Genomic DNA, 72,089 nt, shown 5'->3' on the forward strand with positions numbered 1-72,089 from the left:
TGTCGAAATTGTGATTAACTTCATCTTCAACTTCCATTGGATTATCTATGTAATGTTTAACTCTGTGACCATTAACTTTAAATACAATCCCATTTGAATTTATTAATTCTACTGTTACGTATGGGAAAACTCTTTTGACTATGAATGGTCCAGACCATCTTGATTTCAATTTTCCAGGAAATAGCTTGAATCGTGAATAGAAAAGAAGAACTCTGTCTCCTTCTTTAAATTATTTTAAACTTCTGATTCTTTTATCATGCCATTTCTTCGTTCTTTCCTTATAGATTAATGAATTTTCGTATGCTTCATGTCTTAATTCTTCTAATTCGTTTAATTGACTTAACCGTAGACGTCCGGCTTCATGTAAATCAAGATTACATGTCTTCAAAGCCCAAAATGCTTTATGTTCAATTTCTACTGGAAGGTGACATGCGTTTTCGTAAACGAGTTTAAAAGGTGTGGTTTCAATTGGAGTTTTGTAGGCTGTTCTAAAAGCCCAGAGTGCATCCTCCAATTTCATGGACCATTCCTTCGGATTTGATCCTACGGTTTTCTCTAGAATACGTTTTAATGCTCGATTGGTATTTTCAACTTGTCCACTTTTCTGTGGATGATAAGCTGTGGAGATTTTATGAGTTACTCCATATCTTTTGAGAACTTTCTCAAGTTGATTATTACAAAAATGAGTACCCCGATCACTTATTAAAGCTTTTGGTGTTTCGAACCTTGCAAAAAGACATTTTAAGAAGTTGACTACAACTCGTGCATCGTTAGTCGGGAGAGTTTGTGCTTCCGCCCATTTAGATACATAATTAATGGCAACGAGAATGTAGAGATTATTATGAGATTTTGGAAATGGACCCATAAAGTCAATACCCCAAACGTCAAATACTTCACATACTTGAATAACATTTTGTGGCATTTCATCACGCTAACTTATTTTTCTGGCCCTTTGACAAGCATCACAGGATTTGCAAAGAAGGTGTGCGTCTTTGAAAATTGTAGGCCAATAGAATCCAGCGTCGTAGACTTTTCTTGGTGTGAGTTGAGGCCCATAATGCCCTCCTGTTGGCCCTGTGTGACAATGGTTTAAGATTTGACTAGCTTCATCTCCGAATACACATCGGCGTATTATTCCATAGGGACAACTTTTAAACAAATGTGGATCTTCCCAGAAATAGTGTTTTATATCACTAAAGAATTTCTTTCGTTTTTGGTACGACAACCCTTTTTCAAGGAATCCACATACTAAATAGTTTGCATAGTCTGCAAACCATGGAATTTCATTATAATCTATCTTCAATAGATATTCATCAGGAAAGTTATCTTGTATGGCCGATTCATTTAGAACTTCTAATTCAGGATTTTCAAGACGAGAAAGATGATCAGTGGCGAGATTTTCTGCTCCTTTTTTGTCTCGAATTTCAATATCAAACTCTTGTAAGAGTAAGATCCAACGGATTAATCGTGGTTTAGCATCTTGTTTTGAAAATAGGTATCTAAGAGCAGAATGGTCAGTATAGACCACCGTTTTAGCTAGAACGAGATATGAACGAAATTTGTCAAAAGCAAAGACAATAGCAAGGAGTTATTTTTCAGTAGTTGTATAGTTTGTTTGTGCTCCTTGTAAGATCTTACTAGCGTAATAAATAGGTTAAAATCGTTTTTCAATCCTTTGTCCTAAAACGGCTCCCATTGCAAAATCACTTGCATCGCACATAAGTTCAAATGGTAGATTCCAATTTAGAGTTATCATGATCGGCGCATTAGTGAGTTTTTCTTTAAGAATATTAAAAGATTTGATACATTCATCTGAAAAGATGAATGGAGCATCTTTTTCTAGGAGTTTATTCATAGGAGTGGCAATTTTAGAAAAATATTTTATGAAACGTCGGTAAAAACCGGCATGCCCTAGGAAACTCCTAACTCCTCTAACATTGGTGGGATGTGGAAGTTTAGCAATTACATCTACTTTAGCTCTATCCACTTCAATTCCTTCCTTTGAGATTTTATGACCGAGAACGATGCCTTCTTTAACCATGAAATGACATTTCTCCCAATTAAGAACTAGATTTGATTGTTCGCATCTAATAAGCATTCGTTCAAGATTGACTAGACATGTTTCAAAAGTATCACCGAAGACTGAAAAGTCATCTATGAAAACTTCCATGCATTCTTCTATCATGTCGTGAAAAATCGCCATCATGCACCTTTGAAAGGTTGCAGGGGCGTTGCAAAGTCCAAATGGCATGCGTTTGTAAGCAAAAGTACCATAAGGGCACGTGAACGTGGTTTTCTCTTGATCCTCGGGTGCTATTATAATTTGAAAATATCCGGAAAAACCGTCAAGAAAACAATAGTAACTATTTTCGGCTAACCTTTCCAACATTTGATCAATGAAAGGTAAGGGAAAGTGATCTTTTCTGGTGGCGTCATTTAATTTTCTATAATCAATACAAACACGCCATCCTGTTACAGTCCTAGTAGGAATAAGCTCATTTTTTTCATTTGTGATGACAGTCATGCCTCCTTTCTTAGGTACGCATTGAACTGGGCTTACCCGTAGTCTATCAGAGATTGGATAAATTAAACCTGCATCTAGCAGTTTAATAATTTCTTTCTTAACAACATCTTGCATATTAGGATTTAGTCTTCGCTGGCGTTGCACATACGTTTTATGACCTTCTTCCATAAGAATTTTATGTGTGCAATACGAAGGACTTATTCCTTTAATATCATGAATTTTCCATGCAATAGCTGGTTTATGAGCTTTTAACACAGAAATGAGTTGAGATTTTTCATTTTCAGTAAGAGAAGACGATATTATTACAGGTAATTCAGATTCACCATGTAAATAAGCATATTCCAAATAGTTTGGAAGTAGCTTTAACTCTAATGTTGGTGGTTCTTCTATCGATAATTTGTATCGATATCTGTCTTCCTCTTTTAGCATTTGAATTTCTTCTGTTGTTGGTTCATATCCATTAGCCATGAGTACGGCTAACATTTCAGCTTCATCAATTGGTTCAGTTCCTTCTCCTAACGAACATTCTCCTGTTCCTTGTAATTCTGGAAATTCTTCTAACAATTCTGCATGTGAATCTATAGTTTGAATATAATAACATGTATCATCTGTAGATTGCGGTTGTTGCATGGCTCTATCAACAGAAAAAGTAACACTCTCGTCCTCTATGCTTAGGGTCAGTTTCTTACCAAACACGTCTATTATTGCTTTAGCCGTGTTTAAGAATGGTCTTCCTAATATGAGAGGAACTCGAGAATCTTCTTCCATATCCAGAATAACAAAATCTACTGAAAATACTAAAGTACCAACTTTAACTAGCATGTTCTCCATTATCCCTCTAGGATATTTTACTGATCGATCGGCTAGTTGTATACTTATTCGTGTTGGTTTCAATTCTCCAAGGTCTAGTTTAGCGTATAGTGAATACGACATTAAATTTATACTAGCACCTAAGTCTGCCAATGCTTCTATTTACCTAAGACTTCCCAGAAAACATGGAATCGTGAAACTTCCTGGATCTGAAAGTTTTTCTGGTATCTTATTCAACAGCACTGCAGAACAATTAGCATTCATTGTAACAGCCGAGAGTTCTTCCATTTTCTTTCTATTTGTGATTAGATCTTTCAGGAATTTAGCATATCTTGGCATTCCTGAAATTACATCAATGAAAGGAAGATTTACATTTATTTGTTTAAACATATCCAAGAATTTGGATTGCTCGACTTCAAGTATTTCTTTTCTCATTTTACTCGGGTGAGGAAGTGGTGGTTGGTATGGTTTAACATATGGTTTAGCCTTAACTGTGTTATCTTCATTAACCTTTTCAACTACCGGTTGTATTTCCTTATCTTGCTCAGATTGTGGTTCTTGTGTAGTAGGAATAGAGTCATCATAAATTACAAGTATTTCAGGTGGTTTAAGTGTAATACCACTTCTTGTGGTAATGGCTTTAACTGTTTCATTCTGGGGGTTAGCATTTGTATCACTCGGTAGACTTCCCAGTTTTCTTTCACCTATTAACCTTGCTAGGTTACTTACTTCTTGTTCCAAATTTTGAATAGAAGCTTGTTGATTTCTAAATGCTTGGGCATTTTGTTCATTCGTTTGTTTCTGAGATGTGAAAAATTGAGTTTGAGATTCAACTAGCTTTGACATCATATCTTCTCAAATTGGCTTTTTATCATCGGTTTGTGGTGGTTTATTTTGAAAAATAGGTCTTTGCTGGTTGTAAGTATTATTGGATACTTGTTGATTACTAGGACCTTGTTGGTTGTTGTATGGAACATTTCGGATATAATTCTGGTTTTGATTGTAAATTGGTCTTGGCGGTTGATAATTATTCTGATAATTATTTCCAGGCCTTTGGTTCATGTATGAAACATTCTCTCTTTTTTCCATTGTTTGTTCAATACTGAGACAATCTTTTGTCAAATGTGGTCCTCCACACTGCTCACAACTCATTCGTATTGAGTGAATATCTTTAGTCATCTTTTCCATTCGTCTCTCGACAGCATCTATCTTTGTAGAAATAGAATCGAAGTCATGGCTAGAATCGGCTCTAGCCGCTTTAGATGATCTAACGATATCTTTTTCTTGGTGCCACTCATGTGAGTGGGAAGCAATGTTATCAATAATTTTGTAAGTTTCAGTTGCGGTTTTCTTCATAATGGAACCACCAGCTGCTATATCGATGTCTTTTCTTGTAGTGATGTCGCATCCTTGGTAGAATATTTGTACTATTTGATAAGTGTCTAAACCATGTTGCGGACATCCTCTCAATAACTTTCCAAATCTTGTCCACGCCTCATATAGAGTTTCATTTGGCTTTTGTGTGAACGTAACAATTTCTCCTTGAAGTCTCACGGCTTTAGATGATGGAAAGAATTGTTTAAGAAAATTTTCAACTAAAACATCCCATGTATCAATCGCCCCTTCAGGTAATGATTCTAACCAATCTTTGGCTTCTCCCTTTAAAGTCCAGGGAAATAACATGAGATATATCTGTTCATCCTCAACTTCTCGGATTTTAAATAAAGTACAGATCCTATTAAATGTATGAAGATGTTCATTTGGATCTTCCTTCGGTGCACCACTAAATTGGCATTGATTAGTTACCATGTGTAGGCTTTGTCCTTTAATTTCATAATCTGGCGCATTAATGTCTGGTTGAGTAATTGCGTGACCTTGGCCAGTGCGTTTAGCTCTCATTCGGTCTTCCATACTTAGAGGTTCCAGATTTTCCATTATTGAATTTGTTGAATCTGAATCACTAGAGAATTCTGATTTAATGGTTTGTTCCTCGACAATCTCTGTTTGAATGATTGGTGGTTCCGGAGGAAAGATTAATGGTTCAGGATCTCAGAATTGTCCCTGAATATCCTCCGGATTCTCAATTGTGAGGTCGGGTTCAAAAAATGGATTATCGGAAATTTGAATTGGAGTACTTGGTCGACTTGATGACGATTCTAAAGAAAAATCAACGGCGACAATATTGGCTAGATGTCTTAATCGAGTTACAGGTGGTGAACGTATAAAAGGTGGTGAACGTTTTCCTCGGTGCATTCACTGAATATCCTATTAGTTATAAAAGATAAAAATTATATTAGTTATCAAATTATTAGACTTTTCTGATTTTGCCCACGTTTCGAATAGCCAATAGATGCAGCAGGTAGCCAGGACCCTTTACATTGGAAGCCCACAACTCGCCACTAACAAATCCAACTATTACTACGAACCAGAAAATTTTGGATGTCTATCAATTTAACTGCTTAAAATAATTTTTCGTCGAAATTTAAAGAAATTTTAGAGAAGAAATAGAAAATTATATGTCCTAAAAACTAGAGCGGCGAGAAATAAGAAAGAAAAAGAGCGCGTCGGAAAGCGTCGAAAAATAAGAGGTCGAAAAATAAGAAAATTGTAGCGCGTCGAAAATTAAAAGTCTAAAAACTAAGAATTAAAAGTTACGTCTAAAGGTATTAAAGCTTAAAAGGAATTCTATATCCAAAACGACAATTATTTAAAAAGTATTAAAATCTTAAAACGGCGTCGCAAAATTCTAAAGCACTTAAATCTTAGTCTAAAGAAAAAGCACTTAAGGAATTTTACGGCAAAGCCTACAAATCTAGAAATAAAAATAACTACGGCAAAATATTAAGTTACGAACTAATTACGAACGAAAAATATACAATTTACGAATAAAAGATTAAAAAGATACGAAATATAAAAAGATATAAAAAGTGATAAAATTATTTATTTTTATAAAAATATTATTTTTATATTTATTTTATAAAAGTATTAATTTTTATATATTAATAAGAGTAATTAAACTTAAAAATACAAATTAACTAAAACTAATACTAAATAATATAATAATTAACCCTAATTATAATTAATAATAATAATAATAATAATAATAATAATAATAATAATAATAATAATAATAATAATAATAATAATAATAATAATAATAATAAAAACGTAACCCTAATTCGTTGACTAAGGTACCGGGGCTGTCAAATCAGTCCATGCGATCGCATGGATTGTGTGTAGGATATTCATGCGGTCGCATGGAGTCGGATACCAGGCCACTTGTTGGGCTGCTACAGTGTTAGGCCCGAAAATCTTTAATTTTTTTAATTTTTCTGTTTTTATAGAATATTTATATAAACAAATAAAAACTTATATTTTAAAAACTAAAATAAAAATAAAGAAACTTTATAATTTTATATATATATTTAACAAACTCTTAAAAATATATATATTTTGCTTTTTTATATTTTTGTATTTTTAAAAACGTATTTTTAAAAATGTATTTTTAAAAACGTATTTTTACAAAAGTAAATTAAAAATCCTTTTATATATATATATATATATATATATATATATATATATATATATATATATATATATATATATATATATATATATATATATATAGCGTTTCGCTTCCGGCGTTTAAGCAGTTCCCCGGCAGCGGCGCCCAAAATACTTGATGTGCGTAGAGGTGTATACGAAATAGCTTATATTTTACTAGGAAATACTATTAAATACGATACAATTTTACACAAGTTATTTATTTATTTATATAGTGGATATACCTAAACCTTGCTACAACACTTATAGGCAGTGTACCTAATCATACAGTAGTGTAGTTTTTAGTAAGTCCGGTTCGTTCCACAGGGAGCTAGCCAAGTTTAACGCTATATTTTTAAAACTAAATTTGTATATAAATATATATATAAATATAAGTAGTATTATTATTATTATAAAAGGGGGATTTTACCGTTTAATGACCGGTTTGTCGATTTTAAAACTTTAGTCGCAGTTAAAACCTAATGTAAAATATTAAAAATAAAACTTAATTTAAAGCGTAAAGTAAAATGACAATAATTAAAGTGCGATAAATAAAAGTGCGATAAATAAAATGACAATAAATAAAATTGCGATAATTATAAAGTACGATAATTAAAAGTGCAATTAAATAAAATGACAGTAAATAAAAGTGCGATGAAATATGAAATAAAGGAATTATGCTTATTTAAACTTCCGTAATCATGATGTTCGACGTATTGATTTTAGTTTATTACCATGGGTTAATTGTCCTTTGTCCTGGATTATTCAATATGTCCATCTGGTTTTTGTCCAAAACAGTCCATCAGTCATAAATATAAAGTGCGAGTGTCCTCGTCAAATTATTCTTATATCCGAAGTCAAATATTCCAAATAATTGGGAACTTAAACTATAATTACACCAATTTTCCTTGTATGTAATTCACCCCTGTTTTAATAAGTCCATTGACTATTAATCCATTCTCGTGTCCGGTTAAATGAATGATTATTAGTACTTATAAATATCCCGCACATCGTGTTCGATCGAGTGTATATGGTTATTTATAGGTACATCCAATTGTAAATCTTTATATTAAATTAATGAACTATCATTCAATTAAACAAATATAAAGCTCATTAATAGCCCATAGTCTAATTTCCACAAGTGTCGTTCTTTTGTCCAAACCCCAATTATGGTACAAAGCCCAATAACCCCGTCTTTAATATTTTAGCCCAACATCATGATTACTTCGATTTAAATAAGCATAATAATAACTTAGCTACGAGACATTAATTTAAAAAGGATGAACATAACTTACAATGATTAATAATAGCGTAGCATTACACGGACAGAATTTCGACTTACACACTTACAACATTCGCTAACATACCCTTATTATTATTAAATTAAAATTAAAATTATAATATATATATATATATACATATATATATATATATATATATATATATATATATATATATATATATATATATATATATATATATATTACGTGAGAGATAGAGAGATTGAATTAGGTGTAGATATTCGGCCGAAAACTGCGAAATATATAGGATGTCAGCTGATATTGTTCACCATGCGACCGCATGGATTTTGCACTTCCAGGCTATGTGATCGCATGGGATGCTTTTCCAGCTCACAAAGATTTGTTTTCTTGTTTGCCGACGGTTTTATATATAATATAATATATATATATATAATTTTAAGAATTAATTATATATTATATTATATTCATGTGCATAGTTGACTTGTAATTTTTAGTCCGTTGCGTCGAGCGTTGGGAGTTGACTCTGGTCCCGGTTCCGGATTTTCGAACGTCCTTGCGTACAATTTAATATCTTGTATTTTGCGTTTTGCGGCTCGTACTCTTGTAACTTTTAGACGTTTCTCATCAATAATTTGAACCACTTTGATTGTACTTTGTACTTTTTAGCTTTTTGGTCGTTTGCGTCTTCAAATCGCCGAATCTGTCTTTTGTCTTCACCTTTTATTATTTAAACGAATATCACTTGTAAATAGAACAATTGCAACTAAAAGCTTGTCTTTCTTGAGGATAATGCTATGAAATATATGTTCGTTTTTAGCATTATCAATAATAAACAATGGGTTAACAACATTTAAAAAGATCGTTAACTTAAAGGTTTCAAAACAACACTAACATGTAACGACTAACGATGACTTAACGACTCAGTTAAAATGTATATACACGTAGTGTTTTAATATATATTCATACACTTTTGAAAGACTTCAAGAGACTTCTCAAAATACTTCTATTTAACAAAAATGCTTACAATTACATCCTCATTCATTTTCATCAACAATTCTACTCGTATGCACTCGTATTTGTACTCGTACAATACACAGCTTCTAAATGTATCTACTATTGGTATATACACTCCAATGATCAGCTCTTAGCAGCCCATGTGAGTCACCTAACCATGTGAAAACTATCATTTAACATCTAGCATGAAATATCTCACAAAATTATAAACTAATGGAGCCTATATGGAACCCCTAAAATCACGTGAACTAGAGGACTCACAAACACATTTCCATTTCAATTTTCTTGAATCAAATTACTCTCTCTCAAGTGTTCTTACATTGTTCTAAGTGTTCTTCATCATCTTCATCAAAATCTAGCTCAATCTAGTTCATAAATCCATACATAAACCAAGTTACAAAACAACTACTCAAGAACACACCAACAACACTTCCAAGTTTGCTAGCTTACTTTCAATCTTGCAAATCCATTTTGAGTGATCATCCAACCTCAAGAAATCCTTCTTATTTACAGTAAGATATCTTTCTAATACAAGTTAATACTCATATTCAAACTTTAATTCAATTTCTATAACTATAACAATCTTATTTCGAGTGGAAATCTTACTTGAACTTGTTTTCGTGTCATGATTCTACTTCAAGAACTTTCAAGCCATCCAAGGATCCTTTGAAGCTAGATCTATTTTTCTCATTTCCAGTAGGTTTATCCACAAAACCTAAGGTAGTAATGATGTTCATAACATCATTCGATTCATATATATAAAACTACCTTTTTCGAAGGTTTAAACTTGTAATCACTAGAACATAGTTTAGTTAATTCTAAATTTGTTCGCAAACAAAAGTTAATCCTTCTAACTTGAATTTTAAAATCAACTAAACATATGTTCTATATCTATATGATATGCTAACTTAATGATTTAAAACCTGAAAACACGAAAAATACCGTAAAACCGGATATACGCCGTCGTAGTAACACCGCGGGTTGTTTTGGGTTAGTTAATTAAAAACTATGATAAACTTTGATTTAAAAGTTGTTCTTCTGGGAAAATGATTTTTCTTATGAATATGAAACTATATCCAAAAATCATGGTTAAACTCAAAGTGGAAGTATGTTTTTCAAAATGGTCATCTAGACGTCGTTCTTTCTACTGAAATGACTACCTTTACAAAAACGACTTGTAACCTGTATTTTCGACTATAAACTTATATTTTTTCTGTTTAGATTCATAAACTTAAGTTCAATATGAAACCATAGCAACTTGAATCACTCAAAACGGATTTAAAACGAAGAAGTTATGGGTAAAACAAAATTGGATAATTTTGCTTGTTGTAGCTACGTGAAAATTGGTAACAAATCTATATTAATCATATCCTAGCTAACTCATATTGTATTATACATGTATTCTAATACATTATGTAATCTTGGGATACCATAGACACGTATGCAAATGTTTTGACATATCATATCGACCCATGTATATATATTATTTGGAACAACCATAGACACTCTATATGCAGTAATGTTTGAGTTAGTTATACATGGTTGAGGTTGATTTCAAAAATATATATATACTTTGAGTTGTGATCTAGCCTGAGACGTGTATACACTGAGTTGTGGATTGATTCAAGATAATATATATTGATTTATTTCTGTACATCTAACTGTGGACAACTAGTTGTCGGTTACTAACGAGGACAGCTGACTTAATAAACTTAAAACATTAAAACGTATTAAAAATGTTATAAATATATTTTGAACATACTTTGATATATATGTACATATTTGTTATAGGTTCGTGAATCGACCAGTGGCCAAGTCTTACTTCCCGACGAAGTAAAAATCTGTGAAAGTGAGTTATAGTTCCACTTTTAAAATCTAATATTTTTGGGATGAGAATACATGCAGTTTTATAAATGTTTTACAAAATAGACACAAGTACGTGAAACTACATTTTATGGTTGAATGATCGAAATCGAATATGCCCTTTTTAGCTTGGTAGCCTAAGAATTAGGGAACTGGCCCCTAATTGACGCGAATCCTAAAGGTAGATCTACGGGAACTAACAACCCCCATTCTGGAATTTGGATTGCTTTAGTACTTCGAGTTTATCATGTCCGATGGGTGTCCCGGAATGATGGAGATATTCTATATGCATCTTGTTAATGTCGGTTACCAGGTGTTCACCATATAAATGATTTTTATACAGATTGTATATTATTGAAAGATGAAATCTTGTGGTCTATTATTATTACGATTTGATATATATAGGTTATACCTATAACTCACCAACATTTTTGTTGACGTTTAAAGCATGTTTATTCTCAGGTGATTATTAAGAGCTTTCGCTGTTGCATGATAAAATATGGACAAGATTTGGTGTCAGCATGTTTGTATAATATTGTTTAAAACTGCATTCGAGATTTACTTTGTTGTAACATATTAATATTGTAAACCAATATGTATTGGTAGTGTATAAGTGTGATATTTTTAGATTATCATTTCTGGATAATCTAGGTGGTGTCCTTTTAACCTTGTCGATAAAATAAAGGTTATAGTTTGTTTTAAAAACGAATGCAGTATTTGAAAAACGTCTCATATAGAGGTCAAAACCTCGCAACGAAATCAATTAATATGAAACGTTTATAATCAATATGAACGGGACATTTCATACGGGTCATAATGAGTTTACTTACATTATTATCAATATAAAGTGTAACGGGCAGTGCTGGTATGATCATAAGCACAGGTTTGTGAGGTTAGACGGATTTGACTTCTAAAAGTCAAATGGAGAAGTCAAAGGCCAGTTTGACTCAACATTCTTACTCCTAAGTTTTTTGAAAATAACTTATCTGATTTAGGAGTAAATATGTACAGTAATATTTACTGTTATAATCACAAGTGGAAGCGTATCAATTAGTATGAAAATAGATATAGTTTGCAAAACATTCACTTGCAGTGATCTAATTGACTTAACATGCTTAACAAGTTTTTTGTGTGTAGCATTGTCATATACTTCAAAAAAACTACAACGGGTTTCAACCTGTAAGAGGAGAGAGGAGATACCCTGTATATGAAAAATATGATCCAAAAAGTTTGTTCAGGTATTTTTTATGTTTGATTTACAACTAACATGTGATTTAAATGTGATTGAAGTGATATGTTTTTTGTTTATTATTAAGCCAATGGTTGGATTTCAAATCGATGCATACTGATAAATTATGTTGTTTGCCACTTTGGTCCACCTAGGTTAGCTGCTAATCTACTAAATTATTCACTAACGATCTAAATTATGGGCTAAAACTTTTTATGTCACTTGTTATAAATTTGGTTACTGCTAAACTTTGATGATATCTGATGTTTCGTTATTCAATTAATGAATGTGTTCTTTAACTTGATTTTAGTTGTTTCATTTTGTTTACTGATCAAATGGTGTTAATTTGATAGTTGTGAAAAACTTACTTAAAACAAAGGAACCATCTTCTTCAATGCCTATTAATGTTCTCTTAAATCGTATTTTTCAATGATTCTTTATCTCAACGTTTTCCAAATGACGTGTTTCCGTAAAAAAAGTGTAGCTTTGGATAGTTTTTAAGCAGATTTTGTGTAGTTTTTTGGGAGGATTTTGGCAATTTTTTGGGTCATTGGGGCTATTTCTAAGCTATTTTGCCATTGTTATTATGTTGTATTTTTTACTTATGCTTATGTATTTAAGCCTTTTTTCAGATTTTAATAGTGAAGTTGGTTTATTACAATTACTGTTGCAAAATTTCCGCCCCCAGTGTTACGGATTCTTGGATCCGCCACTGCTTATAATTGTCACTTTATGATCATTTCAATAGTCTTAAATTCACGTGCTTATGCTATCACATTGGTTTTTAGTCACATAAGTAGATTTTAGTTATGCCTCGATTTGCTTTCATGTTTTTAAATTATTGCTATTGCAATTAACTTCAAAATATTTATCTATTTTTTCAGCTGCGATTGAAGAATATGTTCAAGTTCAAATGCTACAATCATACCAACGAAACATTAAATGCAACATGTGGGAATAAGCGAAGTTGCGGGACCTACAACCAAAAATGTTGAAGGATACATAATTTTCATTCCTATGGTTTTGGTTTCATTGTAGGTAGAATGGAAAGGAAGAGAGCTAAATGCGCAGCGAGTTCCATTCTACATTTTATAGTTTTGATTTTATTTTTTGTTTGCATTCTACTTATTTTACATCTAATATTTCGTTTAACTACATTATTGGTCTTCATTTGTTTATTTATACATCATTTGTGGTTAATTTTTACATGAACTGACACAAATTTGATCCTTTAAAAAATTTGTTACAGAAACCCGCTATTCCGCGGGTCTTAAGCTAGTTTCTTTTCATAAAAAAAACTCAAGAGTCCCTTTTTTCACTCTCTGATCTCTAGATAACTTAGAAATTGAATTCCGTTTACCCGATTTATTCACAACTTTTTTCTAACAGAATATTGTGTTGCTTGGGTTTCACTATTCCGTATTTGCATACAGTACCACACGAGTTTCAAAGTTTCAAGGATTAATATTGAGCCGATGGGTACAAATAATGAAGACATTCAACTAAAATCAAATAGGCAAAAAAAAAAAAAAATACAAAATACTCTACAAGAAATTAAGAACCCCTAGGAAAAAGCCTAATAGATTTTTAATTAGTTCAAACTTTATTATATGTGGATTTATCATATCATGATCGATCATCGTCATGTCCCTTATTCTTCTTTTATTTCAACATTTTGATTTTGACATGTTTATTATACATACATAGATAGATAGATAATTTCACACGGTATAATAGTACGAGTAATATTATTAGACGTACAATGATGCATCTCTCATAAATCACGCCTTTCTGTAAACCGCACAATGACACGAAAGCTCTTTCTCGCCATCCTCGATCACTGGCTCGAAATTCATCCAAACGCCTCCATCTCTTGATGTGTCGAAAACATGAACTTCAGACCTAAACTTTGACGTTTCACCGTTCATTTTATAACCAGCTAGAAAGTACAAACGTGTCTCGATTGGTGCAATTGTAAGGTACATTTGTTCCATTAGTGGCCGCTTCGGCGATGTAAAATCGAGCATGGAAGTTGGCGACGACAAAGATGAGCCATCGACAGCGTTCCACATATTAAGTTCTCGGTCGAAATTCTCAATATACCCTTTCCATTTTATGTAACAATCGCCGCAACTGAAAAGTTGTCCTCCTGCAACAACTATTTGATTAGGCGGGACATCGAGGTCCCACATACGCGGTAGAAAATCCCATTTATTGTTGATTGTATCATAAACTTCAGCTGAACTATTTGTCATACTAAATGGTCCTTGAATATCATTAGTTTCATATTCAGTAAAGCCTCCGACGACATAAATCCGTTGTTGCCAAGTGACACCAACACATTTATATCGCAACGTGCTCATTTTGGGTAGTAATTCCCACTCATCAAGAGCCGGGTCATAGACTTCAGACGATGAAACGCCTTTCACACTATCAGTTTTAAATTTTCCACCAGCGATATAAATCTTGTTTCCACTAACTGTACACGCGAAATCATAACGTGCAATATTAAGTGGCGCACATTTATTCCACGTGTCATTTGTGATATTATAACATCGTACGGATTGTAAAACTTCTACGTCAATTTGGCATCCGTCATTAGAATCATGATCACCTTCAAGTGTCACGTTATGACAAAGGAGACCGCCTATGATATAAATGTAGTCATTCATAATGACCATTGAGAAGCCTTTTAAAACATGGTTTTCGAGTAATCCTGGTATTGATGTAACTCGATGCCAGTTATTGGATAAAGGGTTGTAGCACTCGATCCAGTTTGATATGTTAGTCGTTTCAGTTGAAGGACTTTTGGCTGAAAACGAGGCGTAAACACAATATTGGGGTGAATCTTCATCTTGTCGTGATAATGAAGCTAAGGAGCTCATGGAACTTTTGAAGTGAATGGGGGGAGAGGTTGTGTATCAATTAGGAAACTTATGAAGATTGTAGAGTTTTGATAACTTTGCTTTGATAGACTTATATAGAAACCAATCAAGTGTAAATAAACTGAACGACCAATTCTATGCTTTGATATTTTGTTTTCTAATATTTGTAGCTACTATTCTCATTTTTGGACGTCTTACAATAAGAGCATTTTAGAATTTTAAGAGTGGTAATTTCAATCAAATTACCTACTATTTACATGAATGGACAAAATAACATATTTGGATTAGATTATGGCGGGAGTTGCTACCTATGCGATTTTCTTGTTTATTTTGATTGATATCTTTCTATGTTTTAGGGTAGAAACTAAGAATATTAATTGGCTTATGTTGCAATGTACTTGTGAAATACGAGGTAACGTTGAATGGTCAAAACATTGTTTTTGTGGTTTGACCAACTTGTAACTTTCCTTGTAGATTTCTTTTTTCTTCTTGGAGATAGTTACCAATCAGTTTATCGTCCTCTAAGAGTCTAAGGCTCTAATTAAAGGTTGAAGTAATCTATAATAATTTAGTGAAGTGGTAGTCAGAGTGGTGATTTTGACTTTCTCACTAATTACAAAAGAAGGTCCATAGTTTGAATTTGTGGAACATAAAAAGAACTCTCATGTTCATGGAGTTTCATCATGCACAAGTTGTCGCCTCGAAAATTAGTCGTCTCGTAAAATCAATCGGAAACTTGATCTCGAAAAGGGAAAAATAAAACTAAGTGTTTTAGGTTAGTTAATAACAACACTCTCATCGCTAGTGTGTTTTTTTTTTTTTTTTTTTTTTTTTTTTTTTTTTTTTTTTTTTTGTGTGTTATTCGAATAACACAAATGACACGTTCCTTATTATTTTGATGTTATTTTTTGTAGAATTAAAACGGGAGAAGATGGAGACGCAAAAGTAGTGGTGTTGATTACTTTTTTTTTTGCGCGTATAATATATGTATTATCGAAAACTAGTGTGATTCTCAAAAAAGTCAAGTCGTTCAATTATCACATGAAATTCGGTCTTTCTAATGAATTGTAGGCATTGTAATAAGCTTTAAAGTCCATCCTATAGTCTTCCATTTATCAGTTAGGAGTGGCCTTGTGAATTATATACGGAGTAACAAGTTTTTGCTAATAAAGGATTAAGATTAGAATTGAAACATTTTTACCTAGATAAAGGTAGAAACTCATACGTACTTGACTAGGTATTCGCTAATAAAGGAATTAATATGTCATTGCTCGATTTGAACACATTTTAAAATCTTTTTGATTGATAATAACAATGAAATTGAAAAATTGTTTAGGCGTTATATTATGAAAACTTGGCACGAACTTTAGGTGGGAAATAAGATATTAAAGTCAACCTTTTTATCAACGAACAACAAAGTCAAACTTTGGTTGTATCTATGTGTCGATGAAAATGTAATGATAATTAAAAGCACACGTAGCAATTCTCAAATCCTCAAAACTTAAAGGACTATTTTTGTAATATCTATAAAAGCATCCAATTTCTTAACCCAACCGCAAAAAGCCCAAAACTTCATAAGATCATACAACAATGGCTTTCGTGAAGAATTATGTTTTCTCAACTACCAAATTACATCCACCAACAAAACTTAATTCATCTTCAATCACCATTTCTTATTCCTCATCTAGTTTCTTAAATATATCAAGAAAGAATAAAAAGTTATACCCTTTAATCAAATTTAGTGTCTCAAATATCAAACAAGATGAACAAACTGGAAGTAAATTGGAGGGTGCAGATAAGGAATTTGTGGTTAAAAGTGATCCTGAAGAAATTGATGATGGGTTTGTGAGTAAAGCAATTAATGCTTCAATTGTGCTTGGTTTTGGTACTCTCGCTGTCACTAGGTTGCTCACCATTGATCATGAGTATTGGCATGTAAGTTTTTATCTACCATTTAGTTCATTTGTGCTTTGTTAGATTAAGTGTATTGTAATTAGTAGTTGCTTCTGGTGTCTCTAAATTTATGAAATTTTCGAACTTTTTTGCTTTTTTACTTTAGTTTCATATGGGTTGTTTAGGCATTGCAACTTGCTAACAATTAGGGTTTTTCAGATTTTGGTTTTGAGAATTTAAAGTGATAATTATATTATTTAGAAGTCAAATGTACATAGTTAAGTATCTTAGAATCAATGAAAATAGTTGGAACTGAATTTATAGACCCAAAAGAGGATCAAGTGCACCAGGGGTGCTCAAATGGCTAGTCTTTATTCCTTGTTATTGCTTTTTTATAGTATTCATTTATTTGAATCGATATGTTTCTTCAACGAGCCCTGATTGATCTGAATCACTGAGAAGTATGAACATTTTTGTAGAAGTTACTTAGATATAAACCGTTGATGTTAGCTGGTGTACCAATTGTTTATACACTTATGCAAACAGGGATGGACTCTTTATGAGATACTTAGATATGCTCCCGAGCACAACTGGATTGCGTATGAAGAAGCTCTTAAAGAAAATCCGGTATTGGCTAAGATGGCGATTAGTGGGATAGTTTACTCTTTGGGTGATTGGATTGCACAAGCAAGTTCTTTACATTCTTTTTGCTACAAAGTTTTTTTTTTTTTTTTTTTAATTTATTATTCTGTTTGAGTTGTTTATAGATGAGTTTTGCAGTGTTATGAAGGGAAGCCGTTATTCGAGTTTGATAGGACTCGCTTGTTTCGATCAGGCCTTGTTGGATTCACTCTCCATGGATCCCTTTCTCATTATTATTACCAATTATGTGAGGTAATACTAATACCCATGATTTTTACACCTTTTTATTGTTTTACTTTTAAAATTCGGTTACCCACCCTAAAGACGGACGTATATAGACTAAAAAACATCATTGTGCTGGTTTAGTTATCTGTCATGGATTTAGAGGTGGCAATTTGACCCATTTACCTATAAATGGGTCGGTGCAGTTTATCTCTTGACTCATGCTAAATAAAAAATAAAACTGTTTAAGGAAACAGGTCCAAATGGTTGAATTTTACTCAAAGTCTATTAAGTCATTTTTACAAAAAGCTTGGAGCATTCTTGAAGTGCTAAAGTTTTTGATAAGATTGTGGTCTCTGTTTAATAATTAAAATTTTGAACAAAAAGTGTTTTAGGTTAACCAACTTGTTCCGACATGTTTTGACCCGAACCCTGTTGACCCATTTCCCTAGTTGTCTGTCTACCTATTTCGCCACTCTTAGTCATCATGGATACAATCCATTTACGTGTACCGTCTAGCTTTGATATTTCCAGTACGTCAGAATCATTACTTGTAGAGCATATTATTTTTAGAATATTGCCGTTTTAGCATATTCTCGTGGCTAAATGATTTTCTATTTTATGTGTAGGCTCTTATTCCTTCAAAAGATTGGTGGGTAGTACCTGCGAAAATTGCGTTTGATCAGACAGTATGGTCAGCAGTGTGGAACAGCATCTATTTTGTGTTTCTGGGTTTACTCCGCTTCGAGCCCCCGGAGAATATCTTAAATGAACTGAAGACAACGTTCGTGCCGTTGTTGACGGTAAGATCCTATTGTCAGGAGATATCATATGAATATTGTAACGCACTATCATTTAGAATGTTTTAACTTTTGTTTGATTGATATTTTATTGAATTTAATACTTAGGCTGGTTGGAAGTTATGGCCATTTGCGCACTTAATAACCTACGGTTTGATTCCTGTTGAGCAAAGACTTCTTTGGGTGGACTGTGTGGAACTCGTCTGGGTCACAATACTCTCTACGTAAGTATATATATCCTTACGAAAGTTGAACCAACTTCGACTTTGCATTGTTCAGATACGATCATAGAGCGTCTTCTAACTTTCCTGTTTTTCAGGTACTCGAATGAGAAATCAGAAGCACGGATTTTAGATACGCCATCGGAAGTAGACCCGACAAAGAAACATTGATGATTATTAGTCTATATAATTCTTGTAAGGACATTTGTATAAGCTTTACATGCGATCCTTACACCGTTACAGGGATGAGTTGTAATAGATAGAAAATTGTTATACACAATGTAGGGTAAATATATATAATTGATCTATAATAGGGTTGTTTTCAGAGGGAAAATTTAATAATTTGAGACCTTCTGAACCTTAACCTAGAGATGATATAAACTAGATTGAATTTGTTACAACAGCTTTAATGATGTTATTATTTTTATTCTTTTAATTACTTTTCTTGTATTGAATTAGTGATGATTGAAAAAGTTTACAAAGAAAAACAGATCGCAAGAGGTGCACGTGAGTGACATTCAAGAGGCTAAAAAAACGGGTGGGTTTCATACACAAATTAAGCTCTCTCATTGTAGTTTTTGATATAGATTTATTGCATTTGTTTTATATATTTTATGATGGTGATGATGATTTTTATTTACTCCATAATTTGTCATAGTTGTATAGGAACCAACAAGGCAACAACACGATGCTGGGACGTTGCTGATTTGCTTTTGCATAAAAACATGATTTATTGACAGTGATTTTAGTTCATTTTTCATCTTTATTGTATTTTTTTTATTTTTTATTTTTTTTTGTTAAGATTATGATGCGATAATTTGTAACATCTTGGTTTGGGACTGAGGTCATGGAGTACGTGTGATGGTGGTTGTCAGTTTCTCCGGAGGGTGGTCGGCGGTTCGGTTTGATTGTTTTGCACCGGTAGTGTCGACGTTTTCTCGGTCATCGTCGTTGTTTGTTTGTTCGTTGGAATTGTTTAGTATAGTTGGCACTTATTATCGTTTATTATAACTTTAGTTTACATTTGTCTCCTAGTTAAAGGTGTTTTTACCCTCTGGGTAAGACTGTTTGTTTAATTTGGTTATGGCTCTTATTTGATTCTTTTACATCGATTGTACTTGTTGATTATCAGATCCTTTGTAATGTTTTTAAGTTTTTCATCAAAATATATAAAAACAAAAAACCAATTTAACCTAAGTTAGATTAAAAGGTCAGTTGTGTATAATTGAAAATTAATGTAACAATAATAAAGGATAGCGTAGCAGCTGGGATATCATTTTATGATAGAATAAAAATTTTATTGAATAAATCATTTTTATTGAATAATTGAAAATTTTACTTTTAATCATTTTTGTATTTTACACTTAAAAATTTTAAAACTGAATAAATCATCAAATCAAATCAAATTGAAATATGAAAACTAAACCGATTAGCACTATCCCGTGATATCAAATGTCAACCGGTCAAATTAAAGAAATCCTTCTAGATGGATTATCCGGGTCAAGTAATACTAACAATCATAAGAACGGGTCGAATCGGTCGTTAGAAATTTACCAATATACAAGTCTTTTCGCTCTTTGGTCTTTGTTGAATACAATCAGGTGTGCAGCTTCTATTTTCTGACACTATTATGTTTCATAGACTACATTTTTGGTATGAATTTGTTTTTTTCTTTCCTTTTAGTATATCCTCATGACATGTCTCAGTTGAAACTGTTCTTAACTTTTTCATACTTAGAAGCACACCACCTGTTCGATGTTATGCCTCATGTGATTTACTTGGTTAAAATCTCTTCATTTATTTGAATTCTTGGTGTGTATGGCTTATCTAGTTAGCTTTTGACTATATATCTATATATTTAAGAGATAAATCAGATTCAAGAAGACTGTTTGTTTTTGCTTATCTGCTATTGAAATAAGCAATAAGCAGATAAATAAACACTTCAAAGTACAAAATTAAGCAATCCCAAACACCCCTAAATTTCCCCCCTCCAGACATTTTGCAAAAAAACATGAAATTATAAGATTAAAGACACGTACATGTCTTAATATGAATACATATAAGGTTATACATGTCTCTATTTGCATAATTTCTGAACAGAACAAGTGTGTTTCAATGTAGTGTATAAGACAACCATTGCAATCAGTAGTATGAATTGCGGTGTATATGGCATCGTTTGTATACAAGCAAGAATGCGTTGTGCTTTTATGGAACGTTCAAACGGCCCATCACTTGAATTTGGGAAGAAAGTTGGTAGAGGGGTACGGATGAGAGTAACAATGAGAGACAGAAGCAAAAATAGGAAACCCTTGCAGAAAGGTCGAAATCTGAGCATCGAAGCCATCCAAACAGTTCAAGCACTCAAACGCGCATCTAAATCCGTAGACCAACAGCAAGTCATTTATTCCAAGTTTAGCAGGTTACTCAAGTTTGATATGATGGCCATCCTTCGTGAACTCTTTCGCCAAGACCAATCCCAATTGGCTCTTACGGTCAGTCTATTTTTACAAAAAAAAAAAAATGCTAAGAAATATAATGCACTTTCACCTTGTTTTTAATTTGGATTAAAAGAATAAATAACTTGCTAGAATGAAAGTTAAGTAAACAAACACGTATGAACAAATTGAAAACTAGACATGTATTGGTTGAATTTTCTTATATTATCAAATGTTACATACTACCTCTTTAAATACAAGAGAAATATTAAATGCATAATAAATGCAAACCAACTATATCTAAGAAACATTAAATGCTAGATATAAAAGAGATATCCTACAATCTCTATATTAAATGCAAGATATCTATAATTTGGAAATATCTCATAAATCAAGGGATTGTAATATCCCATAAATCAAGGGATTATGTTGCACTAATTTTAACACTCCCCCTTAGTGCAAACTCTCGATCAAAAATCCCCAACGTTTCTCGAAATTCCATGAACTTGATTTTCATTAAAGCTTTAGTAAAGATGTCGGCTACTTGAGCATTTGTCCTTACGTTTGCTAGCTCGATCTCCTCACTAAGAACCTTTTCACGAATAAAATGATATCTCATTTCTATATGCTTAGTACGGGCATGAAACACGGGATTCGAAGCAAGCTTGATTGCACTTTCGTTGTCACATTTCAATTTGACAACATAATCTACTTTTTCAAGTATGTCACCAATCAATCTTCTTAACCAAATACATTCTTGAGCCGCCATTATTGCAGCTATGTATTCTGCTTCCGTGCTAGACAAAGCAACAACATCTTGCTTCTTACTACACCATGAAATAACCGCGGAACCCATGTTAAAACAGTAACCCGAAGTTGAATGGCGATCATTTGCGTCCCCCATCCAATCTGCATCCACGAAACCATTTAACAAAACATCGTCACACTTCTTGTACCACAAACCGTGACCCATTGATCCTTTCACATAACGAAGGAAACTTTTTGCTGCATCAAGATGAACATTAGTTGGACATTGCATAAATTGAGAAACAATGCCAACCGAGTAAGAAATTTCCGGCCTTGTGATGGTTAGATAGATTAAACTCCCAACCATTTGTCGGAACAACTTCACATCCTTGAGCTCTTTTCCTTGATCTTTCTTCATTTTGAGGTTTGGTTCCATTGGAGTAGTCATAGGCTTTGAGTCCCCCATGTTGAAACGTTCCAAGAGACTTCTTGCATAACCCCTTTGAGAGATAAAGTACCCGTTTTCTAATTTATCAACTTCTAAGCCAAGAAAACATCCAATCTCCCCCAGATTCTTCATTTTAAAACGAACCGAAAGATCATCACTTAAACGAGAGATTTCTGACCTCCGGTGATAATCATGTCATCAACATATAATAACACAAAAACATGGAAACCTGGTTCTTTCTTTACAAACAAACTAGAATCCGCATCAGAAATCTTAAAACCACAAAAGACAAGGTATTGTGCAACCTTACCGTACCAAGCTCTCAGAGCTTGTTTCAAGCCATAAAGAGCTTTCTTCAACCGGCACACATATTCTGGAAATTGATTTGAAATGAACCCAATAGGTTGTTCCATGAACACCTCACGATCAAGCTCTCCATATAGAAAAGCATTTTTCACATCAAGTTGCCACAATTTCCACCCTTCGTAACTGCTAGTGAGATTATTGTTCTCACCGTTACCATTTTAGCCACGGGGCTAAAAGTTTCCTCATAATCAAGCCCATAACTTTGACAAAAGCCACGAGCCACCAACCGAGCCTTGAACCTATTAATGGTTCCATCCGAGTTCTTCTTCAAATGGTAGACTCATTTGCAAGTAACCGGTTTACATGCTTCCGGTTTCTTGACAAGCTCCCAAGTTTCATTCTTTTCCAATGCATCAATTTCCTCTTGCATTGCTTTTCTCCAATCCGGAGAATCTTTAGCTTCTTCATAACATGTTGGTTCTTCGGTTAAGCCACCTGAAAAGAAACAAGTTGTGACTGTGTTCACCTCATAGTCACTTAGATGTCTTGGTTGTCTCTTTTCTCTTGTTGACTTTCTAACTTGAGGTTGCTAACTCATTTTCCAAGAATTGCAACCATGCGGTTCTTCTTGGTAAAGAGTTTCTCAAGAGTATCCCAAACCTCCTTTGGCGAGTTAAGATCACGAACGTGTTCTATGAACTCTTTGCTAATTGATGTCCTCAACGCAAAGAGAACCTTCCCACACTTAATCTTCCATTTTCTTCGTGACTCGCCTTGCTCAAGAGTTTCTACGGGAATTATGGCATCGCTTCCGGCCACAAGTTCCCATAGATCTTGACCTTGGAGATAAGCCTCCATACACATCTCCCAATACTTGTAGTTGTTGCCTACAAGTCTTTCCATACCATTGAACATACCTCCATTGTTTACATTTGAGACTTCCATTTTTGATTAGCAAGAAACTAGTTTACACTTTGAGTAATTGCACACAAAGTTTAACTTAGGACTAAACTTATAACCAAGTTTATAACCAAGCTCTTGATACTATAAAATAATTAATAACTTGCTAGAATAGAAGTTTAGTAAACAAAATATGAACAAAGAATGTACAAACTTGAAGTGTATTGTAAATGGTTTTCCTTATTTTCAAATGTTACATACTACCTCTTTAAATACAAGAGAAATATTAAATGCATAATAAATGCAAACCAACTATATCTAAGAAACATTAAATGCTAGATATAAAAGAGATATCCTACAATCTCTATATTAAATGCAAGATATCTATAATTTGGAAATATCCCATAAATCAAGGGATTGTAATATCCCATAAATCAAGGGATTATGTTGCACTAATTTTAACATGGATAACTAAACTTATAGTTTTGCTAAAGCACACAACTTTGTTAGCTGATTACATATGTTCTTATGGAAATTACTAAAAATAATCAGTTTTTGGGAAGTGTAGTGATCTTATAAGGATTAAAGTTCGGTGTGAACATATTAGTTAGTAAGTGAAAATATGTTGTTATAAATTGCATTGTGTTCTTTGAACATATAATAGTCTGTCATCTAGCTGTTGGGTTATAAAGACATGTACATTTTATACATGAGCTAAAGTTGAATCAATGGTTTCCAATTTTGCTATCTGATATTCGTTATTATTTATTTAGGTATTTGCAGAAATTCAAAAAGAGCATTGGTACAAACCCGAGGTAACGTTATATGCTGAAATGATCTTGGTCTTGGCAAGGAATGGCTTGTATGATGAAGTTGATACGATATATCTTGAAATGAAAGGCGAAAAAGGTAGATTACAGGCCAAAACCGAGGGCTTTAATGTGTTGTTGGAAACTTTGATGAGTTACAACTTCATTAAACTAGTAATGGATTGCTTTGAGTTGATGAAAGAGGTAGGCTGTGAGCCAGATAGGTCAACATTCAAGTTATTAGTCAGCCATTTAGAGTCAAAAGGCGAAACAAGCCTTTCAGAAAGTGTTAGGAGAGAAGCTCAAAAATATTATGGTGATTCCATTGAGTTTGTAGATGAACAAGAAAATATGGAAATGAACAACACTTAGAACTGTATAATTCCATATCATAACAGTTAGATAAACATGGTTTTGAACATCATCCATAATTAAGTATAACTTGAAAACCGTAAATAGCGAATGAATCTCTTAACCTTTCGATAAATTAACTGGCTAATTGTATAAAAGAGGAAACCATTATCCAGCTGAATCAATTCTACCATGCCTGATTCACTAGCATTCTTTAATCAAACAGTAAATGAATAATTACATTCGTATGGTAGCATATAATGATGTGTCGGTTATTGATCCCCTTGCTTTCTTATGTTAAGACTCTTGCGCATTGTTCGTCTTCCAATTCCTCCATTTCCTTTTGTCATCATAGCAACAAATTCTCCATAATCAATCCTTCCATCCTGTAAAAAGCAGTAAATATATATTATTAGTGACATTATAATCCTAGTAAACATATAGGCACACAAGTTTTCTAAGGACAAGAAGTGTCTTAAACCCAATCCCACCTGACCCATTTCAAATTTAAACAAAATATAACCCGTCTTAGTCTCTTATCCAACCCGCCCATTTTGCTACCACTACTAAAAGAAGCACTTCCATAATTCGACATATGTGGACTTACATTATCTTGATCGGCTTCCTTAATGATATCCTCCACAAGAAAATCAGTCATATTGTGATCTGTACACGCTTGTTGAAGCTCATCAACTGTAATATAACCACTTCCATCCTTATCAAAATACTGGAAAGCAGAAACTAGATGCTCCTCACGGTCCAGTTTGTTCAAGTGCATCGTAGCAGCAACAAATTCTCCGTAGTCAATTGTCCCACTGTTATCCACATCCGCCTGAATATATAGTAAATTATTACGGAGTATTTATTATTAGATCATATAATAAATGTAATATGACAAGTCTAGTAAAACTAGTCTTACCGCATCCATAAGGTCTCGAATCTCTGTATCCTTTAACGTTGAACCGAACCTTCTTAGACCAGCTTTCAGTTCATCAAATGTAATGGCACCACTGTTATCCGTATCCATTGCCTTGAACATTTCTTTCAACCCGGCAATCTCTTCTTCAGACAAGCTTTCGGCTATCACCTGCAAGTACCACCATAAAAAAAAACTATTTAAAAATTTTCATTTCATGATTAACATAGTAGTTGCTTTGTAAAAATACTTTATTATTGTAAATCATATTATTATATCAAACTTAAAAACATCCATATACCCGCAAAGCCATTTTCTTTAACTTATTCATGGCAGAGAACTGCTTCAAACGAGAAAGAACCGCAGGATCAAGTGCTCTATCAGGAGCAACACCGTTTTCACATATCCATGGATGACCTATAATTAAATCGTTAGCACAATATAAACCTGAAATTTCACGTATATGATTACGAAGCTACCAAAACTAACAGAGAACTTGATGAGCGGTTAAACGCTGTTCAGGATGAGGACATAACATCTTTCTAATAAGATCCTTCCCACTATCAGATATAACGGGCCATGGGTCCGATTCAAAGTCTATATCTGCCTTCAGAACTGCATCAAATATCCCTTGTTGTGTTTCTACCAAAAAGTTAAAAAAAAAAAAAAAGTTCAAACACGCATTCAAGTAAGTCCACGCCAATTCAATGTAAGAATTAAGAGTATGACTAGATACCGGCCCAAAACGGAGGTACACCACTTAGAAGTATATAAAGTATCACCCCTGCGGTCCACACATCTGCTTCCGGACCGTAATGCTTCAAAAGCACCTCTGGTGCAACATAATATGGGCTTCCCACCACATCCTTGAAAATTTGACCTGATTAATCATCAAATAATATTCCATAAGACGTAAATGAATGAATAAAGGCTTAAAGAGCATTGACGTAAATGAACGAATAAAGGCTTAAAGGGCTGAATGCTGAACAATTCAGCATTAAGCGCGTTTGTTTCTGAATGACATAATGACATATGGTGTTGAATGATTCAAAATTCAATATGAACCATTCAGATTGAAATACTCTTTTAACCATCAAACATCTAAATTTTATGAAATATCGTCTTTAAATTGTATCAAGAAAACTCATTAAACAATTATATCGTATATACATGTAAAAGGTTAATACGATAACTTTTACATCATTTGCATTGTTCAATGAAATGATTATCAAACAGGTTATCGTATTTCATAACCTTTGAATCATTCAAATATATCAAACACACCCTAAGTTGGCATTTGGATGTCCGTTTTCAAACTTGATCATTCGGACTTGAAAAATCAGAATCAGAAAACGAGCTATTATAAGTTAGGAATTAGATGTGCGTTTTCACAATAAGTTCTGTTTTAAAAAGTATAGAGGCTATTTAAATAATCAATTAAAGAACCAGTTACACTAAAAGATCACCTGGCTTGAAGAAAACTGAGAGTCCAAAATCAATGGCCTTGAGTGAAAAATCATCATCCTTGTTAACCAACAAAAAGTTCTCGGGTTTCAAATCTCGATGCATGACTCCAAGCGAATGGCACGCTTCAACAACACCGACAATAATCTTAGTCAATTCAGCTGCTTTTCTTTCAGTATATTGCCCTCTTTGAATAATCCGATCAAACAATTCTCCACCATTACAAAGCTCCATAACGATATGAACGTATAAAGGATCTTCATATGCACCCTTAATCGTTACAATATTCTTATGTCCGGCCAAATGGTGCATTATCTGAATCTCCCTCCTAACATCTTCTACATCCTCTTTTGAAATCAACTTCCTTTTCGAAATAGACTTGCACGCATAGTTTGTACCCGTTGAATTCTCGGTGCATAAATAAGTTGTACCAAACTGACCTTGACCGAGTTTTTGACCCACCGTATAAAGATCACGAATGTTGTCAGTTTTATGACCAAGAACATAATAAATCTGATTGGGGTTGTGGCGGTTCATGGTGGCTTCTTTAAGTGGGGATTTCGGTTCCGGGGTAGGATTCAAATGGGATTTGGTTTCTTTTTTTGGAACTTCGACTACGCGATTTTTAGGTTTCGAAGTAGTAGATGAGTAGTTCGATGAGCTCTGGTTATGTCTATTGGAACTTGACTTTTTTTCAGGCTGATTTAAGCTCTGATTTACTTTTACAGCAGAAGAACCACGGCATGTATTGCCCATAAAAACAATAAAAAAACCTTCACTAATAAACTTTAAGCCTTCTCTTCATTCCATTTTTAGTATTATCATCAAATATCCTACCAATTAGCCAAAAAAAGCCATATTATTGTCATCAAATTAGCTGCAAAAAGACATAATTTTCTACCAATCAGCCACAAACATCCTTAAATCACAATATGAACAATCATAAGAATATAATGAGGCAAACACATTACAAAATTTCTGAATTGAGATTCAACCCATTTAAACAGGAATTAAAATAGAGAAGAAAAATTGATTCTTGACCAATAATCTTGAAATTATGTTGATGGTAACATTCATTAAAGCACATTAAGATAAGAACCCATATGAACAGGATCGAAAAAACTGATCTTTGAAAAATATAACGTATAAAGATTGGATCTTTTACCATTAAATATAAAATTAAGATCATTGCACATTAATTGAGATCGAACCTATTCAAAATCTGGTTTTGTGACAAATAATGCACGACATATTTATACATGATCAATAACCTTGAAGCCATGATGAAGGGTATCATTTATTAGGCCCATTGTTATTAAATCAAACCAAACGAAACAGGAATTAAAATAAAAAGTTAAAATCTTGGTGGAAATCAATGAATATAATTTAGTAAGGTACCAGGTTGAATGAAGAAGATATGGAAACGGTGATGGCGTCGGATAAACAATGAATTGAATTGATGACGATAAATTTAGAAAGTATTCAGGCTTTAAACATTAGTACAGTAATTTTTGAGTGATATTTTGATTGATTTGATTTGATCACCGATCGTGTTGTTTGCCAATAAAGATAAAGATCGGAGTGGATGCAAACAAAACAAAAAGTAAGATTTGATGTTTGCTCATCAGTTGACAATCTATAATTCTACAGTATATTCTATTCTATATCTATATCTACAAAATATTATTTATTATTATTATTATTATAATTTATAATTTATTTATAATAAGTAATAACTTTCTGGTTGTGGATCTCAAAGTACATCAAAAGTTAATAGTCATTCCGGCTTAAATTGATAAGCTTTATTTCATTTTAAATTGAGGTGTTTGATGAACGTGCTAGTAAATTGGAAAATAATGAGATGGAGTGTTGAGTGACGTGTTAAATGTTGTGTTAAAATATAATTGAAAGTTTGATAAAATAAGGGATAAAAATTAAAAAAAATAATAATAATAGTTTCAATCAATCAGAAATTAGCACACAAAGTTGGTTTCATGTGGTGCAAGCACACACGCCTCACTTGAAGGTTTCCAACACGCCGTGTTAGCTGCGTGTTGGAGGCGTGCTCGATGCACCCATGGTCCAACACGCTAAGGTTAGAGATGGTCTAAGAATCTATAGGTTAAATTCTATTATATACCTAATATATGTGGATAGGATTAAAAGAGAAATAAAAAGTAAGGTAAAAACTGTAAAGTGAACAGAAAATACAGTACTTTAATGTCATTTTCTTAAACTGTGAATTTTTTGTCTGTGAACTATTAATATGGGACGGAAGGAGTACAAATTTAAAATTTCGTTAACAAAACTCTTAAAAATTATCGTTAATACGCACAAAACACATATGTATAAATTACTTCCTCCGTTCCATAATACGTGTCCTGTTTTGACTTTTGAAAGTCTTTTCTTTTCAACTTTGACCTCTAATATCTTTATTTGTGTTATATAATGGTTGATGAAGCTCATACCAATAAAAAAATACATTTTAAACGCAATCCATTCATATATTTTACGCAATCCATTCATATTTCATAAAATATAATATAATACAAATAAATACATTTATGGTCAAAGTTATTAAATAAATAATTTGAAAAGTCAAAGGGAACACTTATTATGAGACAGAGGGAGTAACTGGTTACTAATTCGATGGTGTCGATTACATAATAACACAAGAATTTTTTTTAAGTATGTTAATAACAACCTCAATTCAAAGTCTTATAAAATTATGTTTTTTTAAGTTGAAATAACAAAATTATTTCCAATGAAATGTTTAAAAATTTTGTTATATGTTAAGAAAGTGACTTTAAGATGATAAAAAAAATCCACGTAGTTATAACATTTTATTAATCAATTATTTATCGAGTACAATGAAACTTAGTTTCGAAGTTCTCTTTAATAAAGTGGATATAAAGTATAGAGGTTTTGCGAGGCAGTAGCTGGGATTGAATCTTCCTTGTAGGGGGCTCGAGCTCTCGACTCCCCCAATACCGCTTTCATCGATAATAACTCTTGGGAGTCATCAGTTTGTTATCCCCAGTGTACCTTTTATTAGTTGAGCGAGAGCCCTTCCATACGGGACTCCTGAATCAAAACCATAATCTACTCTAATGGATAGAGCTCATCTACACAATTGTATTGAGTCGTCATAATAATCTAATACTCAACGTAGTTAGAGCAGGAATAAAACTCGATGCTGAAACTCAAATGTAAATGCATGCTAAGAAATAAACAAAAAAAAAAATAAGACAAAATTATTGAAAGAGTCCCTGTGTTAGTGCTTTTTAGCCGTTTTCATTCCTCCCAAGCAAAAACTACACAAACAGACCTTAATGTGAGTATTTTTTTTCATTTACATCATTTGCCCTAACAAATGTTAAACTCTCCCATTAACAAATGGACCATATTGGTAATTTTGACAAAATAATATAACATGGACATCAATAATTTGAAGAAAAAATTATCAGGTAACAACAGTAATGAAATGCCCCGTCCTAATCCATCTGGACGAATACATTACATTTGGTTACATCGCGAGGTACTTGACCTCTATATGATACATTTTACAAACATTGCATTCGTTTTAAAAGACCAACTTTCATTACATCGAAAGTTGACAGGCATGCATACCCTTTCATAATATATCCAAACTATAAATGACTTAATAGTAATCTTGATGAACTCGACGACTCAAATGCAACGTCTTTTGAAATATGTCATGAATGACTCCAAGTAATATCTCTAATATGAGCAAATGCACAGCGGAAGATTTCTTTCATACCTGAGAATAAACATGCTTTCAAGTGTCAACCAAAATGTTGGTGAGTTCATAAGTTTATCGTAAACAATAAAATTCATCATTTTGATAGACCACAAGATTTAAATACAGTACACATATCTCGTGTACAAAACCATTTTCATAAATCTTAGTAACCGTACACATATCTCGTGTACAAAAATATCATACACATAACCTGTGTATAAAATCATTCTCTCGATACATAACATTCACTTTTCATTCATTGTTTGGCTTGGTAACTGACCTTAACATATAATGCGCATAAAATATATCCCCAAAACAGAACATCTCGTCTGTATAATAATCATATAAACTTCGAAGTACTAAACACCACGCCTAATAGCTCTTCCGTCTAGTGAACATTCTGGGTGGGGTGTTAAACCCGGTAGCTACCTTTAGGATTCACGTGAATTAAGGTCATACCCGATTCTAATTCTTAGGTTACCAAGCAATAATAATCAGGGGAAAAATATTCACAACAATTAGTGGCAATTATCACGTCCAACTAATTCAATAATAATCCACAGAACTTCTGTCTGCATAATAATTCATTCGAGGAATGTTTTGCTTGTGTCTATCTCGTCAAACATTTATAAAAGCATTTCATGTATTCTCAGTTCAAAATATATTTCAAAAGCATTTAATAAAGCAGTTATAAAATCAGCGCATGTATTCTCAGTCCCAAAAATGTAAAGAGTAAAAGGGAATCAAATGAACTCACCATGCTGTATTTTGTAGTAAAAATACATATAACGGCATTGAACAAAAAAAATGGGGTTGGCCTTGGATTCACGAACCTATATTATTCATATATATATATATATTAAAACACATACTCGTAATCGAACAATTTCATATATTATAACTTTATATAATATATGTTTAATTTGTATTTATATATTTGAAAATGATTTTTATTTGTATAGTTTTATATCTATATATTTTAAAATTATCTAATTGGTTATATATATGAATATTTATATAAGGGTTGTTAATGTAATTAATTCATATGTAATGTTACTTATAAATATATTATTAATTCATATTATTAATAATAATACTAGTAATAACAATTATTATAGTAGTAATAATAATGGTGACTCTAAAAATAGTACTAATAATAATACTCCTAATATTTATTAAAATGATAATTTTTATAGAAATGTTACTTTTAATAATAATGATAATAATTTTAGTAAATATAGTACTTTTACTAAAAATGATACTTTTCATGCTTATTTTAGCAATAAAGATATTTATAATAATAATAATAATAATAATAGTAATAAAAATAATAATGGTTTTAATCATAATAATATGACTAATACTATCCTAAATGATGATACTAATAATAATTATAATAATAATAATAATAATAATTATAATAATAATAATAATAATAATAATAATAATAATAATAATAATAATAATACTTATTAAATACTAATAATAAGGATAATAATATCTAACATTATTAATGATAACATTAATCATAATATAAATGGTAGTAATGACTTTGATTAGCATATTAATAATAATAATAATAATAATAATAATAATAATAATAATAATAATAATAATAATAATAATAATAATAATAATAATAATAATAATAAAAGTCATAAAAAGAAAACTACCTTCAAGAAAATCGCCCAAAAATATTTTTCTGCCTCCCTAGGGTCTCGAACCCAAGACCTCCCATTCACTAAGCAAACACTCTAACCATTCGACCCCAGCTGGTTTTCTGAATATAACTACAACCGTATATATTTAACCTAAATACTCCTGTCTCCTTTATCTTCTTCTCCATACTCACTTGAATCGACCAGGAATTAATATTAAGTAATAACAGATTACTTTAATAGTTTTTAGGATTTAAAATGTATACAGAACAATTTACGAGCGATTAAATTCATTAAACAGAAAAAATTAAAATAAAAACCCGTTACAGGTCTTTGAAGAACACGACTAAACTCAAGATCAAATTCGAGTTTAGAGATCGATATAGCCCATGATTTCTACATGAAAAATGTTTTAAATTATTCTTGGAAACTGTCTGAACCTTCAATTTAAATTATAGCATCAAAATAAGTTTGAATTTCATCGATGAACAAATTTTTGACTTTTTAGAACTAAAGTTTGACTTCGGAAATTCACAATCAATAAGAAAAATTGGGTCATGAAACTTTGCAGATAGTTTAAGCAAGAGATTTCCAACTAAACTGCATTAATAGATTTTTAAAAAAAAAAAATAAAAATTCGAAGATGTCTATAAAAGGTACACAAAACAGAGGTTTATCAGTTTCTTCCATTTTTATGTTTTATCTCGATTTAAAAGACAACTGTGATGAGTGGTTGTGATTGATAAAGGTAGTAGTGAGTTGAATGATTTACGTAACAAGTGAATTGATCAGTTATACAGCGAATTGGGGTACTCATTTCTCAATCAGACAAATGTAAACAGATGTTTTAAATAAAAATACAATATAACTGAATTCAATTGTTACCTAATGTGTACTACTAATAATGACATGAAACGAATTGGTGACTAAAGGTACCAATCTAAAACAGCTCGATAGCAATGTGTAACAAATTAGGATTCCATTCCATGATTATATAATTTTATATAGAAAATTTGATATTTATTAATTATATAAATGGTAATTAAAATACTAATAATAATAATATTATTAGTAAACAAAAAAATAATAATAAAAATACTGATAATGGAAGGGCAGATTCATTGATATATATTTGTTTTCATTAAATAACATTAATAATGTATATATATGTTAATAATAATAATAATATTGATAATCTATAATAATAGTAATTCTTAATAATAATATCAAATAACAAACAATAATAATACAATAATAATAATATTAATAATAATAATAATACTAATACTTAATGATAATATTAGTAATGACAATAATGATAATACTATAAATTAGATAAGTGGTAATAATAATTATACTTCTAATTCTTATGAAATAATAACAATTATCATAATAATAACAATAATCAGTAATAATAAAAAAATAATCATAATAATACCATTGATATATAACAAATTATGAGTATCAATTTTGATATTGTTATTAATGTTAATGATAATATTGAAGATAATAATAATATTAATGTAACTACATTTTAACTTGTTATTAATATTATGCATTATTATTTATGTTATATTTACTTTAAATTTTTAATTCAATTTAAATGATTTGTTTGTATTAATTAAAATTAATATATACACTTATAATTATATTTACATATATACACCTACATATATATTTATAACAATCGTTCGTGAATCGTCGGAAATGGTCTAAGTCAAATGAAGATATGAAACAGTTCAAAAATTTTAAAGACTTAATATAACATACTTTGCTTATCGTGTCGGAACATTAATTTATTTAAAGATAAAGTTTAAATTTGGTCGGAAATTTCCGAATCGTCACAGTACCTACCCGTTAAAGAAATTTCGTCCCGAAATTTGAGTGAGGTTGTCATAATTAACAATAAACATGTTTTTATGACGGATATGATTTGATAAATAGAGTTTTATTACTGTTGAGTAATATGGATAAGATAATACGACTATTCGAAGAGTATGAGTGAAGCTATCACAAAAGAATGAGAAGAGTAAATTGTGTTTCGTCAAATCTTTTGACGTAGATATGGTTGATTTCTGGAACTCAAGGAATTTAGAGAAAATCTAGGATATCTATAAGATTTGATTCTTCGGCGAGTAAGGAAATTTAGATCTCTATAATTGAATACTGTGATCTGCCTCGATTACTCTGTCTGATATTTCCATTATAATTTGAACTTTTCCATTCCATTATTGTCACCATTCCTATACTTCCTTTCTTAGTTCATACATTCAAAGGATTATGAAAATGCTTAATCCAGTTCTAATCCTTGTCCTCATCCTTACTATCAAAACAATCATTCTCCTTTTCCAACTTCCACCGGATGAATCTGTTTTCTTCTACTTCGCCCTTGGGGTTATAGTGTTTTTAATTTTCCTGTGTCTTTATGTTGCGATAAACATTGATATACACGGTTTGTAAATTCCGTGTTGTTATTGGGCTTTATATTTTCTCTTATATTTTGGAGCTCTTTGCCTTTTTATCATCTTCACGACCTTTATTAAAGCGAGTAACGGTCCAAAATTCGTAAATATGGAGTCTCGAATGAACTTAATGTTCTAAACAAGAATAAACATAATAGCACGATTTGATTTGTTAAATTACCAGAATTACAGAAGATAGAACTATCAAGAATATATTTTCTTGATATGTTCAGAAGTTAAGCAGAATGAAAGAGTTATGTAACATGGCACATGACGACGTTATAATCTGTGAATCATCACGTTCCATTTAGAAACTCATCATGACTTACTGTAATATAATCACGTTGATCAAGTGTCATTATATTATACTAACTCATGCATCAGTTCCCAATACTACTTCAATAACATTCATATTTTAAACCTGAAGGTTTACAGAATATAGAAACTAAACAGTTTCCTTTATGGTGTAATACAGATAACGTGAAAAGATAACTGATTTCAGATAAGGATAGTTAAGAAAATATCTTCAGAAATATCGAAGATATTTATGACGATGTTTTGGAATTTCTATGATCGAAGGTTGATGAAGAAAATTTGTCCGCAAGAGTTTAGAGTCAGGAGTAAGGTATTTTCTAAAGATTTCATCAGAAACAGGATCATCAGGATTCTTTGAAGGCATATTTATTCTTTGTGATTTGTCTACAGCCTCCTTCTTGGTTTGCTCAATCCGTTTTCCAGTTTCAACTTTTCTGAGCTTTGCCAACCTACTATTCTTTATCATCAAACTTCCGACTGTTAAAGTTGTGTACAGTTTTTACTTCTGTATTCAGCTTTTTCAGAATTTCATAATGAAAGATCATAATTCTAAGAGATAAATGTTATATGTGTACATATAATTGTTGATGTAGAAATGCTGCGAGTTTTCAAAGCACTGGTTGCTGATTTCTGGTAATTGGTATGGTAGTTCTCGTTATCAGATGCGGATAAGTACATGATAGGGTTTTAACGAACAAATATAATGATTCTTCGGAGAACTTAAGTCGATTAGTAATGAAGTTGCTGATAAGTTTCTATTAATGTGGTGGAATATAACCAGTTTTCCGGTAACGATGACGAAAGGTAACTTATATAACAAGGTTATAATAAAGTTTATTCGAATGAAAAGTTGAAATTGATTTGCTGAAGCTGTGATAAAATTGGCTACTTTGGAAAGGGATTGCAAAGTTATTTTCGGTAATAACAACGCCAAAGGAGCTAGCACAGATACGTGTTAATCGTTTACTCGGTTTCCGAGAGTTTTTTTTTCTTTTCTAGGTACATAACTATATGCATAAATCTTTCCTTCCGTAGATGAAGTGCGGTTGGTTCATCCTCTCGATTGAGGTGTTTTTCAAGAATTACGAAAGGTTTGAACGCAGATTGTAATCGTCAAGATACAAACGAGGTTTAAGATGAAATCAAGTTGCAAACTTGAAGAAATGTTTAGTTTCATATGTTATAATCAATATTTTAATTCATTTTAATTGTTCAATATTATTAGTCCACAGTTAACAGTCCAATAATTCATATATAGTTTAATATATAATATTCGAATTATTTAATACGTATCGTGACCCGTGTACATGTCTCAGACTCGATCACAACTCAAAGTATATATATTATTGTAGAATTAACCTCAACCCTGTATAGAGAACTTGATCATTACTGCATATAGAGTGTCTATGGTTATTCCAAATAATATATATAGATGCGTCGATATGATGTGTCAAAACCTTGTATACATGTTCCGATATTTAAAGTGCGTAAAATAAATACAGAAATTAAATGACGATAAATAAAATTGCGAGAATTAAAATTGCGATAAAATAAATTCCGATAATTAAATTGCGATAATTAAAATGTAATACGGAATTAACAGTTAGCTATGAACAGTTAGCTAGGACTTCGTTAGCGTGGATTCTTAACAAATTTTCTCATAGTTAATTTGTTTGTTTCTAACAAATTTTATTTTGTCCAACGTTTTCTTCATTATGCCACTTGTTGGATTCTGATAGATCAAAATCCAAATATGAAATTGAATGGAAATGGTTATTCTGCGGTGAACGGATACGTATATCTGTGAATGTAAGTAGGATAGTAAATGACCGTTGAATCAGATTCGAAGAATGTACAGTGTAACTTATTAATGTGAAATCTTAAATATTCCTCGGGTATTACCTACCCGTTAAAATATTTTCATCATTAACAGTTTGTACAAAAGAATTTTTAATTACAATCTTTATGAAAACATATATACATATATATTTTCTTCAGATGTAATCATGGATTTAATGAGTCAATATGATATTAAACTCATTTGATTTACCGTTAGAACAAACAAGAATATATAATCTCTAAAACTTTAGAGATTACATAATCGCCATGAAGAATGAAGATAATTGATGTAGAACGATATGTAGAACGATGATTATACTCGAGGTACAGAATGAGATGTTGAGGCATGGATTGTTGATGGTACTGGTGCTGTTACTGATGGTACTGTTGGTGCCGGTGATGTTGTTGAAGCTAGTAAATTTTGCACCATAATCTCCAAATTGATTACTCGAGCACGAATCTCATTGACTTTTTTCATTACTCCAGGATGATTGTCGGTCAGAACGAACGGATGAATAAGGTTTAGAATTTTAGATAGAATATAATCGTGGCGAGATACTCTGGAAATGAGTGTGGAAATGGTGTTTCAAATTGGTTAGCCGGTAAGTGCTTCAGGTTCTTCGTCAATAGGTGAATTCGGTTGACAGAAAGGATCGCCTTCTTCGCGTTTCCATTGATTAAGTAGACTACGAACCCATCTCCAATTCATCTAGAATAACTGATGGCTAATTGGTTGATCCATTCCAGTCACACTGCTTTCAGAGCTTGAGTGGGATTCTATTTCAGAATCCGAGTGACTTGAACTGATGACGAATTTCATTTCTTATGATTGAATAAAGGATTCTCGATATGAATTGATTTTTGAATATTGGATGGTATTGTAACTACATAGAATATCTATATATATAGAACAAAAGATTTCGTAGATTACGGAGGAATTCACGGAATATACTAGGCAAAGTTTACAGTAACAGATACGCTAAGATATGAATTAGCAGATACGCTAAGATATGAATTTTGTCTATACACTATTCATGCAGTCAATGCAGTAAAATATGTCTAGACTAAGAATGATAAGCAGGTAATTTCCTAAGGATGATAAGCAGATACTTTTCGACACGAAATGATAAGCAAAACTTTTGACATGCAGACACGGTCGAAGTCCAGACTCACTAATGCATCCTAACAACTATCAGTTAGACACACTAATGCAAGACCTGGTTCGCTAAGACCACCGCTCTGATACCAACTGAAATTAGTGGGGACGCATCCCACTCAGTGCCTTCCCAGCTAACAGCCTGGTGACCACTGAGCGTACCTCAGACACTGATTTTACGGCCATGCCTCTCGGCAAAGCCAACCATATTCGGACCGCGAGGGGTAAGAGCCAATGCTTCGTCACAGGTAACACTGTGAGAACCCCCTCTACGATTAAGCTGACGACACAGCTTAAACCAGCTCTGATACCAACTGAAATGCCCCGTCCTAATCCATTTAGACGAATACATTACATTTGGTTACATCGCGAGGTACTTGACCTCTATATGATACATTTTACAAACATTGCATTCGTTTTAAAAGACCAACTTTCATTACATCGAAAGTTGACAGGCATGCATACCCTTTCATAATATATCCAAACTATAAATGACTTAATAGTAATCTTGATGAACTCGATGACTCGAATGCAACGTCTTTTGAAATATGTCATGAATGACTCCAAGTAATATCTCTAATATGAGCAAATGCACAGCGGAAGATTTCTTTCATACCTGAGAATAAACATGCTTTCAAGTGTCAACCAAAAGGTTGGTGAGTTCATAAGTTTATAGTAAACAATAAAATTCATCATTTTGATAGACCACAAGATTTAAATACAGTACACCTATCTCGTGTACAAAACCATTTTCATAAATGTGATGCCCTGTACAAAACCATCGTGTACGAATCATCAACAACAGGATCATTACAAGGTCAAACACTATATGCTATTTCAAAATACGTTTGCATTCATGATAAAAGGTGACGTCATAACGAACGTCAAGTGTTTTACAACCAAAGTATGCTTCTATGAATGGAAGCAAAGATAATAGTACGTGACCCTTAGGTCGTTACAAATCATAGTTCAAAAGTATTAAAGTTTGAATGCAAGATAAAGTAGTTCATGCGGTGATAACACTAGAGCAGCGGGTGTCTACGGCATGACTAGTACACAGCGGAAGCAGCTAACCTTAAGCACCTGAGAAAAACATGCTTAAAAATGTCAAAACAAAGGTTGGTGAGCTATAGTTTAAGTATAACAGTAATGTAAGGTAGGCCACGAGATTTCAGTGCTACAAAGAGCGTTTCAAAACAGTATGATAAAGTATATGTTAACCGTGGGCACTTGGTAACTAACTTAACGTTTGTACCCCCTGAAAGTACACTTGGAAAGTGCGTATGTTTACGAAGTATTAAACACTCGTTAAATGCTAGCGCTACTAGCCCGAGTGGGGATGTCAAACCCTATGGATCCATATCTAAGATTCGCGTTCACCGGTTCAAAAACCAATGACTAAACGTTACCGAGCTAAAGGGAATGTTTATGCCGTTGTATAACACACACATATATAAAGTTTAAGTACTCATTCCTAGTATGTAAAACGTAAAATGCGCATGTATTCTCAGTTCCCAAAATAAGTTAAAGTAAAAAGGGAATGCTATAACTCACAATGATAAAGTAGCGGTAAAGTCAGGTCGGGAAATAAGCAAGTACGTAGGTCCGGAAAGTCCTCAACCTAAGTCAAATAGTACTAAGTCATTAAATCGTCCCAATAGGTTTAAAAGTATGTAAATTAGGTCTTAAAGGTCATCATCATTCATCATCAAACAAAAGGTGTAAAGTAAGTTTCGTTTATGAAAGAAGTTTAAAACAAAGGCTGACTTCGGTCAGTCACCACGGCCTCTACCCTTACTGAAATAAGGTTAAACCAGTGGCCATGGCCCCGTATATGAGTCCTTTAGTTGTGATAAAAATTCCATAAGTAAACTCGTCTTCGTTTGACCGTGGCGACGGTTTAAGTGCGAGTAGGTCAGAATTTTCTGCACAACGTTAAAAGGACATAGTGACGATCGGAGGGCCATAAATCCTAACCCGTAACTCGGATTAAGACGAGTCCTAAATGAAAAGTTATCTACTCGAACAGATATAACTGAAAATCAAGGTTACAGCAGCCTAGGTTGTACTGATCGGACCCAGAATACAGAAAACAGAAAACAGAAAGGTCAGTAGGTTCCGGTGGTTCTTGGTGCTCGATGCTTATCACGGTTCTCGTCCTTGATGCATATAGCTTCAAGTGTACAACTCGTTGATGTGTTTGCATCATTTTCACCAAGGTTTGACCATCATAACCCAAGTTCAAGTCTAAGACATAAAGCACAACTCACTTAAGTGTTGCAAGTGTTTTGATGAACCAAAGTTACATCAAAGTCTTAGATTTACCACATACATGAAAGGTAAAAGTAATATTGAACTACAAACTAGAAAGTAAACTAACTAATCAAGATCTTAAGATGTAGAACATAGTTCTTAGTTAGATCTTGAAGATCCAAGACCCAAAGGTCTAGATCTAAAGTTATTAAGTTAAATCTTAAGTATTAATACTTGAATCTTTACTTTAGTGAAACCATAAGTTACAAAACTTAGATTATCAACTAGTAAAGTGTATGTAAGCTCAAAAGCTCTTGATTATGACAAAATTAGAAGACCATAAGCTATATAAACTTAGATCTTTCATAAATATTTGAAGTTATAACTAAAGAGTTATACTTCTATGTTCTTGAACCTTTAAAGTTAACTTTTTGTTCAAGAAAATATGAGATCAAAGTTAACTAGTAACACTTGACCATTATAACCAAAAATCACGAATTTAAAGGATGTAAGAATGAAGAAATAAACTAATTAAACAAGTAATAAGTTCATGGGTTTCATACTTTTAAAGATTCAAGCCTAAGTCTTGATCTTTAGAAAGTAAACTTTATGTTTACTTCATGAACACAAGTATGCTTTCAACACATGAACTTTGATCTTTAAACAAGTGTTAAGTGTAGATCATAAACTAGAAAGTTTATGTCTTGTATGTCTTGTAAGAACAAGTTGATATGAAGAATCAAACTAACAAGTTTGACTCTTAATAATTAGTAAATAACAACAACTAGTAAGTAACTTAACAAAGACAAGTAACTAAACAACAATCAAGAACAAGTAACAAACAACAAATGATGATGATATGAGATGTTGGTTTTGGTTTTTAGCAAGAAGAAAAGAAGAGAAAATTGTTCATAATACTTACAAGAAAGAGAGAAAATGAGAGAAAAGATGAAGCAAGTAAGTGTGTGTAAATGAGAGAGTAAACAAGTGAGCAAGTAGTAAGTAAATTTGAAACAAAAAAACTCCTCTAAAGGCCTAGTAGGCCGACGGTTCTAAGGGGAGGAGGGAGGAGGAGATTGTCCAAAAGGTTTATGCATGTAAAAGCTTAAAAGTGTGGTTACAAGAGGTAGTTTCATGGGAAAGATGTGGTAACTAGATTCTTATGTAAAAACTAGCTAGTTACATCATTAAATAATACTTACACATGAAATACATGGGCTAATGAATCCATTTAAGATGTAGGGTGGGCTTATAAGCCCAATATCATGATTTCATAACATTAACAAGGCCCAAGTTCAAGTATTTAACAAGTTAATCCAATTAAAGCCCAAGTAACTAACTAATAACCATAGTTAATTAAAATGATTAATAAAATCAATCATGAATGTAAATAATATCTGAAAATATTATTCGTGTAATGTACGCGTGTCACAAAGACGTTTCGGGCATTCAAAAGTCATGTACGTTTAATCATGGCAACATGTAAATGTAATAACATACATTCGTTTAATCACAAGTATTAATAATAATAATTATTAATAAAAAAATGTTGGAAAAAAATCCAGGGTCGTTACATTACCCACATGTTAAAGAAAATTTCGTCCCGAAATTTAAGCTGAGGTAGATGGAGGAGTAGGGAAAAGGTGAGGATACTTCCGCATCATTTGATCCTCTCGCTCCCAAGTAAACTCGGGTCCTCACTTGGCATTCCATCGTACTCGTACAATTGGAATCTTGTTGCGTTTCAAAGTTTTGACCTCACGGTCCATAATTTCAACAGGCTCTTCCACGAAGTGGAGTTTGTCGTCAATTGTAAGTTCCTCAAGTGGTATGATAAGTTCATGTGCAGCAAGACACTTCTTCAAGTTTGACACGTGGAAGGTAGGATGAACTGAGCTCAATTGTGCTGATAAATCCAAACGGTAAGCAACGGGTCCAACACGTTCTAAGATTTCAAAAGGACCAATGTATCGTGGGTTCAACTTTCCACGCTTTCCAAAATGAATCACACCCTTCCAAGGTGCAACCTTCAACATTACACGATCACCAACATTGAATTCAAAGTCTTTACGTTTAAGATCAGCATAACTCTTTTGACGATCGCGGGCAGTCTTAAGTCTCGCTTGAATCTGAGCAATCTTCTCCGTTGTTTCATGGACTACCTCGGGTCCGGTGATTTGCTTTTCGCCCACTTCGGCCCAACAAATAGGAGATCGGCACTTGCGGCCGTACAATGCTTCAAAAGATGTGGCATTAATGCTCGAGTGATAACTGTTGTTGTACGAGAATTCGGCTAGTGGCAAATGCCTTTCCCAGGCCTTTCCGAAATCAATGACACATGCACGCAACATGTCTTCCAAGGTCTGAATCGTACATTCACTTTGCCCGTCGGTCTATGAATGATAAGAAGTACTCATGTCGAGACGGGTTCCCATGGCTTCTTGCAAAGAACGTCAAAATTTGGAAGCAAAATGGGGAACGCGATCCGAGATGATCGATAAAGGTACACCATGACAAGATACAACCTCCTTGATGTATAATTGAGCTAGTCTCTCCATTGTATCCATTTCCTTCATAGCCAAGAAGTGTGCAGATTTAGTAAGGCGGTCAACAATAACCCAGATGGTATCGTATCCGCCCACCGTCTTTGGTAGCTTGGTGATGAAATCCATCGTTATCCTTTCCCACTTCTATTATGGGATTTCCGATTGCTGAAGTAATCCAGAGGGTCTTTGATGTTCGGCCTTTACCTTCGAGCAAGTCAAACACTTACCAACATAAGTCGCAACATCCTTCTTAAGATTCGGCCACCAGTACTGTTCCTTAAGATTGTGGTACATTTTGCCCGCTCCGGGATGAATCGAATATCTCGACTTGTGGGCTTCATCAAGTATGAGGTTTCGTAGATCTCCATAATAAGGTACCCAAATTCTTCCGGCATAACATCGGAGTCCAGACTCCCTAACCTTGAATCGAGAGACAAGTATGTTCAAATGTTCATGAGATATATTCTCCTTTTTGAGAACCTCCTCTTGGGCTACTCGGATCTGACTGTTGAGATTCGAATGAATGGTGATGTTCAGAGCCCTAACACGAAGAGGTGTCATCCTCTCCTTTCGGCTTAAAGCGTCAGCTACAACATTGGCCTTGCCAGGATGATAACGAAGTTCACAATCATAGTCGTTTAGCATCTCGATCCATCGACGCTGTCTCATATTCAGTTGCTTCTGATCGAAGATGTGCTGGAGACTCTTGTGATCGGTGAAAATAGTGCTCTTAGTTCCATACAAATAGTGTCTCCACAATTTGAGCGCAAAGACAACGGCTCCAAGTTCGAGATCGTGGGTAGTGTAGTTCCGTTCGTGAATCTTCAGTTGACGAGAAGCATAGGCAATAACCTTTGATCGTTGCATCAGTACACAACCAAAACCACTTTTCGAAGCATTGCAATAAACAACGAAATCGTCACTGCCTTCGGGAAGCGATAAGATAGGTGCGGTGGTTAACTTCTTTTTCAAAGTTTAGAATACTGATTCGTGTGCGGGTTCCCAAATGAACTTCTTGCCCTTGTGAGTCAGCGCGATCAAAGGACGCGCAATCAGAGAGAAACCTTCGATAAACCTTCGGTAGTAACTGGCGAGACCTAAAAATTGGCGAATGTGCGTCGGAGTAGTGGGGTTCTCCCACTTGCTGATAGCTTCAATCTTAGCGGGATCAACTTTGATACCCTGGTCGCTCACAACATGACCCAGAAATTGGACTTCCTTTAACCAAAATTCACACTTGGAGAATTTGGCGTAAAGTTGCTCTTGCCTCAAGAGTTCAAGTACTAGTCGGAGGCATTGCTCATGCTCTTCTTTGCTCTTAGAGTAGATGAGGATATCATCTATGAAGACGATAACAAACTTATCCAAGTACGGCTTGCAGACACGATTCATGAGGTCCATGAACACGGCAGGTGCATTTGTCAAACCGAATGGCATCACGAGAAACTCATAATGACCATAACGGGTTCTGAATACAGTCTTTCCTTCACCCTCAACTGGTGATAACCGGATCACAAATCGATCTTAGAGTAAACACTCAATCCTTGTAGTTGGTCAAAAAGATCGTCAATGCGGGGAAGAGGATACCGATTCTTGATTGTCAATTTGTTGAGTTCACGGTAGTCGATATACATACGGAAGGATCCATCCTTCTTCTTCACAAACAACACAGGTGCACCCCACGGCGAGAAACTTGGTTGGATAAATCCACGGTCAAGTAGTTCCTGTAGTTGACTCTGTAATTCTTGCATCTAGGAAGGTGCGAGTCTATAAGGTGCGTGAGCTACAGGTGCAGCTCCTGGTACTAAATCGATCTGAAACTCTACTGCTTTCGGTGGCGGTAATCCAGGCAATTCCTCAAGGAAGACATCGGAAAATTCGTTCATAATTCGAACATCGTTCACGCTCTTCACCTCAGTTTCTACCGTTTTCACATGCGCTAGGACAGCAAGACGTCCCTTCTTCATAATCTTTTGCGCTTTCACGCAACTAATGAGGTTCAACTTCGAGGTACATCTCTCTCCATAGATGATCAGTGGCTCACCGTCTCCTTGTGGTATACGAAGAGCTTTATCTCCACAGATAATATCGGCCCTTATCTTGCTCAACCAATCCATACCGACGATCACGTCAAAACTTCCCAATTTGATGGATATCAAATCAATTTCGAAATCTACACCAGCTATGTTGATAATAGCTCATCGACTAATATGGTCAACTTTCTCAAGTTTTCCATTGGCGACCTCGACAAGCATACTCTCTTTTAACGGGACTAACGACCAATTAATCTTATCGCAAAAATGTCTACATACATAACTTCTATCCGCACCAGTATCAAATAAGACAGAAGCTAAAAGATTGTTGATAGTGAATATACCTGTCACCAATTCGGGGTTTTCTCGGGCGTCCCTTGCATTAACGTTGAAAGCTCTACCACGGGGTGGTCCGTCGTCTTTTCGCTTGTTTGGGCACGCATTTCTGAAATGGCCCGTTTGTCTTCATTCGTAGCACTTTTTAGGTCCATCGGTGTTCGGCTTCCCATTCAAAGTGGTGACCTTGCAGTCTTTCCCGATATGCCCAGTCCGTTGGCACTTTTTACAAACAACATTGCAATACCCAGTATGGTGCTTGTAGCACCGCTTGCATTGTGGTAAGGTTCCCTTGTAGTTCGAGTTTGAGTTAGTGTTCGGATTGGGGTTTCCACCGTTGTTGTTTCCCCTGAAACCCTCATGTCATTTCGCCGGATTTTGCTCATAGGTCCTTCCCCTGTTGTTATCCCATTTGCGCTTCTCACTAGTACCCGCTTCGGACTTAGACTTCTCCGGTTCATCGATGATGATTTGATTCATTAAAGTACGCGCCATGCGCATCGCCTCCGGGACATTTGGTGGCTTGGACGAGGTGACGTTTCCTTTAATGCTCTTAGGAAGTCCCCAGAAGTACCTTTCCATACGCTTGAATTCTGGGGTGACCATTGTCGGGCACATCAGGGCTAGTTCCAAAAATCTCCTATTGTAACCATCAAGGTCGTTCCCAACGGCCTTTAACTGCATGAATTCCATCTCCATATTTTGGATCTCGGTCCTAGGGCAATATTCCTCAATCAGGGCCCCTTTGAATTCCTCTCATGGGGTAGCAAACGCCTCATCGATACCTTTTACCTGAGCCAACGTGTTCCACCACGTTAGTGCGCCATCAGACAGCGTGCATGAAGCAAACTTGGTTTTATTCTCCTCTGAACAGTTGCTGACTCGGAACACAGATTCAAGTTTTTCAAACCATCTAGTGAGACCAACCGGCCCCTCTGTTCCACTGAAGTTATGAGGTTTGCAGCTTTGGAACTCTTTGTACGTACACCCATTACGAACGGGCTGAATAACCGGTGGCGGTGGCGGTGGAGCTTGGGGTTGCATTTCCGCAATGGCTGCGGCTACCCTTTCGGCAATCATCTCTTCGATTTGGGCGGTGGTAGGTGTTGATCGTCCGTTGGCCATGGTGTTCTAAACAAAATTTTTGACTCAAGTCAAAATCCAGTATGCAAATAGTAATAATACAGTATATAGTAACCAACATGGAATCAACACATCACATGTTTATTAAGTAATGCAATCCAGGTACAAATACCACAGAATCATCATACAGTAACGTAAATAGAACATCGTGCAAGTATTAAATAACGCAAAGTTCCATTCATTAATAATAATAAGTTGCATACATCTGTATAAGTTCGTACAATACATAAGTGAAACATAAAACTACAACTAGATTACATAATGAAATCTAAATACAAAAGCCCTACGGTGAAGGTGGGTGTAGGATGTCCAATACATGGGACATCTGGTCCTCGAGCTTAGTAATTCGAGCTCGGAGGATCCCCACCTCCCTTGTCAATTCCTCGACAGTGGGAGATGGTGGGGCAGGCGGTGAAATGTCCCGTTCTTATTGATTAAAAACGTTCCATATTAATTGATTTCGTTGCGAGGTTTTGACCTCTATATGAGACGTTTTTCAAAGACTGCATTCATTTTAAAACAAACCATAACCTTTATTTCATCAATAAAGGTTAAAAAGCTTTACGTAGATTATCAAATAATGATAATCTAAAATATCCTGTTTACAGACGACCATTACATAATGGTTTACAATACAAATATGTTACAACAAAATAAGTTTCTTGAATGCAGTTTTTACACAATATCATACAAGCATGGACTCCAAATCTCGTCCTTATTTAAGTATGCGACAGCAGAAGCTCTTAATAATCACCTGAGAATAAACATGCTTAAAACGTCAACAAAAATGTTGGTGAGTTATAGGTTTAACCTATATATATCAAATCATAATAATAGACCACAAGATTTCATATTTCAATACACATCCCGTACATAGAGATAAAAATCATTCATATGGTGAACACCTGGTAACCGACATTAACAAGATGCATATATAAGAATATCCCCATCATTCCGGGACACCCTTCGGATATGATATAAATTTCGAAGTACTAAAGCATCCGGTACTTTGGATGGGGTTTGTTAGGCCCAATAGATCTATCTTTAGGATTCGCGTCAATTAGGGTGTCTGTTCCCTAATTCTTAGATTACCAGACTTAATAAAAAGGGGCATATTCGATTTCGATAATTCAACCATAGAATATAGTTTCACGTACTTGTGTCTATTTTGTAAATCATTTATAAATCCTGCATGTATTCTCATCCCAAAAATATTAGATTTTAAAAGTGGGGCTATAACTCACTTTCACAGATTTTTACTTCGTCGGGAAGTAAGACTTGGCCACTGGTTGATTCACGAACCTATAACAATATATACATATATATCAAAGTATGTTCAAAATATATTTACAATACTTTTAATATATTTTGATGTTTTAAGTTTATTAAGTCAGCTGTCCTCGTTAGTAACCTACAACTAGTTGTCCACAGTTAGATGTACAGAAATAAATCGATAAATATTATCTTGAATCAATCCACAACCCAGTGTATACGTATCTCAGTATTGATCACAACTCAAACTATACATATTTTGGAATCAACCTCAATCCTGTATAGCTAACTCCAACATTCACATATAGAGTGTCTATGGTTGTTCCGAAATATATATAGATGTGTCGACATGATAGGTCGAAACATTGTATACGTGTCTATGGTATCTCAAGATTACATAATATACAATACAAGTTTATTAAGTTATGGTTGGAATAGATTTGTTACCAATTTTCACGTAGCTAAAATGAGAAAAATTATCCAATCTTGTTTTACCCATAACTTCTTCATTTTAAATCCGTTTTGAGTAAATCAAATTGCTATGGTTTCATATTGAACTCTATTTTATGAATCTAAACAGAAAAAGTATAGGTTTATAGTCGGAAAAATATGTTACAAGTCGTTTTTATAAAGGTAGTCATTTCAGTCGAAAGAACGACGTCTAGATGACCATTTTAGAAAACATACTTCCACTTTGAGTTTAACCATAATTTTTAGATATAGATTCATGTTCATAATAAAAATAATTTTCTCAGAGTAACAACTTTTAAATCAAAGTTTATCATAGTTTTTAATTAACTAACCCAAAATAGCCCGCGGTGTTACTACGACGGCGTAAATCCGGTTTTACGGTGTTTTTCGTTTCTCCAGGTTTTAAATCATTAAGTTAGCATATCATATAGATATAGAACATATGTTTAGTTGATTTTAAAAGTCAAGTTAGAAGAATTAACTTTTGTTTGCGAACAAGTTTAGAATTAACTAAACTATGTTCTAGTGATTACAAGTTTAAACCTTCGAATAAGATAGCTTTATATGTATGAATCTAATGATGTTATGAACATCATTACTACCTTAAGTTCCTTGGATAAACCTACTGGAAAAGGGAAAAATGGATCTAGCTTTAACGGATCCTTGGATGGCTCGAAGTTCTTGAAGCAGAATCATGACACGAAAACAAGTTCAAGTAAGATCATCACTTGAAATAAGATTGTTATAGTTATAGAAATTGAACCAAAGTTTGAATATGATTATTGTCTTGTATTAGAATGATAACCTACTGTAAGAAACAAAGATTTCTTGAGGTTGGATGATCACCTTACAAGATTGGAAGTGAGCTAGCAAACTTGAAAGTATTCTTGATTTTATGTAACTAGAACTTGTAGAATATATGAAGAACACTTAGAACTTGAAGATAGAACTTGAGAGAGATCAATTAGATGAAGAAAATTGAAGAATGAAAGTGTTTGTAGGTGTTTTTGGTCGTTGGTGTATGGATTAGATATAAAGGATATGTAATTTTGTTTTCATGTAAATAAGTCATGAATGATTACTCATATTTTTGTAATTTTATGAGATATTTCATGCTAGTTGCCAAATGATGGTTCCCACATGTGTTAGGTGACTCACATGGGCTGCTAAGAGCTGATCATTGGAGTGTATATACCAATAGTACATACATCTAAAAGCTGTGTATTGTACGAGTACGAATACGGGTGCATACGAGTAGATTTGTTGATGAAACTGAACGAGGATGTAATTGTAAGCATTTTTGTTAAGTAGAAGTATTTTGATAAGTGTATTGAAGTCTTTCAAAAGTGTATAAATACATATTAAAACACTACATGTATATACATTTTAACTGAGTCGTTAAGTCATCGTTAGTCGTTACATGTAAGTGTTGTTTTGAAACCTTTAGGTTAACGATCTTGTTAAATGTTGTTAACCCAATGTTTATAATGTCAAATGAGATTTTAAATTATTATATTATCATGATATTATCATGTATGAATATCTCTTAATATGATATATATACATTAAATGTCTTTACAACGATAATCGTTACATATATGTCTCGTTTAAAAATCATTAAGTTAGTAGTCTTGTTTTTACATATGTAGTTCATTGTTAATATACTTAATGATATTTTTACTTATCATAATATCATGTTAACTATATATATATATCCATATATATGTCATCATATAGTTTTTTTACAAGTTTTAACGTTCGTGAATCACCGGTCAACTTGGGTGGTCAATTGTCTATATGAAACATATTTCAATTAATCAAGTCTTAACAAGTTTGATTGCTTAACATGTTGGGAACATTTAATCATATAAATATCAATCTCAATTAATATATATATAAACATGAAAAAGTTCGGGTCACTACAGTACCTACCCGTTAAATAAATTTCATCCCGAAATTTTAAGCTGTTGAAGGTGTTGACGAATCTTCTGGAAATAGATGCGGGTATTTCTTCTTCATCTGATCTTCATGCTCCCAGGTGAACTCAGGTCCTCTACGAGTATTCCATCGAACCTTAACAATTGGTATCTTGTTTTGCTTAAGTCTTTTAACCTCACGATCCATTATTTCGACGGGTTCTTCGATGAATTGAAGTTTTTCGTTGATTTGGATTTCATCTAACGGAATAGTGAGATCTTCTTTAGCAAAATATTTCTTCAAATTCGAGACGTGGAAAGTGTTATGTACAGCCGCGAGTTGTTGAGGTAACTCAAGTCGGTAAGCTACTGGTCCGACACGATCAATAATCTTGAATGGTCCAATAAACCTTGGATTTAATTTTCCTCGTTTACCAAATCGAACAACGCCTTTCCAAGGTGCAACTTTAAGCATGACCATCTCTCCAATTTCAAATTCTATATCTTTTCTTTTAATGTCAGCGTAGCTCTTTTGTCGACTATGGGCGGTTTTCAACCGTTGTTGAATTTGGATGATCTTCTCGGTAGTTTCTTGTATAATCTTCGGACCCGTAATCTGTCTATCCCCCACTTCACTCCAACAAATCGGAGACCTGCACTTTCTACCATAAAGTGCTTCAAACAGCGCCATCTCAATGCTTGAATGGTAGCTGTTGTTGTAGGAAAATCTGCTAACGGTAGATGTCGATCCCAACTGTTTCCGAAATCAATAACACATGCTCGTAGCATGTCTTCAAGCATTGGTATCGTCCTTTCGCTCTGCCCATCAGTTTGTGGATGATAGGCAGTACTCATGTCTAGACGAGTTCCTAATGCTTGCTGTAATGTCTGCCAGAATCTTGAAATAAATCTACCATCCCTATCAGAGATAATAGAGATTGGTATTCCATGTCTGGAGACGACTTCCTTCAAATACAGTCGTGCTAACTTCTCCATCTTGTCATCTTCTCTTATTGGCAGGAAGTGTGCTGATTTGGTGAGACGATCAACTATTACCCAAATAGTATCAAAACCACTTGCAGTCCTTGGCAATTTAGTGATGAAATCCATGGTAATGTTTTCCCATTTCCATTCCGGGATTTCGGGTTGTTGAAGTAGACCTGATGGTTTATGATGCTCAGCTTTGACCTTAGAACACGTCAAACATTCTCCTACGTATTTAGCAACATCGGCTTTCATACCCGGCCACCAAAAATGTTTCTTGAGATCCTTGTACATCTTCCCCGTTCCAGGATGTATTGAGTATCTGGTTTTATGAGCTTCTCTAAGTACCATTTCTCTCATATCTCCAAATTTTGGTACCCAAATCCTTTCAGCCCTATACCGGGTTCCGTCTTCCCGAATATTAAGATGCTTCTCCGATCCTTTGGGTATTTCATCCTTTAAATTTCCCTCTTTTAAAACTCCTTGTTGCGCCTCCTTTATTTGAGTAGTAAGGTTATTATGAATCATTATATTCATAGATTTTACTCGAATGGGTTCTCTGTCCTTCCTGCTCAAGGCATCGGCTACCACATTTGCCTTCCCCGGGTGGTAACGAATCTCAAAGTTGTAATCATTCAATAATTCAATCCACCTACGTTGCCTCATATTCAGTTGTTTCTGATTAAATATGTGTTAAAGACTTTTGTGGTCGGTATATATAATACTTTTGACCCCATATAAGTAGTGCCTCCAAGTCTTTAATGCAAAAACAACCGCGCCTAATTCCAAATCATGCGTCGTATAATTTTGTTCGTGAATCTTCAATTGTCTAGACGCATAAGCAATCACCTTCGTTCGTTGCATTAATACACAACTGAGACCTTGCTTTGATGCGTCACAATAAATCACAAAATCATCATTCCCTTCAGGCAATGACAATATAGGTGCCGTAGTTAGCTTTTTCTTCAATAACTGAAACGCTTTCTCTTGTTCATCATTCCATTCAAATTTTTTCCCTTTATGCGTTAATGCAGTCAAGGGTTTTGCTATTCTGGAAAAGTCTTGGATGAACCTTCTGTAGTAACCAGCTAGTCCTAAAAACTGGCGTATGTGTTTCGGAGTTTTTGGGGTTTCCCACTTTTCAACAGTTTCTATCTTTGCCGGATCCACCTTAATACCTTCTTTGTTTACTATGTGACCGAGGAATTGAACTTCTTCCAACCAAAATGCACACTTTGAAAACTTAGCGTACAATTCTTCCTTCCTCAATACTTCTAACACCTTTCTCAAATGTTCACCGTGTTCTTGGTCATTCTTTGAGTAAATAAGTATGTCATCAATGAAAACAATGACAAACTTTTCAAGGTATGGTCCACACACTCAGTTCATAAGGTCCATGAACACAGCTGGTGCATTAGTTAAACCAAACGGCATGACCATAAACTCGTAATGACCGTAACGTGTTCTGAAAGCAGTCTTTGGAATATCATCTTCTTTCACCCGCATTTGATGATACCCGGAATGTAAGTCAATCTTTTAATAAACAGACGAGCCTTGTAGTTGATCAAATAAGTCGCCGATTCTCGGTAGTGGGTAGCGGTTCTTGATGGTAAGTTTGTTCAACTCTCGGTAGTCGATACATAACCTGAATGTACCATCTTTCTTCTTGACAAACAAAACAGGAGCTCCCCACGGTGATGTGCTTGGTTGAATGAAACCACGCTCTAAAATTTCTTGTAATTGGCTTTGCAGTTCTTTCATCTCGCTGGGTGCGAGTCTGTAAGGAGCACGAGCTATTGGTGCAGCTCCTGGTACAAGATCTATTTAAAATTCAACGGATCGATGTGGGGGTAATCCCGGTAATTCTTTCGGAAATACATCGGGAAATTCTTTTGCAATGGGAACATCATTGATGCTCTTTTCTTCAGTTTGTACTTTCTCGACGTGTGCTAGAACAGCATAGCAACCTTTTCTTATTAGTTTTTGTGCCTTCAAATTACTAATAAGATGTAGCTTCGTGTTGCCCTTTTCTCCGTACACCATTAAGGGTTTTCCTTTTTCTCGTATAATGCGAATTATATTTTTGTAACAAACGATCTCTACTTTCACTTCTTTCAACCAGTCCATACCGATTATCACATCAAAACTCCCTAACTCTACTGGTATCAAATCAATCTAAAATGTTTCGCTAACCAGTTTAATTTCTCGATTCTGACATATATTATCTGCTGAAATTAATTTACCATTTGCTAATTCGAGTAAAAATTTACTATCCAAAGGCGTCAATGGACAACTTAATTTAGCACAAAAATCTCTACTCATATAGCTTCTATCCGCACCCGAATCAAATAAAACATAAGCAGATTTATTGTCAATAAGAAAAGTACCAGTAACAAGCTCCGGGTCTTCCTGTGCCTCTGCATCATTAATATTGAAAACTCTTCCGCGGCCTTGTCCATTCGTGTTCTCCTGGTTCGGGCAATTTCTAATAATATGGCCCGGTTTTCCACATTTATAACAAACTACATTGGCATAACTTGCTCCGACACTACTTGCTCCGCCATTACTCGTTCTGACACCATTTGTTCCTTTCGTTCTATTAACCCCTGGTCTGTAGACCTCACACTTCGCCGCGCTATGACCATTTCTTTTACACTTGTTGCAAAATTTGGTGCAGAACCCCGAGTGATACTTTTCACACCTTTGGCATAGCTGCTTCTGATTGTTGTTGTTGTTACGGTTATTATTGTTGTTGGGATGATTGTTGTAGTTGCTGTTGTTGTTGTTGTTGTTGGGCCATTTGTTGTAGTTGCGATTGATGTTGCGATTGTTGGGATAATTGTTGCGATTATTGTTGTAATTGCTGTTGTTGTTGTATTGGTGATTCTTATCACCGTTTTCCTCCCACTTTCTTTTGACTTGCTTCACATTGGCCTCTTCAGCAGTCTGTTCTTTAATTCTTTCTTCAATCTGGTTCATTAGTTTGTGAGCCATTCTACATGCCTGTTGTATGGAGGCGGGCTCGTGTGAACTTATATCTTCTTGGATTCTTTCCGGTAATCCTTTCACAAACGCGTCGATCTTCTCTTCCTCATCTTCGAATGCTCCCGGACACAATAGGCACAATTCTGTGAATCGTCTTTTGTACGTGGTAATATCAAATCCTTGGGTTCGTAACCCCCTAAGTTCTGTCTTGAGCTTATTGACCTCAGTTCTGGGACGGTATTTCTCGTTCATCAAGTGCTTGAATGCTGACCACGGTAGTGCGTACGCATCGTCTTGTCCCACTTGCTCTACATAGGTATTCCACCATGTTAACGCAGAACCTGTGAAGGTATGCGTAGCGTACTTCACTTTGTCCTCTTCAGTACACTTACTTATGGCAAACACCGATTCGACCTTCTCGGTCCACCGTTTCAATCCGATCGGTCCTTCGGTTCCTGATAGTTATGCGAGGTGTATATAAAATAGCTTTAAATTTCAGCAGGAAATACTATTAAATATGATACAATTTTACACAAGATATTTATTTATTTAGAGAATGGATATACTTAAACCTTGCTACAACACTTATAGGTAGTGTACCTAATCGTACAGTAGTGTAGTTTTTATTAAGTCCGGTTCGTTCCACAGGGAAAATCTTTGAACAAAGCTTAACGCTATATTAGTTTACTTTTATAAAAATACAAAAATATATATAAGTAATATCATTATTATAAAGGGGGGTTTTTACCGTTTAATGACCGGTTTGTCGATTTTAAAACTTTAGTCGCAGTTAAAACCAAATGTAAAATAATAAATAAATACAAGACTTAATTTAGAGCGTAAAGTAAATAACGATAATGAAATTGCGAATAATAAAAGTGCGATAAAATAAACTTGCGATAATTAAAAAAATACGATAATTAAAAGTGCAATTGAATACAATAACAATAAACATGCGATAATTACAAGTGCAATTAAATATAAAATAAAGGAAATTAAATATGAAATAAAAGAATTATGCTTATTTAAACTTTCGTAATCATGATGTTTGACGTGTTGATTTTAGTTTTATGCCCATGGGTTAATTGTACTTTGTCCTGGATTATTTAATATGTCCATCTGGTTTTTGTCCATAACAGTCCATCAGTCATAAATATAAAGTGCGAGTGTCCTCGTCAAATTATCCTTATACCCGAAGTTAAATATTCCAACTAATTGGGGATTCGAATTGTAACAAGGTTTTAATACTTTGTTTAATGAATACACCAGGTTATCGACTGCGTGTAAACCAAGGTTTTACTACTTTGTTAATAATTACACCAATTACCCTTGAATGTAATTCACCCCTGTTTTAATTATCCTAGTGGCTATTAATCCATTCCCGTGTCCGGTTAAATGAACGATTATTCGTACATATAAATACCCCGCCCATCGTGTCCGATCGAGTGTATATGGTAAATTATAGGGACGCCCAATTGTAAATCTTTATATTAACATTAACAAACTATCATTTAGTTAAACAAATATAAAGCCCATTAACAGCCCATAGTCTAATTTCCACAAGTGTCGTTCTTTTATCCAAACCCCAATTATGGTACAAAGCCCAATTACCCAATTTTAGTAATTAGCCCAACATCATGATTACTTCGGATTAAATAAGCATAATAATAACTTAGCTACGAGACATTAAATTAAAAAGGTTGAACATAACTTACAATGATTAAAAATAGCGTAGCGTTACACGGACAGAATTTCGACTTAAACCTTTACAATATTCGCTAACATACCCTTATTATTAGGATTAAAATTAAAATTAAAATTAAAATTAAAATTAAAATATAAATATAAATATTTACGTATAGATATAGAGAGGATGGATATATGATATATTTTTACGATCAGAATGCGCGAGCTTTATAGGCAGATTCTAATTTTGGGGCTCCGCGACTCGCGTAATTTTTGCACTGCAAACTCCACAACTCGCGGAGTTTGATTTTACAGCTCACACAAGTTTGGAGCCTTTCTTGCCGACGGTTTATAATATATTATATAATATATAAATAATTATAAGAATTATTTAAATATTATATTATATTTATGTGCATAGTTGACTTGTAATTTTTAGTCCGTTACGTCGAGCGTTGAGAGTTGACTCTGGTCCCGGTTCCAGATTTTCGAACGTCCTTGCGTACAATTTAATATCTTGTACTTTGCGTTTTGAATCTTGTACTCTTGTAATTTCGAGACGTTTCTTATCAATAATTGGAACCTCTTTGATTGTATTTTGTACTTTTGAGCTTTTTGGTCATTTGCGTCTTCAATTCGTCGAATCTGTCTTTTGTCTTCACCTTTTATTATTTAAACGAATATCACTTTTAAATAGAACAATTGCAACTAAAAGCTTGTCTTTCTTGAGGAACAATGCTATGAAATATATGTTCGTTTTTAGCATTATCAAATATTCCCACACTTAAGCGTTGCTTGTCCTCAAGCAATATCGTCTTGAAATACTAGAATCACTTCTTTATTCTTCACACTTTGTACATCAGTGATTTCTATACGGCGGTATAAACAATGGTAGTAACGATATGGTTTACATTCCCACATGACTATAAAATTAAGATCCATTAAGGAAATTGAATCTTTATGAAAACATTTGATCTTTTGAAAATTAAATCTAGTTTTTACCCTAGATAAGTTTTCTGGAATAACCCTTTACCGGTGTTTGCAAATTATTTTTGTGGGTTTGGTGGGTTTCATATTTGAAAATTTTAGCTCAAAACTTATGGTTTTATGTCACCCACTTGCTAACCTTGTATTAGGAAAGCAACACGTCCAGTTTACTTGTCCCGTATATTACCTTTCGGTAAACTACCGTCCGGTTGTAAAGGAAAGCGTTGAACAAGCAACTTGTTAAGGCAATGTCCCCTGACATGCTTTTAATTATGGTCTATAACGTGTCGGACGCAATTACTATCCTTGGTAGGAGCAATAGTAAAGCTCACCCTTATAATTTGTCGGTCTGGCACAAGGTCCTGTCTTTGACCATGCTATGCAACCACCGTTCTTACGGTTGACACCCGATTTAGTTCAGGTGACCTAATGAATTCCAGGTGAATTCCTAGGATTTTACGTTCAATGGTAATGAACGCATTGAAAATGGGTTTTCAGAAAACAAAATGGTTTATAATTTGATCAAAATATTTTCTCGTTCAAGCTCGAGTTTAGATATCATTGAATTCCATGAGTTTGAATTCTCAATCTTTAAGGTCAGTCTCAAGGATTGAGTAATATCAGGCTTAAAAGCTGATTTTTGATCTTTTAAGGAGATTATCCTTTCTGGGGATCTGATTCATTAGTCTTATCAAGCTAATTTGCACGGTGCCCCCCCATTATACGAGATAAATCCTTCTCATGGTTAGGATAAATCTGACCACTTGGCGACCCTGTTTAATGCTGAGGTCCGTGGATTTCCTGCTGATTTTAGAGATGACTTTTCTAGATTTTTCGTCAACCTACAGCTAGTCTGGACGACAACTTCCTGACTTAAATCAAGAAGCACGTTTCTTTTTCGGAAGACTTTACTTCCTTTTAATGATGGAATTGATTCATCGTGTAGATCCATCTTTCTTACAGTAAATCAGGTAAAACTTTTTAGTTTAGTCCAAAGCAAACGTATTTTCAGTTATTTGTACAAAAATATGTGATATATGTTTTGAATAACTTGGAGAATTTTCCCACACTTGGCTTTTATTTTCCTTTTTATTGTCCTCTATTCCATTTTAAATGAATTTTAACATTTTGGTTTGTTTTTCAATTTATGTCCTTTTCGAGGTAACAATAATTTCGGTGTTAACACCTAGTTTTATCGTTCATAAATATGTATAAACATGATTTTGAGTTCATTTAGTTGAAAATTTTGAAAAATTTTACTAGAATTGGGTAGTCAGTATATAAGACTAGGGCTGTTCTTTATTATCAGAGAGCACTAGATTCTAATACAACTACTACTTTACTAGTATTTCTAATGGTAACCAAGTGTATAAAGTAAAAATTTTAAAATCCGAAAGAATTTAACCCCTTCCCACACTTAAGATCTTGCAATGCCCTCATTTGCAAAAAATCAGTAACAATTTAAATTATTGAGGGTGATTTGTGTGAAAATGATTAAAATTTACCAAAGTTTCCAAACATATTTGCGTTTGCTTGCTGAATGATAAATGGTGCATATCATTTGTTCATTCTGTCTTGTTGTTATTTCACATATATTTTGCATCTTGTCGTCAAAATTAGTTGCTTTTGCTGAACTTAATGCCACTCTTTGAAAATGTGTTGTTTTATCCTGTTGTGTACATAAGATAAACTGCAAACATATATACATATTTTTGAAGTTTGGTATATTACCCCACATTCAAAAATTATTAAAATCTAAGAATAAAAGTTAGAAATTATAAAAACTATTACAATATTACCATAAGTATTAAATGTATCAACATTACAAATAACAAAATAAAAAAAACTAAGTAGACTAGGGATGATACTGATACCAGTAGGGGTTCCATGCATAACCATAGGTGCTATAAAATGCTTCGGCTGGGTTATACGTAGGATACGGTGGTTGTATCTCTATAGACCAGGGACGGAATATGGGCTTTGGAGTAGGAATATAGTTTCTACCTATATGTTGGCAATAAGCTATGATTTGGTTTTGATGAACTTGCCAATCTTCAAATGCTCTTTGTCTAGCATTTTCGTACTCCTGTGAAGCTATAAACCTTTGCATTTCTTGCATTTCATTTTCCCCTCCTACATTACCTTGCTGTTGGTTTCTCTCAACCTGTGGATGTCTACCATGGTATTGTACTGCGGCATTATTTCGCCTCTTCAAAACTTTCGCACCATGGTATACATTTAAACCTATTGTATCGCGGGGTTTTGGTTCTTCGACTAATAATCCCCCCCGACTTATATCCACACCGAGATATTTAGCAATCAAAGTAATAAATATACCACCTCCTATTATGCTATGCGGTCTCATCCCCCTAACCATAGCTGATAAATAATAACCCACACAATAAGGTATACTTACAGCGCTTTGTGGGTCTCGAATACACATATAATAAAACAAATCCTGTTCATTTACCTTTTCCTTGTTCTTACCTCTTTGTGTAATCGAATTAGCTAAAAACCTATGAATTACTCTTAATTCAGCTCTATCTATATCCAAATAAGAGTAATTTCCCCCTTTGAATCGGTGATGGCTTGGCATTTGACTCCATACACCATGTGTATCAAAATTTTCATCTATCTTTCTACCATTTAGTATCAACCCTCTACAATCGGCAGATGCTAACTCCTCAGGCGTATATATACGTAAAGCCTGAGCCATGTCTAGTAAAGACATGTGGCGCATCGAACCTCCTAACAAAAATCTAATAAAAGATCGATCGATTAAACTAGCTATCCGATCGTTTAATTCTATACTACACAACAATTCTTCATACCATACTTTATATACAGGTCTACGCATGGTGAATAAACGTACCCAGTCGTTAATGTTTAACTCTGTGACCACGTATGTAATGTTTAACTCTGTGACCATTAATTTTAAATTCAATCCCATTTGAATTTATTAATTCTATCGTTCCGTATGGGAAAACTCTTTTGACTATGAATGGTCCAGACCATATTGATTTCAATTTTCCAGGAAATAGCTTGAATTCTTTCTTTATAGATTAACGAATTATCGTATGCTTCATGTCTTAATTCTTCTAATTCGTTTAGTTGACTGAATCGTAGACGTCCGGCTTCATGTAAATCAAGATTACATGTCTTCAAAGCCCAAAATGCTTTGTGTTCAATTTCTACTGGAAGATGACATGCTTTTCTATAAACAAGTCTAAAAGGTGTGGTTCCAATTGGAGTTTTGTAGGCTGTTCTAAAAGCCCAGAGTGCATCCTCCAATTTAATGGACCATTCCTTCGGATTTGATCCTACGGTTTTCTCTAGAATACGTTTTAAAGCTCGGTTGGTATTTTCAACTTGCCCACTTGTTTGTGGATGATATGCGGTGGAGATTTTATGAGTTACTCCATATCTTTTAAGAACTTTCTCAAGTTGATTATTACAGAAATGAGTACCCCGATCACTTATTAAAGCTTTCGGTGTTCCAAACCTTGCAAAAAGACGTTTTAAAAAGTTGACTACAACTCGTACATCGTTAGTTGGGAGAGCTTGTGCTTCCGCCCATTTAGATACATAATCAATGGCTACGAGAATATAGAGATTATTATGAGATTTTGGAAATGGACCCATAAAGTCAATACCCCAAATGTCAAATACTTCACATACTTGGATGACATTTTGTGGCATTTCATCACGTTGACTTATTTTTTTGGCCCTTTGACAAGCATCACAGGATTTGCAAAGAAGGCGTGTGTGTCTTTGTAAATTGTAGGCCAACAGAATCCAGCATCATAAACTTTTCTTGCTGTTAGTTGAGGCCCATAATGCCCTCCTGTTGGTCCTGTGTGACAATGGTTTAATATTTTACTGGCTTCATCTCCGAATACACATCGGCGTATTATTCCATCGGGACAACTTTTAAACAAATGTGGATCTTCCCAAAAATAGTGTTTTATATCACTGAAGAATTTCTTTCGTCTTTGGTACGATAATCCTTTTTCAAGGAATCCACAAACTAAGTAGTTTGGATAGTCTGCAAACCATGGAATTTCATTATAATCTATCTTCAATAGATATTCATCAGGAAAGTTGTCTTGTATGGCCGATTCATTTAGAACTTCTAATTCGGGATTTTCAAGATGAGAAAGATGATCAGCGGCGAGATTTTCTGCTCCTCTTTTATCTCGGATTTCAATATCAAACTCTTGTAAGAGTAAGATCCAACGGATTAATCTTGGTTTAGCATCTTGTTTCGAAAATAGGTATCTAAGAGCAGAATGGTCGGTATAGACCACCGTTTTTGCTAGAACAAGATATGATCGAAATTTGTCAAAAGCAAAGACAATAGCAAGGAGTTCTTTTTCAGTAGTTGTATAGTTCGTTTGTGCTCCTTGTAACGTCTTACTAGCATAATATATAGGTTGAAATCGTTTTTCAATCCTTTGTCCTAAAACGGCTCCCATTGCAAAATCACTTGCATCGCACATTAGTTCAAATGGTAGATTCCAATTTGGTGTTATCATGATCGGCGCATTAGTGAGTTTCTCTTTAAGAATATTAAAAGATTTGATACACTCATCTGAAAAGATGAATGGAGCATCCTTTTCTAGGAGTTTATTCATAGGAGTGGCAATTTTAGAAAAATCTTTTATGAAACGTCGGTAAAAACCGGCGTGCCCTAGAAAACTCCTAACTCCTCTAACATTGGTGGGATATGGAAGCTTAGCAATTACATCTACTTTAGCTCTATCCACTTCAATTCCTTCTTTTGAAATTTTATGTCCAAGAACGATGCCTTCTTTAACCATGAAATGGCATTTCTCCCAATTAAGTACTAGATTTGATTGTTCGCATCTAATCAGCATTCGTTCAAGATTAACTAGACATGATTCAAATGTATCACCGAAAACTGAAAAGTCATCCATGAAAACTTCCATGCATTCTTCTATCATGTCATGAAAAATCGCCATCATACACCTTTGAAAGGTTGCAGGGGCGTTGCAAAGTCCAAATGGCATGCGTTTGTAAGCAAAAGTACCATAAGGGCACGTGAATGTGGTTTCCTCTTGATCTTCGGGTGCTATTGGAATTTGAAAATATCCGGAAAATCCATCTAGAAAACAATAGTAACTATTTCTGGCTAATCTTTCCAACATTTGATCAATAAAAGGTAAGGGAAAGTGATCTTTTCTGGTGGCGTCATTTAATTTTCTATAATCAATACACACACGCCATCCTGTTACAGTCCTAGTAGGAATAAGCTCATTTTTCTCATTTGTAATGACAGTCATGCCACCCTTCTTAGGCACACATTGAACTGGGCTTACCCATGGACTATCAGAAATTGGATAAATTAAACCTGCATCTAGCAGTTTAATAATCTCTTTCTTAACTACATCTTGCATATTAGGATTTAGTCTTCGTTGGCGTTGCACATACGTTTTATGACCTTCTTCCATAAGGATTTTATGTGTGCAATACGAAGGACTTATTCCTTTAATATCATGAATCTTCCATGCAATGGCTGGTTTATGAGCTTTTAACACAGAAATGAGTTGTGATTTCACATTTTTAGTAAGAGAAGATGATATTATTACAGGTAATTCAGATTCACCATGTAAATAAGCGTATTCCAAATGGTTTGGAAGTGGCTTTAACTCTAATTTCGGAGGTTCTTCTATCGATGATTTGTATCGATATTTGTCTTCTTCTTTTAGCATTTGAATTTCTTCTGTTGTTGGTTCATATCCATTAGCTATAAGTGTAGCTAACATTTCAGCTTCATCAATTGGTTCATTACCTTCTCCTAAAGAACATTCTCCTGTTCCTTGTAATTCTGGAAATTCTTCTAATAATTCTGCATGTGCATCTATAGTTTGAATATAATAACACGTATCATATGCAAATTGTGGTTGTTGCATTGCTCTATCAACTGAAAATGTAACACTCTCATCCTCTATACTTAGGGTCAATTTCTTACCGAACACGTCTATCATTGCTTTAGCCGTGTTTAAGAATGGTCTTCCTAATATGAGAGGAACTTGAGAATCTTCTTCCATGTCCAGAACAACAAAATCTACTGGAAATACTAAAGTACCAACTTTAACGAGCATGTTCTCCATTATCCCTCTAGGATATTTTATTGATCGATCGGCTAGTTGTATGCTTATTCTTGTTGGTTTCAATTCTCCAAGGTCTAGTTTAGCGTATAGTGAATACGGCATTAAATTTATACTAGCACCTAAATCTGCCAATGCTTCTATTGAACTAAGACTACCCAGAAAACATGGAATTGTGAAACTTCCTGGATCAGATAGTTTTTCTGGTATCTTATTCAACAGCACTGCTGAACAATTAGCATTCATAGAAACAGCCGAGAGTTCTTCCATTTTCTTTCTATTTGAGATTAGATCTTTCAAGAATTTAGCATATCTAGGCATTCCTGAAATCACATCAATGAAAGGAAGATTTACATTTATCTGTTTAAACATATCCAAGAATTTGGATTGCTCGGCTTCAAGTTTCTCTTTCTTCATTTTACTCGGGTAAGGAAGTGGTGGTTGGTATGGTTTAACATAAGGTTTAGCCTTAACTGTGTTATCTTCATTAACCTTTTCAACTACAGGTTCTTTTTCCTAATCTTGATCAGGTTGTGGTTCTTGTGGAGTAGGAATAGCTTCATCAGAAGTTACATGTATTTCAGGTGGTTTAAGTGTTGTACCACTTCTTGTGGTAATGGCTTTAGCTGTTTTATTCCGGGGGTTAGCATTTGTATCACTAGGTAGACTTCCCGGTTTTCTTTCACCTATTAATCTTGCTAGGTTACTTACTTCTTGTTCCAAGTTTTGAATAGAAGCTTGTTGATTTCTAAATGCTTGAGCATTTTGTTCATTAGTTTGTTTCTGAGATGTGAAAAACTGCGTTTGAGTTTCAACTAGCTTCGTCATCATATCTTCTAAATTCGGCTTTTTATCATCGGTTTGTTGTGGTGGTTTGTTTTGAAAATTAGGTCTTTGCTGGTTGTAAGTATTATTGGATACTTGTTGATTGCTAGGACCTTGTTGGTTGTTGTATGGAATATTTCGGTTATAATTCTGGTTTTGATTGTAAATCGGTCTTGGTGGTTGATAATTATTCTGATAATTATTTCCAGGCCTTTGGTTTATGTATGAAATATTCTCTCTTTGTTCCATTGTTAATTCAATACTGAGACAATCTTTTGTCAAATGTGGTCCTCCACACTGCTCACAACTAATTCGTATTGAGTGAATATCTTTAGTCATCTTTTCCATTCGTCTCTCCACAGCATCTATCTTTACGGAAATGGAATCTAAGTCATGGCTAGAATCGGCTCTAGCTGCTTTAGATGATCTAACGATATCTTTTTCTTGGTGCCACTCATGTGAGTGGGAAGCAGTGTTATCAATAATTTTGTAAGCATCAGTTTCGGTTTTCTTCATAATAGAACCACCAGCTGCTATATCTATATCTTTCCTTGTAGTGATGTCGAATCCTTGGTAGAATATTTGTACTATTTGACAGGTATCTAAACCATGTTGCGGACATCCTCTCAATAACTTTCCAAATCTTGTCCAAGCCTCATATAGAGTTTCATTTGGCTTCTGTGTGAACGTAACAATTTCTGCTTGAAGTCTTACGGCTTTAGATGCCGGAAAGAATTGTTTAAGAAATTTTTTAACTAATACGTCCCATGTATCAATCGCCCCTTCAGGTAACGATTCCAACCAATCTTTGGCTTCTCCCTTTAAATTCCAGGGAAATAACATGAGATATATCTGTTCATCCTCCACTTCTCGGATTTTAAATAGTGTGCAGATCCTATTAAAGGTACGTAGATGTTCATTTGGATCTTCCTTTGGCGCACCACTAAATTGGCATTGATTAGTCACCATGTGTAGAATTTGTCCTTTGATTTCATAATATGGCGCATTAATGTCTGGATGAGTAATTGCGTGACCTTGGCCAGTGCGTTTACCTCTCATTCGGTCTTCCATACTTAAAGGTTCTGTTACTTCCATAATTGAATTTGTTGAATCGGAATCACTAGAGGATTCTGATTTAATGGTTCGTTCCTCAACAATCTCTGTTTGAATGATTGGTGGTTCCGGAGGAAAATTTAGTGGTTCAGGATCTATGAATCGTCCCTGAATATTCTCCGGATTCTCAATTGTGAGGTCGGGTTCAAAAAATGGATTATCAGAAATTTGAACTGGAGTACTTGGTCGACTGGATGACGATTCTAAAGAAAAATCAACGGCGGTTATATTTGCTAAATCTTTTGATCTAGTTACAGGTGGTGAACGTACAAAAGGTGGTGAACGTCTTGCTCGGTGCATTCACTGAATATCCTATTAGTTTTTAAAAGGAAAGAAAAATTATAATAAGTTATCCAATCAATAGACTTTTCTGATTTTGCCCACGTTTCGAATAGCCAAAAGATGCAGCAGAGGGGCAGGATTCGTTTGGTCTCAATATAATTGAGGACTGTTTGGCTCCAATAACCCGGTCCACATACAAATCCAACTATTATTACGAACCAGAAAATTTTGATGTCTATCAATTTAACCACTTAAAATAAATTTTCGTAATTTTAAGAAATTTAGATAAGAAGTAGAATAAAAATCTATGTCCTAAAAACTTAGAATAGCGAGAAATAAGAAAGAAAAAGAGTTCGTCGAAAAAGGTCGAAAAAGAAAAATGGTTGAAAAATAAAAGGTGACGGAAAAATAAAAGAAACTTATAAAACTTAAAAACACTTGACTAACCTAACCTTATTACTACAACTAACTTAAAATTATAATCGCAAATTGAGATTACTAATTGGAATGATAATTGATACATAGGTAAAAGTCGTCTAAAAATATTAAAGCTTACAGGAAAAACTATATCCCAAATGGAAATAACTTAAAAAGAAACTAAACTTAAAAAGGCGTCGCAAAATTCTAAAGTACCTAAATCTTAGTCTAAAGAAAAAGCACTTAAGGAATTCTACGGCTAAGCCTAAAAATCTAGAAGTAAAAATAACTATGGCAAAAACTAAGTTTAAAACTAAATATGAGCTAAAAATACAAATATTACGCTAAAACAATTAAAAAGGGACAAAATATAAAAATATACAAAAAGTTGTAAAAAGTACAATTTTTATAAAAATATTATTTTTATATTATTTATTTATTAAAACTATTAATTTTACAATTTAATTAAACTAATTTAACTAAAATATAAATTAAATAAAAAGTAAAACTAATTATAATAATAATAATTAATTAGGGTTAATAATAATAATAATTAATAATTACCCGTAATAAATGCTAAATTAGGGTTCTGTCGGTGTCAGAGTGTCTCCGCGAGTCGCGGTATTCCAAGCAGCAAACTCCGCGAGTCGCGGGGTTCCAAAATTCAACTCTGGTACAGTTTTGAAATTCGACCTTTTTTTTTATATTTTATATTTTCTGTTTAAATAAAAATATTTATATAATAAAAACTTATATTTAAAAACTAAAATAAAAATAAAGAAACTTTATAAAACTTAAATATTTAATAAAATCTTAAAAATATATAAATTTTTGTTTTTCTTTTTATATTTTCGAATAATTAAAAACGTACTTTTACAAAAGTGAATTTTAATAAAAGTAAACTAAAAATAAATTTTTTTTAATTAATTAATTAGCGTTGCGCTTTCGGCTTTTAAGCTAAATTGTCCCCGGCAGCGGCGCCAAAAATACTTGATAGTTATGCGAGGTGTATATAAAATAGCTTTAAATTTCAGCAGGAAATACTATTAAATATGATACAATTTTACACAAGATATTTATTTATTTAGAGAATGTATATACTTAAACCTTGCTACAACACTTATAGGCAGTGTACCTAATCGTACAGTAGTGTAGTTTTTATTAAGTCCGGTTCGTTCCACAGGGAAAATCTTTAAACAAAGCTTAATGCTATATTAGTTTACTTTTATAAAAATACAAATATATATATATAAGTAATATTATTATTATAAAGGGGGGTTTTTACCGTTTAATGACCGGTTTGTCGATTTTAAAACTTTAGTCGCAGTTAAAACCAAATGTAAAATAATAAATAAATACAAGACTTAATTTAGAGCGTAAAGTAAATAACGATAATGAAATTGCGAGTAATAAAAGTGCGATAAAATAAACTTGCGATAATTAAAAAAATACGATAATTAAAAGTGCAATTGAATACAATAACAATAAAAATGCGATAATTAGAAGTGCAATTAAATATAAAATAAAGGAAATTAAATATGAAATAAAAGAATTATGCTTATTTAAACTTCCGTAATCATGATGTTTGACGTGTTGATTTTAGTTTTATGCCCATGGGTTAATTGTCCTTTGTCCTGAATTATTTAATATGTCCGTCTGGTTTTTGTCCATAACAGTCCATCAGTCATAAATATAAAGTGCAAGTGTCCTCGTCAAATTATCCTTATACCCGAAGTTAAATATTCCAACTAATTGGGGATTCGAATTGTAACAAGGTTTTAATACTTTGTTTAATGAATACACCAGGTTATCGACTGCGTGTAAACCAAAGTTTTACTACTTTGTTAACAATTACACCAATTACCCTTGAATGTAATTCACCCCTGTTTTAATTATTCTAGTGGCTATTAATCCATTCCCGTATCCGGTTAAATGAACGATTATTCGTACATATAAATACCCCGCCCATCGTGTCCGATCGAGTGTATATGGTAAATTATAGGGACGCCCAATTGTAAATCTTTATATTAACATTAACAAACTATCATTTAGTTAAACAAATATAAAGCCCATTAATAGCCCATAGTCTAATTTCCACAAGTGTCGTTCTTTTATCCAAACCCCAATTATGGTACAAAGCCCAATTACCCAATTTTAGTAATTAGCCCAACATCATGATTACTTCGGATTAAATAAGCATAATAATAACTTAGCTACGAGACATTAAATTAAAAAGGTTGAACATAACTTACAATGATTAAAAATAGGGTAGCGTTACACGGACAGAATTTCGACTTACACCTTTACAATATTCGCTAACATACCCTTATTATTAGGATTAAAATTAAAATTAAAATTAAAATTAAAATATAAATATAAATATTTACGTATAGATATAGAGAGGATGGATATATGATATATTTTTACGATCAGAATGCGCGAGCTTTATAGGCAGATTCTAATTTTGGGGCTCCGCGACTCGCGTAATTTTTGCACTGCAAACTCCGCAACTCGCGGAGTTTGCTTTTACAGCTCACACAAGTTTGGAGCCTTTCTTGACGACGGTTTATAATATATTATATAATATATAAATAATTATAAGAATTATTTAAATATTATATTATATTTATGTGCATAGTTGACTTGTAATTTTTAGTCTGTTACGTCGAGCGTTGAGAGTTGACTCTGGTCCCGGTTCCGGATTTTCGAACGTCCTTGCGTACAATTTAATATCTTGTACTTTGCGTTTTGAATCTTGTACTCTTGTAATTTCGAGACGTTTCTTATCAATAATTGGAACCTCTTTGATTGTATTTTGTACTTTTGAGCTTTTTGGTCGTTTGCGTCTTCAATTCGTCGAATCTGTCTTTTGTCTTCACCTTTTATTATTTAAACGAATATCACTTTTAAATAGAACAATTGCAACTAAAAGCTTGTCTTTCTTGAGGAATAATGCTATGAAATATATGTTCGTTTTTAGCATTATCAAATATTCCCACACTTAAGCGTTGCTTGTCCTCAAGCAATATCGTCTTGAAATACTAGAATCACTTCTTTATTCTTCACACTTTGTACATCAGTGATTTCTACACGGCGGTATAAACAATGGTAGTAACGATATGGTTTACAGTCCCACATGACTATAAAATTTAGATCCATTAAGGAAATTGGATCTTTATGAAAACATTTGATCTTTTGAAAATTAAATCTAGTTTTTACCCTAGATAAGTTTTCCGGAATAACCCTTTACCGGTGTTTGCAAATTATTTTTGTGGGTTTGGTGGGTTTCATATTTGAAAATTTTAGCTCAAAACTTATGGTTTTGTGTCACCCACTTGCTAACCTTGTATTAGGAAAGCAACACATCCAGTTTACTTGTCCTGTATATTACCTTTCGGTAAACTACCGTCCGGTTGTAAAGGAAGGCGTTGAACAAGCAACTTGTTAAGGAAATGTCCCCTGACATGCTTTTAATTATGGTATATAACGTGTCGGACGCAATTACTATCCTTGGTAGGAGCAATAGTAAAGCTCACCCTTATAATTTGTCGGTCTGGCACAAGGTCCTGTCTTTGACCATGCTATGCAACCACCGTTCTTACGGTTTACACCCGATTTAGTTCAGGTGACCTAATGAATTCCAGGTGAATTCCTAGGATTTTACGTTCAATGGTAATGAACGCATTGAAAATGGGTTTTCAGAAAACAAAACAGTTTATAATTTGATCAAAATATTTTCTCGTTCAAGCTCGAGTTTAGATATCATTGAATTCCATGAGTTTGAATTCTCAATCTTTAAGGTCAATCTCAAGGATTGAGTAATATCAGGCTTAAAAGCTGATTTTTGATCTTTTAAGGAGATTATCCTTTCTGGGGATCTGATTCATTAGTCTTATCAAGCTAATTTGCACGGTGCCCCCCAATTGTACGAGATAAATCCTTCTCATGGTTAGGATAAATCTGATCACTTGGCGACCCTGTTTAATGCTGAGGTCCGTGGATTTCCTGCTGATTTTAGAGATGACTTTTCTAGATTTTTCGTCAACCTACAGCTAGTCTGGACGACAACTTCCTGACTTAAATCAAGAAGCGCGTTTCTTTTTCGGAAGACTTTACTTCCTTTTAATGATGGAATTGATTCATCGTGTAGATCCATCTTTCTTACAGTAAATCAGGTAAAACTTTTTAGTTTAGTCCAAAGCAAAAGTATTTTCAGTTATTTGTACAAAAATATGTGATATATGTTTTGAATAACTTGGAGAATTTTCCCACACTTGGCTTTTATTTTCCTTTTTATTGTCCTCTATTCCATTTTAAATGAATTTTAACATTTTAGTTTGTTTTTCAATTTATGTCCTTTTCGAGGTAACAATAATTTCGGTGTTAACACCTAGTTTTATCGTTCATAAATATGTATAAACATGATTTTGAGTTCATTTAGTTGAAAATTTTGAAAAATTTTACTAGAATTGGGTAGTCAGTATATAAGACTAGGGCTGTTCTTTATTATCAGAGAGCACTAGATTCTAATACAACTACTACTTTACTAGTATTTCTAATGGTAACCAAGTGTATAAAGTAAAAATTTTAAAATCCGAAAGAATTTAACCCCTTCCCACACTTAAGATCTTGCAATGCTCTCATTTGCAAGAAATCAGTAACAATTTAAATTATTGAGGGTGATTTGTGTGAAAATGATTAAAATTTACCAAAGTTTCCAAACATATTTGTGTTTGCTTGCTGAATGATAAATGGTGCATATCATTTGTTCATTCCGTCTTGTTGTTATTTCACATATATTTTGCATCTTGTCGTCAAAATTAGTTGCTTTTGCTGAACTTAATGCCAGTCTTTGAAAATGCGTTGTTTTACCCTGTTGTGTACATAAGATAAACTGCAAACATATATACATATTTTTGAAGTTTGGTATATTACCCCACATTCAAAAATTATTAAAATCTAAGAATAAAAGTTAGAAATTATAAAAACTATTACAATATTAACATAAGTATTAAATGTATCAACATTACAAATAACAAAATAAAAAAAACTAAGTAGACTAGGGATGATACTGATACCAGTAGGGGTTCCATGCATAACCATAGGTGCTATAAAATGCTTCGGCTGGGTTATACGTAGGATACGGTGGTTGTATCTCTATAGACCAGGGAGGGAATATGGGCTTTGGAGTAGGAATATAGTTTCTACCTATATGTTGGCAATAAGCTATGATTTGGTTTTGATGAACTTGCCAATCTTCAAATGCTCTTTGTCTAGCATTTTCGTACTCCTGTGAAGCTATAAACCTTTGCATTTCTTGCATTTCATTTCCCCCTCCTACATTACCTTGCTTTTGGTTTCTCTCAACCTGTGGATGTCTACCATGGTATTGTACTGCGGCGTTATTTCACCTCTTCAAAACTTTCGCACCATGGTATACATTTAAACCTATTGTATCGCGGGGTTCTGGTTCTTCGACTAATAATCCCCCCCCGACTTATATCCACACCGAGATATTCAACAATCAAAGTAATAAATATACCACCTCCTATTATGCTATGCGGTTTCATCCCCTAACCATAGCTGATAAATAATAACCCACACAATAAGGTATACTTACAGCGCTTTGTGGGTCTCGAATACACATATGGTAAAACAAATCCTGTTCATTTACCTTTTCCTTGTTCTTACCTCTTTGTGTAATCGAATTAGCTAAAAACCTATGAATTACTCTTAATTCAGCTCTATCTATATCCAAATAAGAGTAATTCCCCCCTTTGAATCGGTGATGGCTTGTCATTTGACTCCATACACCATGTGTATCAAAATTTTCATCTATCTTTCTACCATTTAGTATCAACCCTCTACAATCGGTAGATGCCAACTCCTCAGGCGTATATATACGTAAAGCCTGAGCCATGTCTAGTAAAGACATGTGGCGCATCGAACCTCCTAACAAAAATCTAATAAAAGATCGATCGGTTAAACTAGCTACCCGATCGTTTAATTCTATACTACAACAATTCTTCACACCATACTTTATATACAGGTCTACGCATGGTGAATAAACGTACCCAGTCGTTAAAAGTAGAATTACCATACCTCTGTGCAAGTAATTCTCTAATTGGCCCAGCCAATTCTACAGCTTCTAATGGTCCCCATTCTATGACCCTAGGTACCTCAACAACTTTAGAATGAAGAGTATGCAAACCCCTTTGGTATTTTGGATAATC

The 72,089-nt window shown here is 33.8% G+C and overlaps 4 protein-coding genes across 4 annotated transcripts; 2 read left to right on the forward strand and 2 right to left on the reverse strand.

Annotated features, from left to right (window-relative positions):
- Positions 1-14,025: 14,025 nt before the first annotated feature.
- LOC139842596 (F-box/kelch-repeat protein At1g16250-like) lies at positions 14,026-15,129 on the reverse strand. Its single transcript, XM_071832716.1, has one exon. It carries the CDS (start codon positions 15,127-15,129, stop codon positions 14,026-14,028), a length of 1,104 nt encoding a protein of 367 aa, XP_071688817.1.
- A 1,585-nt stretch (positions 15,130-16,714) lies between these two features.
- LOC139845053 (protein SYM1-like) lies at positions 16,715-19,306 on the forward strand. Its single transcript, XM_071835277.1, has 6 exons — positions 16,715-17,064; positions 17,569-17,709; positions 17,803-17,916; positions 18,516-18,689; positions 18,795-18,910; positions 19,006-19,306. The coding sequence occupies exons 1-6, from the start codon at positions 16,720-16,722 to the stop codon at positions 19,076-19,078; spliced, it is 963 nt and encodes a 320-aa protein (XP_071691378.1). The 5' UTR covers positions 16,715-16,719; the 3' UTR covers positions 19,079-19,306.
- A 1,062-nt stretch (positions 19,307-20,368) lies between these two features.
- Positions 20,369-24,954, forward strand: LOC139839635 (protein THYLAKOID ASSEMBLY 8, chloroplastic-like). The gene is made up of 3 exons (XM_071829757.1): positions 20,369-20,508; positions 21,029-21,399; positions 24,517-24,954. Exons 2-3 carry the CDS (start codon positions 21,058-21,060, stop codon positions 24,922-24,924), a joined length of 750 nt encoding a protein of 249 aa, XP_071685858.1. The 5' UTR covers positions 20,369-20,508; positions 21,029-21,057; the 3' UTR covers positions 24,925-24,954.
- LOC139839634 (calcium-dependent protein kinase 26-like) lies at positions 24,949-28,111 on the reverse strand. Its single transcript, XM_071829756.1, has 7 exons — positions 27,286-28,111; positions 26,556-26,699; positions 26,309-26,461; positions 26,121-26,236; positions 25,823-25,990; positions 25,511-25,735; positions 24,949-25,289 (listed from the first exon to the last, which is right to left on the reverse strand). The coding sequence occupies exons 1-7, from the start codon at positions 28,037-28,039 to the stop codon at positions 25,176-25,178; spliced, it is 1,674 nt and encodes a 557-aa protein (XP_071685857.1). The 5' UTR covers positions 28,040-28,111; the 3' UTR covers positions 24,949-25,175.
- Between the last annotated feature and the right edge of the window lie 43,978 nt (positions 28,112-72,089).

Source organism: Rutidosis leptorrhynchoides, chromosome 4, assembly GCF_046630445.1.
Source record: "Rutidosis leptorrhynchoides isolate AG116_Rl617_1_P2 chromosome 4, CSIRO_AGI_Rlap_v1, whole genome shotgun sequence".
NCBI classification, from domain to species: Eukaryota; Viridiplantae; Streptophyta; class Magnoliopsida; order Asterales; family Asteraceae; genus Rutidosis; species Rutidosis leptorrhynchoides.

Bases quoted from the DNA above. Each gene is read 5' to 3' on its own strand.
- LOC139842596 (XM_071832716.1), bottom strand. From the start codon at position 15,129: ATGAGCTCCTTAGCTTCATTATCACGACAAGATGAAGATTCACCCCAA.
- LOC139845053 (XM_071835277.1), top strand. From the start codon at position 16,720: ATGGCTTTCGTGAAGAATTATGTTTTCTCAACTACCAAATTACATCCA. The intron at 17,917-18,515 runs GTAATACTAATA...TTTTATGTGTAG, and splicing joins ATTATTACCAATTATGTGAG to GCTCTTATTCCTTCAAAAGA. The intron at 18,911-19,005 runs GTAAGTATATAT...CCTGTTTTTCAG, and splicing joins TGGGTCACAATACTCTCTAC to GTACTCGAATGAGAAATCAG.
- LOC139839634 (XM_071829756.1), bottom strand. From the start codon at position 28,039: ATGGGCAATACATGCCGTGGTTCTTCTGCTGTAAAAGTAAATCAGAGC. The intron at 26,700-27,285 runs GTGATCTTTTAG...ATGATTAATCAG, and splicing joins CTCAGTTTTCTTCAAGCCAG to GTCAAATTTTCAAGGATGTG. The intron at 25,736-25,822 runs GTAAGACTAGTT...CTATATATTCAG, and splicing joins TTCGAGACCTTATGGATGCG to GCGGATGTGGATAACAGTGG.
- LOC139839635 (XM_071829757.1), top strand. From the start codon at position 21,058: ATGAATTGCGGTGTATATGGCATCGTTTGTATACAAGCAAGAATGCGT. The intron at 21,400-24,516 runs GTCAGTCTATTT...TTATTTATTTAG, and splicing joins AATCCCAATTGGCTCTTACG to GTATTTGCAGAAATTCAAAA.